Here is a 61,795-nt window from a genome sequence, read left to right as displayed (position 1 = left end):
AACAATAGTATTGCCACGGCCAAATACTCGAGGACTTAAACAATTTTGCAACGTGCGTATCGCACAAATGATGATATTGCCATGACCATATGCTCATGGACTTAAGTAATGTTGCGTCATACGCACAAAAAAGCTTTAATATTATAGTTTCACCAATTTTAAACCTTGCAATTTCAAGCTCGCTCATCATCTTTGTAGTTTTTTAAACTTGTGGCATTAAGCTTGCTGTTTTAATCCTTGTAAATTTAAAATGGCCAATGGATCTTCAAAGAACCCGCACAAAGTAGAGATACATTTAATTTTCTCTAAGTCCGTAGCTGCACAATTCATAATCAATTGTTAATGTGCGGCCCACTATTTTGCTTCATATATTACACGTGGCAACCAATCTGCAATAAACTTCCACGTATTTCTCTTTAAGTTGCACGTGTAATAACCTTTCACTTCGTTGCTACACGCATTACTAATCATATGTACATCACATATTTCTCTTTTTTTAGAAACCCAAACGTTTTGCGTTTTTGCTGTGACCACACGTTAAACTCTTTGCGTAATTAGTTGAAACATATGCTACAACTTGTAGAACTTATGCATCGGTACTTCATCAACATGTCAGTTGCGGGAATTATAAGTTCAATATGAGCAGCTTTTATAGCCGCAACCGAGCAATGCGAAATACTCTTCATGAATTTTAAGGTATTCACGTGATGCTAATTCAGCCATGCATAAATTGTGGAAATATTATCGACATTAATGCACATGTCTTCATAAATTGTATCAATACAGATGTTGTTATATGCGTCTTTGCTTGTAAGCTGCACATAATTCGCTATAAGCACAACAAAGCTTGGGCTATTTTCTTGAGACCATACTCAAGCCATAATCGGGCAATTTTCGAGACCGTGCTCGGGCCACAATCAGGCACCGCGAAGTCAAAGTACGCAATGTCATTAAAGCCAAAGTTGGACTATGTTCGAGACCATGCTCAGGCCATAATTAGGCACCGCGAAGTCTGATTTCGTTCATTGTTTTTAAGCCAAAGTTTGGCAGCTTTCAAGACCATGCTCGGGCCGCAATGAGGCACCGCGAAGTCTGAAAATGCCGTGTTTTTTGAAACTAAATTCGGGCTGTTTGCAAGACCGTGCTCGGGCCGTACAATCGGGCACCACGAAGTCTTTTTGAGTAATATTGTTGAATCAAACAAGAGCCACTTTTAAGGCAATACTTTCACGACAATGGACGTGTTTTATTCTTCAACGAACGGGCTATCTAATGTGCGCCAAAAATGTGTGTCAAGTTGCTCGTTATGCTAACAGAGCTGTTTGTTCAATTGAGATATTTTCTTAAGCACTTGAAGTGCGTAATACAACGTCGCACACTTGTATGCGCTAGGAAAAATATACGCGCTTTATTGTTTTCAAGCTGCGCAGTAGTTGCTTGTAAACCGCGTGAATTGTTTTTCAGAATCACGATACACATATATTTTTAAACCGCGCAATTTCAATATTGCGCAAGAACTTTCTATCACAAAGCTCGGGCAGAATTCAATGTGTATGAAACTGACTCAATGAGCTCAGGCTAAATTCTATGAGCCGAATGACATTTTATGATGATTAATTTCTTACAGATCTAATATCAATATTTTAATCCAGTTACGGATGTGCGATTCATTTGCTGTTAACAAAATTTGCAAATCGCATCCACAAATTATACTTGATTCAGATCGTGAATAAGGTGATATGAACTTACAGTATATTCAAACGAATTGAACTTTCCGTAAGAACATGAGACTTTGCTTGTTCTAGTCCCACGGATGGCGCCAATTGATCGAGCCTAGATCCGTCTTCCTTGCGGAATTGGATCAATGATCGAGTGCAATGAGGAGGATTGGGGTGTTGTTGTTTGTTTTGGGCCCTGATGATCGTCTTTCACTTTTCAATCAAGTGATCAACCACCCCGACCCGGTCTTGATTGTGAATTAGCATGATTCACCTTAACTCAATGTAAATGTTCCTTGGGCAAAGTCACAAGTGAAAATTACAAAGGTCTTGGCAAATGGCAGAGAATCAACAACCTATAAATGAGAGGCCAAACTCCCTATTTATAGGATTCAGAATATTCGCGGTGTGATGATCGCAGATCGCGGATTATCATACATTTGTGCGGATCGCGGATTATCGCGGATCATTGCGGATCATCGCGGATCATTGCGGATCATCGCGGATCATCGCGGATCATTGCACACTTGTGCTAAAACTTAGTGCAAGGTAGTGCTATACGCACTATCAAGTCCCCCAAGTTCGGTATTATATGTTGAAGATATATAATGAAGAACTTGTAAGTATGCAATCATAGGGAATATAGCAATATATACACTATCACCGACTAAGAAACTTGTCGTTTTTTTTACAAACATATTGAAATACTTAACTTGGTCAGAATAAATAAACTACATTTATTCTCCCACAACTTTCTTCCAATTTTCATCTCAATTATTATTTTTTTGTCATAAAAGTTACATTACAACATTTTATTGAGACATGTATTTCGCATACATATGTAACGTAATTGAGTATTTATATTTTTAATAATAATTATTAGTAATAATAAATGTCTTTTTAATTTTTTTATAAAAACCAAAATACAATTATTAGTAATGACAAATGACTCTTTAATCTTTAATGGGAGTGGTTCATTTTTTCTGTCGTTCACTATCCGGAACGCCAAGAGTTAAACGTTCTGTCACTCTCGCTCGGCGTTTCACTAGCGTTTCAGATTTGGCGTTGTGTTTTGGATGTTGGATTTTTTTTAACAATTGAAATGTGCCACGTGCTTTTCTCTTTTTTTTTTTCATTTTCATTTTTTTATTGATCGATCGATCTATACTTTGAACACTAAATTAATAAATTAATCCTACACTATTTCCAATTCAAAATTTTAACAGAACTTCAAATACAAATACTCCGTAGAACATTTGGTTGGCCGCCACTCCTGCTCTGAGTACATCACCAAGTGACGTCACCAAGTGATGTCAAAATTTCTAATTACTCTTTAAGTTGCATATTAATCTTTTTTCTTAGGGAGATGATATCTCCAACATTCATTTTACTTGTTCCACCACAATTTAAAGCTTTTTTTCTTAAATATCCCTCAATAAATTATAACAAAAAGTTTTAAAGATTTTCATTAAGGACAGTTTAGTCAATTATGGTGGAACAAGTAAAATGGTCGGTGTAAATATATCTCCCTTTTTCTTAACACGGTGCATCAACTAGAGGACAAGAAGGGTAAAGGGTATCATAATTTGTTGCTGAAAACCCTAATTTTCAAAAGTCAAGTTTTAAAGTCTTCATTTCCCTAAATCATAATTATCAATCTCTATTACAGTAGTAAATTGAGGGAGTTCAGTTCACAACCAGTCATCTCAATTTGCTAGCACTCATCAATTCAACCATAAATAAATGACTCATCATTTTGTCGTATTCTTGCTGCTACTGTTGTCGTTGTTGTATTTCAAATTGAATCTAAGGCTTCATAATTGGGGAAATGCAAAGGTCAAGCAACCACCAGCTAGACCTAATCTCTTCTCGGGCCCACAAGATGTAAGAAAGCCTAGTTATAATACTGTAACAGTACCTACTGAAAGACGAATACCAAACATTTTAATATTACTTTTCGTTATTGTCATTGGCGTTGTTACCTATCACCTTGTTCTCAAGGCTGAGCAATTTTATGAGTTGAATGCAAAATCTTCTTCTTCTAGAAGAAAAAGTAAGAGTAAATCGGTTAAAATTGATGGAAATAAGGAGGGAAAAGCAGAGGTTGTGACTGAAAAACGCTCGATCTTAAGTTTTAATCACTTAACTGAAGGTGAAATGAAAGGTCGTAAGATAGGTAAACTATTTGTTTCGAGTAATGAAATTGCGAAGGGGAGTAATGGGACTGTTGTTCTTGAAGGAGTTTATGAAGGTCGTAAAGTGGCTGTGAAACGTCTTGTTAGGGCGCATCACGATGTTGCGTTGAAAGAAATTAACAATCTGATTGCTTCTGATCGTCATTCGAATATTGTTCGGTGGTATGGAGTGGAACATGATGATGACTTTGTTTATCTTTCGCTTGAACGTTGTAATTGTAGCCTCTTCGATCTAATTAAGATACACGAGTCTTGTCGTACAGACGCTCAAGTAGCAAAGGCTATGGCAGATTACAAATTAAGCTTAGATTTGATAGATGGTTTGTGGAAGCCAGATGGCAGGCCTTCGCCTATCATGTTAAAGTTGCTAAGGTGTGTTGTTGAAGCATTACTGCTAATCTTCAAATGTTTCAAGTGATTTTGGTTATGTAAGATGTATGAATGATTTTTGTTACTAATATGTAATTTCGGTACTAGGGATGTTGTATCGGGGCTCGTACATTTACATGAGTTGGGGATTATTCATCGGGATTTGAAGCCAAACAATGTGTTGATAGTTCAAGAAAAATCATTATGTGCAAAGCTTTCGGATATGGGCATAAGCAGGCGCCTTGATGGGGACATGACATCATTGGGACATCATGCTACTGGTATGTATCATGTAGGGTTTGCTATCACATTCTTTGTTTAGATTATTTATTTTTGTTGTTGAATGATCAAATATTAAATACTTACTTTAAAACTATGAGTTTGTGTATACAAAAGGTTCTGGAAGTTCAGGATGGCAAGCACCTGAACAAATTCTTGATAAACGCCAAACACGAGCTGTGGACATGTTTAGTCTTGGATGTGTCCTCTTTTTCTGCATCACTTGTGGCAAGCATCCATTTGGTGAACGACCTCATGAGCGTGATTTTCGTGTGACGAAAAACAATGTTGACATTCGTTTGGTGGAGAACATACCTGAAGCTGTGGATCTCATCACTCGCTTGTTAAATCCAAATTCCGATGACAGGTTATAAAACTTACCATTTGTAAAAGTTGAAGTTGATAACCATGTCTACTACCTCTACATGTAATGTGTTATTCGAGGGTTCTAATATGTGAGTTGTAGGATCGTTTTAGGCCCAACAACATGTCCAACACATAAGCCAATGAGGAGAGGCGGAACATAATGTATTTACAGGGAGTATCCGCCCCAACTCGATCAAGAAAAATAAAAAAGAATTACACTAAAAACAGATTTTACAAAGAAATAAGGATTTTTTTAGTGTTTAACCATGTCTATTACCTATACATGTAATGTGTTGTTCGAGGGTTCTAATATGTGAGTTGTAGGATCGTTTTAGGCCCAACAACATGTCCAATACATAAGCCCATGTGGAGAGGCGGAACATAGTGCATTTACAGGGGGTATCCGCCCCAGCTCGATTAAAAAAATAAAAAAGAATTACACTTAAATGGCTCTATTGAGTCGACATCAATCGTCGATTTATTGGCGACTTGACTGACTCTTAGAGTCTAAATTAAATTTCAGGCAGGATTTCAAACCCATGAAAATTTGATTATACCATTTTCATGGCGTCTATTATTATTTTTATTTTAGTATTTTTTTTTTTTTAAAAAAAAATCTTTTCCTACTTAAAGGACGGAGGTCCTCTCGGAAGCAATCTCTTTATCCGTCGAATAAAGAAAGGGATGACTTTCTCTACTCTTGAGAGTGTTTCACTCTGGGTGGAGAAATGACTTGTCTTTATTCTCGGATAGGGGAATGATTGTCTACATCTCACCTCCCCCATACACCACTCATGTGGTGTTGGGTTTTGTTGTTGTTGTTGTTGTTGTTGTTGCTGTTGCTGTTGCTGCTGCTGCTGCTGAGCGGCCGCGGCCGCGGCGGCTGCGGCTGCGGCTGCGGCTGCTGCTGCTGCTGCTGCTGCTGCTGCTGTTGTTGTTACACTTAAAATGGATTTTATTAAAAAAACCACTCATGTGGTATTGGGTTTTTTTGTTGTTGTTGTTGTTGTTTAGGCTCTAACTATTGAGTCAACAGCAAGCGTCGATTTATTGGCTACTTGACTGACTCTTAGAGCCTAAATTAAATTTCAGGCAGGATTTAAAACACATGGAAATTTGATTTTACCATTTTCATGGCGTCTCAATTTAATTTAATTTAATTTTTTTAAAATTTCCTACTTATTGGCCGGAGGTCCACTTGGAAGCAATCTCTCTATCCGTTGAATAGAGAGAGGGATGACTTTCTCTACTTTTGTGAGTGTTTTCACTTTGGGTGGAGAAATGACTTGTCTTTATTCTCGGATAGGGGAAGGATTGTCTACATCTCACCTCCCCCATACACCACTTATGTGGTATTGGGTTTTGTTGTTGTTGTTGTTGTTGTTGTAATTACACTTAAAATGGATTTTATTAAAAAAATAAGGTTTTTTTAGTGTTTAACCCCTTTCACTAGGTTCGCCCCATCTCAGGTCGGGTAAAAGTTCCGCCACTGCTCATGAGTTCCCTAGTACTCTAAACTCAATTGGTGATAAAAGGAGGTTCTCAAGTGTTTATATGCATACATTAGGTTTCTTTCAGTTTCCTATGTGGGACACCCATTAACCGATTATCTCCAACATGGGTCACATCAATTTACTACCGTTTTCTAATATTAATCGTGTCAGGCCAACAGCGTCAGAGGTGTTGCACCATCCTTTGTTTTGGGACGCGGAGACACGAACGTCGTTTCTGAAAGAAGCAAGTGACAGGGTAAATTTGGAATACAGAGTAGTTAATTCTGTTATTCTCAAATCACTAGAAACAACAGCTCCAATAGTTTTGGGCGGAAGATGGGATAAAAAATTCGATTGTGCTATTATCAACAACCTCGTAAGCCACAGGCGTTACAATTACAGAAAGGTTGGAGACCTGCTGCGTGCTGTTCGAAATATAGTGAATCACCACAAAGAACTACCAAATTCTATTCAGGTTTGCTTTTAACAATTTAAAAACCATATAAATCTTATGTACTAAGTTTGGTTGTCATTTATTTTGACACGTTTATGTTTATGTTTATGTTTATCTTGTACCCAGGGGTTGTTGGGAACTTTACCAGAGGGCGTCGATGACTATTTTGCAAGTAGGTTTCCGAAATTCCTGATGGAGGTATACAAGGTTATGTACTCTAACTGCAAGGAAGAAGAATGGTTCCGTAAGTACTTGAAAACCTAGTGTATTATATCATCTCGTAGGTTAACTTACTCCGTGTAGATCCCACTATATGTACCAAAGGGCCAATTACCCGCGGTATCACCGTATTTTGGTGCTCCTCTGACCTTGAAGTCATGAGTTCAAGTCCTGTTGTGGACATTATATATATACTCGTGTAAAAAATCGTATAGGGTGTGTGTTTGCCTTTATAATAATAAAAAAAATAAAATAAAATAAAAAATAAAAAATCCCACTATAGGTTCTCAATCTTGCCAGCTACATATATATTTTATGCTTGTGTTCATGTAAATATGATCTGTATTGTAATGTATAATGTACGTCAATGCTAATGCTAATGTTTGTAATACTGATTGTTCCATTTCGATTGTACGACTTCTATTCTTGAATATCTCAATGGTGGACTGACACCAATATTTGTTTCTGTAGTAACTACACTAAGGCCTCGTTTGGCACACGGAATCCAATGAGATTCCTGCGGAATTGAAATTGAATTTAGACACGCGTCGTGTCTAAACTTAATTCCAATCCGCCAGAATACCATTGAATTTCGTGAGTCAAACGGGGCGTAAGTTTCTTTTGTTTTTTACAAACTTGATGGAAAATAAAGATTCACATGTCATAATTTTGAAGATTGAAAATGATTCCATTAGACTGAAAAACAGAAGCTGCAAAACACATTACTTTTGAATATCTTTAGGACCCGTTTAGGAAAAACATGTCAGGATTATAGATGACAACTAGTTGTGGAGCCTCGCTTCGCGCCAGAGGCTCCGTTTTGAATGCGAGTTAAAAAAAAAAATCGTAAAAAAGAATTTTTTTTCGACATCTAACATTGAAGGGTTGTTCTTTTTGTGAAAGTTGCTTCTTTTAGCGTTCTTTTTTTTTTATTTTTAAAAAAGTTAGTTGATCTATTTTGTAAAAAAGAATGTTTTTCGACATCTTTTGGTAGCACTGAATGGTTGTTCCTTTTATGAAAGTTGTCTCCTTTATCGTTGAGGAAGAAAAGGGAAAAAAAAAAAGATTAGTTGATTTTGTTGGTAAAAAGGAATTTTTTTCGACATCTTTTGGTAACATTGAAGGGTTGGTTCTTTTATGAGAGTTGCTTCTTTTATCGTCTGAGACCAAAAAAAAAAAAACTGAAATGACGAAAATACCCCTGATTACTATTGATGAATAGTGCTACAGAGTTTTGTCTATTAGATATATAGATAATAGGAAACTCAGCTAACTTTAAGATATGAAAGAACAGGAACTCAGCTAACGTCTCTCTCTCTCTCTCTCTGACACTTTCTCCACCCCAAAAAGCAAACAACAACCCCTAATTTTTAAACGGATATTGCTCCTATTTTCTAGTGAATTAGAAGCCGTAACCTACATCATTAAACTCGCGGCATTTTTCTGATTCTGTGAGTACGATTTTCGCCGGCAAGCGTTGCGAAACGCGCGGCCACGCGCCGACGCTCAGTTTCGCCGGAAAATTTTTCCGGGCACTTTCTCTGGTCTTTTCGCAGGTATTAAAACGGAGCTTCGCTAATTTCGCCGCCTGCTGCTGCCTTTATGCCGTCGCTAGCCACTGCTGCCGGAATTTCCTTGTTTACACAAGGCTGTGTTTGTTTCCTTTTTACCCTTAAACTTCTTTTACCCATAATCTTACTTTGACTGTATTTTTCTAATCTTGTGAGCCTTACTAATTTGTCTACCAGTTACGCGATTGGTATTCATTAGAATATATTATTCTAACTTGCTGAAAGATACTTGTTTTTTATTTATTTCCTTATCTATTTATTCTTTACTATTTGCTATCTTTTGCCTCACTGTTTAGTATTGTTGTTTCCCCTACCTTTATTGTTGTTTCCCCTACCTGTTTATTATTGTAAAGCCTTTTAGGTGGTCTTTATTGTATTTTACTTTTTTGTTTTGAATTCTCCCAATTTCTATTTTCTTTATAGGTTAATATAGACTCTACTAGCACTTATGATCACCTGAGGTGATGTCCTCCTAGATTAGGGGCTGATATGACTAGAGGGGTTAGAGGGGGTAATAGGGTTGCTGCCCCGGGTGGGATTAGAGTGGGGAGTTGGAATATAGGAACCTTGACGGGCAAGAGGATTGAGCTAGTTGATACATTTCTTAAGAGTAATGTAGACATAGGGTGTCTTCAAGAGACTAGATGGAAGGGTGAAGGGGCGGTAGATATTAAGGACTATAGGTTATGGTACTCGGGTTCTAGGATTGCACGGAACGGGGTAGGTATCTTTTTGGGTAAAGTACATAAGGATAACGTTGTTGACGTGGGTAGGTTTAGCGATAAGATTATGTCGGTTAGTCTAATTATTAAGGAGGAGACTTTCACGGTCATAAGCGCATACGCACCTCACACGGGTTTAAGTGATGCGGAAAAGAGGAGTTTTTGGGATTTGCTAGACGAGGTAGTGAGGGGGTGCCCAGCTGACGATCGACTGATTATAGGGGGTGATCTGAATGGACACATAGGAGCGGAGGCAGAAGGTTACGAGGGAGCCCATGGGGGCTTTGGGTTTGGCCCTAGAAATGAAGAAGGGCGCTCAATCCTTGAGTTTGCCATTGCCCACGAGATGGTCATAGCAAACTCTTTCTTCAAGAAGAGGGAAGCTCAGTTAGCTACTTTTCATAGCGGGGGTCGTAGCACCCAGATTGACTTTTTGCTCCTCCGTAAAGGGCAACTTGGGACATGTAGGGACTGTAAGGTCCTTCCAGCATTGACGTGCTCCTCCCAGCATCGATTGTTGGTCATGGACCTAGTCACTCGGGGAAGAGTTGGTAGGAGGGCCAGGGTTGTGCAACCTAGAATCCTTTGGAAGAAACTGCATGGAGCGAATGCAGAGACTTTTAGAGCGACTGTTGCTGATAGATTGAGGGTAGAAGGGGATTACGTAGCCCCTACTGATGTAGACCAGATTTGGAACCGCATGGCGTCCACTATCAGAGATGTGGCAAAAGAGACCTTAGGGGTGACAATAGGGACATCGAGAGCCCATAAGAGTAGTAGAGAATCGTGGTGGCTTAATGACGAAGTCCAAACGAAAGTCGCGTTAAAACAGACGAGGTTTAGGGAGCTCATTACTTTTGGAGAAGGGACACCTGCAGAGAGAACTAGGATAGAAGAAAGATATAAAGAAGCTAAAAGAGAAGCAAAGAAGGCCGTAGCAATTGCAAAAGACAAAGCATATGAAGATTTATATAGGAAACTAAACTCTAAAGAGGGAGCTAATGACATACATAGGATAGCTAAAGCTAGGGAGCGAAGAAGTAGGGACTTGGTTAACGTCAAATTTATCAAGGATGAAACGGGTCAAAGTATAGTGAAAGAAGACCTTATTAGGAATAGATGGGAGGAGTATTTTGCATCCCTCTTCGGTAGGGAAAGACCCGAGCGGAACGGGGAACTTGATGTTTCGCAAGGTATATATAAAATAGCTATTAATTTACTACGAAATACTATTAAATACGATACAATTTTACACAAGATATTTATTTATTTAGAGAATGGATATACTTAAACCTTGCTACAACACTTATAGGCAGTGTACCTAATCGTACAGTAGTGTAGTTTTTAGTAAGTCCGGTTCGTTCCACAGGGAATCTTTTTAAACAAAGCTTAACGCTATATTAGTTTACTTTTATAAAAATACAAATATATATATAAGTAATATTATTATTATAAAGGGGGTTTTTACCGTTTAATGACCGATTTGTCGATTTTAAAACTTTAGTCGCAGTTAAAACCAAATGTAAAATATTAAAAATAAATACAAGACTTAAATTAAAGCGTAAAGTAAATAACGATAATGAAATTGCGAATAATAAAAGTGCGATAAAATAAACTTGCGATAATTAAAAAGTACGATAATTAAAAGTGCAATTAAATACAATAACAATAAAAATGCGATAATTAGAAGTGCAATTAAATATAAAATAAAGGAAATTAAATATGAAATAAAAGAATTATGCTTATTTAAACTTCCGTAATCATGATGTTTGACGTGTTGATTTTAGTTTTATTGTCCATGGGTTAATTGTCCTTTGTCCTGGATTATTTAATATGTCCGTCTGGTTTTTGTCCATAACAGTCCATCGGTCATAAATTTAAAGTGCGAGTGTCCTCGTCAAATTATCCTTATACCCGAAGTCAAATATTCCAACTAATTGGGGACTTAAACTGTAACAAGATTTTAATACTTTGTTTAATAATTACACCAGGATGTCGACTGAGTGTAACCCAATGTTTTAATATTTTGTTATCAATTATACCAAGTGTCCTTGTACATAATTTCACCCCTGTTTTAATTATTCTAGCGACTATTAATCCATTCCCGTGTCCGGTTAAATGAACGATTATTCGTACATATAAATACCCCGCCCATCGTGTCCGATCGAGTGTATATGGTAATTTATAGGGACGCCCAATTGTAAATCTTTATATTAACATTAACAAACTATCATTTAGTTAAACAAATATAAAGCCCATTAATAGCTCATAGTCTAATTTCCACAAGTGTCGTTCTTTTGTCCAAACCCCAATTATGGTACAAAGTCCAATTACCCAATTTTAGTAATTAGCCCAACATCATGATTACTTCGTTTTAAATAAGCATAATAATAACTTAGCTACGAGACATTAAATTAAAAAGGTTGAACATAACTTACAATGATTAAAAATAGCGTAGCGTTACACAGACAGAATTTCGACTTACACCCTTACAATATTCGCTAACATACCCTTATTATTAGAATTATAATTAAAATTAAAATTAAAATATAAATTATAAATATAAATTTTACGTATGAATGGAGAGAAGAGAAAGATAGATTTTTTTTGTGGTGCACCAAAGCTCGATTTTTATAGGCATGTGGGCTGGAACTGGGGCTCATGCGATCGCATGGATTTAAGCCTTCCAGGCCATGCGATCGCATGGCCAGCTGGGGAGGCTCATATTTGGTTGTTTTCTTCTGCCGACGGTTTTATAAATAATATAATATATTAAATAATTATAAGAATTATTTAAATATTATATTATATTTATGTGCATAGTTGACTTGTAATTTTTAGTCCGTTGCGTCGAGCGTTGAGAGTTGACTCTGGTCCCGGTTCCGGATTTTCGAACGTCCTTGCGTACAATTTAATATCTTGTACTTTGCGTTTTGAATCTTGTACTCTTGTAATTTCGAGACGTTTCTTATCAATAATTGGAACCTCTTTGATTGTATTTTGTACTTTTGAGCTTTTTGGTCGTTTGCGTCTTCAATTCGTCGAATCTGTCTTTTGTCTTCACCTTTTATTATTTAAACGAATATCACTTGTAAATAGAACAATTGCAACTAAAAGCTTGTCTTTCTTGAGGAATAATGCTATGAAATATATTGTCGTTTTTAGCATTATCAAATATTCCCACACTTGAGCGTTGCTTGTCCTCAAGCAATATCGTCTTGAAATACTAGAATCACTTCTTTATTCTTCACACTTTGTACATCAGTGATTTCTATACGGCGGTATAAACAATGATAGTAACGATAGAACCATGGTTAAAAGTGGGTGTGTCATCCACAGTTGCCTCGGGTTTAGGTCAACGACACTTGCAATCAAATAGCCGATTTACTTTCGGTTTCCAAAGCAAAGTGCACATTTGAAAGGCGGTTTACAGTCCCACATGACTATGAAAATGTAGATCCTTAAGGAAATTGGATCTTTATGAAAATATTTGATCTTTTGAAAATTCAATCTAGCTTTTACCCTAGATAAGTTTTCCGGAATAACCCTTCACCGGTGTTTGCAAATTTTTTTTTTTTTTTTGTGGGTTTGGTGGGTTTCAGATTTGAAAATTTTAGCTCAAAACTTATGGTTTTGTGTCACCCACTTGCTAACCTTGTATTAGGAAAGCAACACGTCCAGTTTACTTGTCCCGTATATTACCTTTCGGTAAACTACCGTCCGGTTGTAAAGGAAAGCGTTGAACAAGCAACTGTTAAGGCAATGTTCCCTGACATGCTTTTAATTATGGTCTATATCGTGTCGGACGCAATTACTATCCTTGGTAGGAGCAATAGTAAAGCTCACCCTTATGATTTTTCGGTCTGGCACAAGGTCCTGTCTTTGACCACTATGCAACCACCGTTCTTACGGTTGACACCCGATTGGGTTCAGGTGACCTAATGAATTCCAGGTGAATTCCTAGGATTTTACGTTCAATGGTAATGAACGCATTGAAAATAGGGTTTTCAGAAAACAAATCGGTTTGTAATTTTGATCAAAATATTTTCTCGTTCAAGCTCGAGTTTAGATATCATCGAATTCCATGAGTTTGTAATTCTCAATCTTTAAGGTCAATCTCAAGGATTGAGTAATATCAGTCTTAAAAGCTGATTTTTAATCTTTAAGGAGATTATCCTTTCTAGGGATCTGATTCATTAGTCTTATCCAGCTAATTTGCATGGTGCCCCCCATTGTACGAGATAAATCCTTCTCATGGTTAGGATAAATCTGACCACTTGGCGACCCTGTTTAATGCTGAGGTCCGTGGATTTTCTGCTGATTTTAGTGATGACTTTTCTAGATTTTTCGTCAACCTACAGCTGGTCTGGACGACAACTTCTTGACCTAAATCAAGAAGCGCGTGTCTTTTTCGGAAGACTTTACTTCCTTTTAATGATGGAATTGATTCATCGTGTAGATCCATCTCTTCTTTTCTTTCATTGGGTAAAACAGTTTAGTTTAGTCCAAAGCAAAAGTATTTTCAGTTATTTGTTACAGAAATATGTGACATATGTTTAAGATAACTTGATAAATTTTCCCACACTTGGCTTTTATTTTCCTTTTTATCGTCCTCTATTCCATTTTAAATGAATTTCAACATTTTGGTTTGTTTCTCAATTTATGTCCTTTCCGAGGTTACAATAATTTCGGTGTTAACACCTAGTTTTATCGTTCATAAATATGTATAAACATGATTTTGAGTTCATTTAATTGAAAATTTTGAAAAATTTTACTAGAATTGGGTAGTCAGTATATAAGACTAGGGCTGTTCTTTATTATCAGAGAGCATTAGATTCTAATACAACTACTACGTTACTAGTATTTTTAATAGTAACCAAGTGTATAAAGATAAAAATTTTAAAAATCCGAAAGAATTTAACCCCTTCTCACACTTAAGATCTTGCAATGCCCTCATTTGCAAGAAATCAGTACAATTTAAATTATTGAGGGTGATTAGCGTAGAAATGATTAAATTTTACCAAAGTTTCCAAACATATTGGCGTTTGTTTGCTGAATGATAAATGGTGCATATCATTTGTTCATTTCGTCTGTTGTTACATCACATTTATTTGTCATCTTGTCGTCAAAATTAGTAGCTTTTGCTAAACTTAATGCCAGTCTTTGAAAATGCGTTGTTTTACCCTGTTTTGTACAATCGACAATATACATACATACAAATATAATTATGCATGGCAATTTGAAATGGGACTTAATATCCCACTTTCAAATTTTAAATATGAAATATTAGTACACAATAATAATAAAATAATAAAAATTACACAAATATATCCAATAACATAAGTTTAAACATGAAAAAGTCAAAAGATAAAAACATAAAAATCATAAAAATAACCAAATGGAACTAAATCAGTCTGGATAGGGGTTCCAGTTCATCTCATCGGGTGGGTTCCATTGTTGGTTATAGGTGTTCTGATAGGCTTGGTTATAGTCATACCGGTTAAAGGGTGGTCGGATATCGGGGCTATGTGGCGGAAAATGAGCAGGTCGAGTAGGTACATAGTTATTTGGTACCTGATATGATAGCTGGCTCATGATTTGGTGCTGATGAACTAACCAGCTATCGTGTTGGCGTCGCCTATAATCCTCGTATACTCGCTCGGAGTTCCACTGCTCATACATACTATGTCTTGCCGCGTTCGTCATTGCTTCCTGTGACGATCGCTCCAAATCCATATGGACGAACACGTCATTCATTGATTTCATTGCGAGGTATTTGACCTCTATGTGACACATTTTGTAACATTGTATTCGTTTGAAAAGGTATTTCAAAAATGAATATATAAATTCCAGGTTTTTAACATCTGATGATTCCTACGTATAGACAATCACCATTTAAATGGTTTACAATAATACATCTGTTGACAATACAGTCAAAATAAGATACATGGTAATGGTTTGGTGAATGCAAGTTTCTTGTATATAGCATGTATAACTCCAAGCACATATCTTGTATCACGTATAAGCTTCTAGAATCCTGAGAATAAACATGCTTCAAGTGTCAACACAAAGGTTGGTGAGTTCATAGTTTTAATATTACACATAATCCGTATATCAATGTGGATTACAAAAGTTCAGTTGTTTTATTCAAAACTTTTATCAATAGGTTTTACATAAAAGGTGGATCACAAGATTTCAGTTGTTTCATCCGAAACGTTTATCAATCGGTTCTACAAAATTGAGCACCCTGGTAACTAAACTTTAACGTTTATATAATTTGTACCCTTTGTATAATCATCTTAATAATACACGCAAACCAACGTGTACGCTTCTCAAATAGCATACGTCCGTTAAAAGGCTAGTGCTCTAGCTCGGACGGGGATATCAAGCCCTATGGATCCATATACTACTACTCGCGCCCACCAGTTCTTATAACTGGCAGTTACTAGTTACCAAAGCTAAGGGATTTTCGGTTCAAACTCAGTGTAGAATTTAGTATGTACTTGTATCCATTGCGTTTTAAATAAAGTGCATGTAATCTCAGCCCAAAAATATATATTGCAAAAGCAATTAAAAAGGGATCAATGAAACTCACGCATATAAATATTGTATATCGGTTAACAAAGCATTTGCATGTATTCTCAGCCCAAAAATGTAGAGAGTAAAAGGGATCTTATGAAACTCACTGTTTAATATTGATATACAATATTGTAGGAAAGCACGTAGACGCATCGGAGATGATAAACACGAGGTTTGATTCACAAAAATACCCCCGAACATTACCCATTATTTTCTTGGCAATAACCCATAATTTTCTTAGCTCTAGCTCGCTTGGAAACCATTTTGAAAGTGACAAGCTCATAACCTCGTCGTAGTATTTTATGTATAATACTAATTAATAATAATAATAAGATTATTATTAATAATAATAATAATAATAATAATAATAATAATAATAATAATAATAATAATAATAATAAAATAAATACGGAGTAATATGCATGTGTGTGTGTTAATGTGTCGAGCAAAATGCCATTTTATAGCATCAGGCCAGACTTTTGCCTCCATGCGATCGCATGGATTTATAGGCTTGTGGCCATGCGATCGCATGGCCTCAGATTCCAGCTCACAAATTTTTGTTTTCTTGTTTGTCGACATAATATTAAATTAATATAAATATAATATATATAATTTATATAATTAATTATATATTATATTAAATTCACGTGCATAGTTGACTTGTAATTTTTGTTCCGATAAGTCGTACGTCATCACTCGACTTATGTCCCGGTTCCGGTTTTTCGAATGTCCTTTCGTACCTTTAGAACACTTGCATTTTACGTTTCGTGTCACGTACCTTTGTCAAAATATAGCCTTAAATTATTCATAAACTATACCACTCATAGTATAACTTAAACTTTCAAATGTTTTGGTCATTTACTTCTATAAATCATCGCCTCGCTATTTGTTAATATATATATAATATATACATTTTCATTTTGAAATAGTGTTTTACTGTAGCAAAGTCAAATTTTACTGTAGCAATTCACTGTAGCAAGTCAATTTCACTGTAGCAAATAGTGATTTTCAAAAACACTGTAGCATTTTGAGTAATGTGGCAATTTGAAAACACTGTAGCAAATTAGTGTTTAACTGGTTCATCTTAAACGCTTTAGTTAACTTATCTAAATATCAATTGAATCAATAAACGAATGTTACTATCGTTTATTATATATATGTATATATCTTTTTAATATACATAAATCAGTTTTTAAATACACATTGGAAGTTATTTATAAATAAATTTTAATAATAAATATTTCAACTTATCATATACATTCAAATAGATATTTAAACCAATAAGTTTAATGTACGGTATCAAACAATTAATACATTGTTACCTTTTCATGTTATAGTATATATGTATCTATTTACATATAATTGTTCGCGAATCGTCGAAAACAACCGAAGGGTATTTAAATATATAAAAGTAATTCAAAAATTTTGAGATTCAGTTTTACAGACTTTGCTTATCGTGTCGGAAATGTTAATCATACAAAGATTAAGTTTAAATTTAGTCGAAATTTCTGGGTCATCACACTTCCTCATCTATACGAACGTGGACGTCAAGAATAGCATCTCGAAAGACATCCCTAATGTCTTCCGCCTCCTCCATTTCCTCGTCTGAGCCTCTCTCTACCTGAGGATGAGATCCCTCATAGGGTACTGCCTGGTTACGTCTACTTTTCAATACTTTAGCACCCACATAAACTTTCAATCCTAAGGGCTTAACCTGTTCTCTACAAATCTGTAATGGACCCCCTTGGTTCCTATCAACACCTAAATACTCTCCAATGAGAGTAACAAAAATACCTCCTCCTATTATACTCCCGTCCTGCATTCCCTCTACCATTTTAGATAAATAAAAAGCAACACAGTAAGGGATATTGACAAAGCTTCTAGGATCCCGAATACACTTTAGGTAGAATAAATCATATAAGGTAATTTTTTCTTTATTATGACCTCTTTGTGTAATCGAGTTAGCCAAAAATCTATGAATAATACGAAGCTCGGCTCTGTCAATATGTGTATAGGAGTGTCCTCCTGCTCGTGTAAAAACATCAAAATGTGACATACGCCTCCAAATGGCGTCAGCGTCAAAGTTACTATCTACCCGTTCACCATAATGAATCAAGTTTGTACAATCGGGTAATAGCAACTCACCAGGAGTATATATCTGTAAGGCCCTGACCATGTCCAGCATGGACATTCTGTACATCCTACCGTCAAGGATAAACCTAAGAAATCTTCTATCATCTATTCTAACTATATTTGTATCAAGTGATACAGTACTCATCAACTCAACACACCATTCCTTATATACAGGCCTACGAATGGTGAAAAGACGTTCCCAATCTGTAAAAGAAGAACTGCCATACCTTTGAACTAAAAGCTGTCTAACACGGTCAGCTAGATGGACCGTTTCCAAAGGGGCCCAATCAATTACCCTTGGCACCTCTACATTTTTTGTTACCAATTTGAATTTGTTCCTTTGATATGTCTCGTAATCTCTCCATCTTCTATCAAATCTCAGATTAGGATGTAGAGTGTGCTCAGGGATCGTTGGAAATTCTACTGGCGGCCTCATTGGGAATACTATGAATTCATCAACAAACTGTACCGGATCATAATAAGGTATGTGCTGATCAGGCTGTTGTTGTTGTTCCTGTTGTGGTTCTTGTTCGTGTTGCATTTCTGGTTCTGGTTCTGGTGCTGGTGCTGGTCGTCTAGATGATGATGCTCCTGAACCTCCAGTATCGGCTCTCTGTAAAACACATTAAACATAAAATTTGTGCATCCAAATATGCATTAGTGTTAGCAAAATAACAACTTAAAACAATCACTATAACATGTTAAATCAAAATTAAACTTATACACATTTTCACAATTTTTCACAATTCTACACTTTTCAAATAAACACATATGAAAATGTATACAAAATTCATAAGCATTTAACTCAAATAACATGTCAAAATATTCATTACTAATAATTAAACAAGTCTCAAATGGCAAATATATCAAATTAATCAAGTTCATGAATTTTGGACTTAAAAAGTCCACTTTAATCTCCAAAAATCATGTTTAGGATCATTGTTTGGATCATTTAACTATCTAAACATGTTACACTACTCAATTTAGCAATAATTCATGACAAAAATCGGCCATAACCTGTTTATATCAAAAAGCCCCAAATTGCTCAAGAACACAAACCCTAGATTTCTAAAAATTTTGAAGTTTTTGGCTTCAAATCATGTTAAATAGCATCAATCTAGGTTATACATGCATAAAATACTAACAATTTAACACTAATTACACTAGAAATTAACAAAATTGCATTAGGTAAAAAATTGGTAATTATCACAAAAACTAGGAATTTATAGAGTTTAGGGGTGTAATTTTTACCAATTTGCTGAAGAATGAGAATCTAGGCATGATTAGAGCAAGAAAAATGACTAATTACAGTGAATTTTGGCGAAATTTGGTGAAGATTTGAGAGTTTTTTCGGGTGTATGTGTGTGTTTTGTGTGAAGAACAGACCCGCTGCTGTATTTGTTTCTGACCTGCATTTGGTCCCCATGCGATCGCATGGGTTCCAAGTGCAAACCCCATGCGATCGCATGGGGTGCCGGCTACAGTGTTTTCAGCTTTTTTTTTTTTTTTTAACTTACATAAAACCTTATGCTTTATAAAACTTATAATTAATTAAATTTTAAAAATTTTGTTTTCCTTTAGGAGCGAGGGCGTTTCGGATCGTTGTCCTAGTCTGTCCCTCGACAAAATTTTAAAATTTGTCAAATCAAAGCGCGGTTTTTAAAAGTAAAGATTTTTGGGTTTTTTAATGTTTTTGGCATACTTTAATTCAATAAGATTAAAAATAATGATAATAAAAGTTCTCGTCCCTCCCTCGGGTAAAGCAATTTCGGTTCAAAGACCTAGTCTTCAACTTACGACGAATTTTAAAAATCATATTTTTAACTTAATGAGATAAAGTAAATTTTTGTTTTTAAATTCACACAACTTAAATATAAAATTCAAAATTAATATTAAAAATTCACACCAAACTTAAAATTTGAAATGCATAAAATTAAAAATTCATATTTTAAAAATTAAAAATTCACACCAAACTTAATTTAAAAATTCAAATATTTACAATTTTAAAAATATTGTTTTTACAAAGTTTACAATATTAATTTAAGATTTAAATATTAATTTTAAAAACATGGTAAAAATAAAATTAAAAATCTTTTTGGCTTTTTATCCCACTTTAATCAATCAAATATTATCAAAAATATGCGCCCCTCTTTTCGGTAAAGTAATTTCGGTTCCAAGACCTAATTTAACTCATGACGAATTTTTGAAATATTTTGGATTGATTGATTAAAGATATTTATACCTTAAGAATAAACGTTAAATTGCGCAGTGATGTAATAAATTTTTGAATGATATCAATAATTTCGGTCGCCAAACCTAATTTTATTCAATACCAATTTAATACTTTTTAGCGAACAAATTAGTGTTTATTATCAAAAGGTTAAAAATAAAATAAAATAAAATAAAAACTGTACAGACTTACCTGTGAGATAGTATTCTTAGTTATATGATCTATCCCATTCATAAGATAGTCGGTTTAATTGGTTTTCCATGGCTACATAGGCGTAACCTCGAGCATTCAGTGTCTTTTCTTCTAAACATATGAACGGTCCGTCTCTGCATAAAGTAACAAATTCGGTGTTTGAATAGGTTTGATTATTTGAACATTTACCTCCATGTGACCATTTTCCGCATTTGTGACATCTTTCTAGGTGTCGTGCTCTCCTTTTCGCTGCGGATTTTGATTTTCCTTTACCAAATTGTAACTTATTATCTTCGCATCTGGATTCTTTTCTAACTCCGTCCATTCTTTCTCTGATTACTGATACTATTTCACTCGGAAGTATGTCATTATTACGTTTAGTGATCAAAGCGTGTAGCATTAGACCATGGTTTAGTTCACAGGCAGTCTTCATTTTGTAAAAACCTAAAAAAAATAAAAATTCAGAATGGGGGGAGAAAACTAGTTCTTTAGGGTCTGCAAGGGAAAGATCATTCGGGTTCCATTTTCGAGAACTACACGAAAACAGACAATCTAACTCTAACAGAAATACATATTATCCTTTAAAGACTTGATTCTCCCCACACTTAGTTAGCTGTGGTGTCAAAATTGTGATTAACTTCGTTGTCGACTTCCATCGGACTATGTATGTAGTGTTTAAGTCTGTGACCATTAACTTTAAATTCAATCCCATTTGAATTTATTAATTCTATCGTTCCGTATGGGAAAACTCTTTTGACTATGAATGGTCCAGACCATCTTGATTTCAATTTTCCAGGAAATATCTTGAATCGTGAATTGAAAAGAAGAACTCTGTCTCCTTCCTTAAATTCTTTTAAACTTCTGATTCTTTTATCATGCCATTTCTTCGTTCTTTCTTTATAGATTAACGAATTTTCGTATGCTTCATGTCTTAATTCTTCTAATTCATTTAGTTGACTTAATCGTAGACGTCCGGCTTCATGTAAATCAAGATTACATGTCTTCAAAGCCCAAAATGCTTTGTGTTCAATTTCTACTGGAAGATGACATGCTTTTCCATAAACAAGTCTAAAAGGTGTGGTTCCAATTGGAGTTTTGTAGGCTGTTCTAAAAGCCCAGAGTGCATCCTCCAATTTAATGGACCATTCCTTCGGATTTGATCCTACGGTTTTCTCTAGAATACGTTTTAAAGCTCGGTTGGTATTTTCAACTTGTCCACTTGTTTGTGGATGATATGCGGTGGAGATTTTATGAGTTACTCCATATCTTTTAAGAACTTTCTCAAGTTGATTATTACAGAAATGAGTACCCCGATCACTTATTAAAGCTTTCGGTGTTCCAAACCTTGCAAAAAGACGTTTTAAAAAGTTGACTACAACTCGTGCATCGTTAGTTGGGAGAGCTTGTGCTTCCGCCCATTTAGATACATAATCAATGGCTACGAGTATATATAGATTATTATGAGATTTTGGAAATGGACCCATAAAGTCAATACCCCAAATGTCAAATACTTCACATACTTGGATGACATTTTGTGGCATTTCATCACGTTGACTTATTTTTCCGGTCCTTTGACAAGCATCACAGGATTTGCAAAGAAGGTGTGCGTCTATGTAAATTGTAGGCCAATAGAATCCAGCATCATAAACTTTTCTTGCTGTTAGTTGAGGCCCATAATGCCCTCCTATTGGTCCTGTGTGACAATGGTTTAATATTTTACTAGCTTCATCTCCAAATACACATCGGCGTATTATTCCATCGGGATAACTTTTAAACAGATGTGGATCTTCCCAAAAATAGTGTTTTATATCACTGAAGAATTTCTTTCGTTTTTAGTACGATAATCCTTTTTCAAGGAATCCACAAACTAAGTAGTTTGCATAGTCTGCAAACCATGAGATTTCATTATAATCTATCTTCAATAGATATTCATCAGGAAAGTTGTCTTGTATGGCCGATTCATTTAGAACTTCTAATTCGGGATTTTCAAGACGAGAAAGATGATCAGCGGCGAGATTTTCTGCTCCTCTTTTATCTCGGATTTCAATATCAAACTCTTGTAAGAGTAAGATCCAACGGATTAATCTTGGTTTAGCATCTTGTTTTGAAAATAGGTATCTAAGAGCAGAATGGTCGGTATAGACCACCGTTTTTGCTAGAACGAGATATGATCGAAATTTGTCAAAAGCAAAGACAATAGCAAGGAGTTCTTTTTCAGTAGTTGTATAGTTCGTTTGTGCTCCTTGTAACGTCTTACTAGCATAATATATAGGTTGAAATCGTTTTTCAATCCTTTGTCCTAAAACGGCTCCCATTGCAAAATCACTTGCATCGCACATTAGTTCAAATGGTAGATTCCAATTTGGTGTTATCATGATCGGTGCATTAGTGAGTTTCTCTTTAAGAATATTAAAAGATTTGATACACTCATCTGAAAAGATGAATGGAGCATCCTTTTCTAGGAGTTTATTCATAGGAGTGGCAATTTTAGAAAAATCTTTTATGAAACGTCGGTAAAAACCGGCATGCCCTAGAAAACTCCTAACTCCTCTAACATTGGTGGGATGTGGAAGTTTAGCAATTACATCTACTTTAGCTCTATCCACTTCAATTCCTTCTTTTGAAATTTTATGTCCAAGAACGATGCCTTCTTTAACCATGAAATGGCATTTCTCCCAATTAAGTACTAGATTTGATTGTTCGCATCTAATAAGCATTCGTTCCAGATTAACTAGACATGATTCAAATGTATCACCGAAGACTGAAAAGTCATCCATGAAAACTTCCATGCATTCTTCTATCATGTCATGAAAAATCGCCATCATACACCTTTGAAAGGTTGCAGGGGCGTTGCAAAGTCCAAATGGCATGTGTTTGTAAGCAAAAGTACCATAAGGGCACGTGAATGTGGTTTTCTCTTGGTCCTCGGGTGCTATTGGAATTTGAAAATATCCGGAAAATCCATCTAGAAAACAATAGTAACTATTTCCGGCTAATCTTTCCAACATTTGATCAATGAAAGGTAAGGGAAAGTGATCTTTTCTGGTGGCGTCATTTAATTTTCTATAATCAATACACACACGCCATCCTGTTACAGTCCTAGTAGGAATAAGCTCATTTTTCTCATTTGTAATGACAGTCATGCCACCTTTCTTAGGTACGCATTGAACCGGGCTTACCCATGGACTATCAGAAATTAGATATATCAAACCTGCATCTAGCAGTTTAATAATCTATTTCTTAACTACATCTTGCATATTAGGATTTAGTCTTCGTTGGCGTTGCACATACGTTTTATGACCTTCTTCCATAAGGATTTTATGCGTGCAATACGAAGGACTTATTCCTTTAATATCATGAATCTTCCATGCAATGGCTGGTTTATGAGCTTTCAACACAGAAATGAGTTGTGATTTCTCATTTTCAGTAAGAGAAGACGATATTATTACAGGTAATTCAGATTCACCATGTAAATAAGCGTATTCCAAATGGTTTGGAAGTGGCTTTAACTCTAATTTCGGAGGTTCTTCTATCGATGATTTATATCGATATCTGTCTTCTTCTTTTAGCATTTGAATTTCTTCTGTTATTGGTTCATATCCATTAGCTATAAGTGTAGCTAACATTTCAGCTTCATCAATTGGTTCATTACCTTCTCCTAAAGAACATTCTCCTGTTCCTTGTAATTCTGGAAATTCTTCTAATAATTCTGCATGTGCATCTATAGTTTGAATATAATAACATGTATCATCTGCAGATTGTGGTTGTTGCATTGCTCTATCAACTGAAAAGGTAACACTCTCATCCTTTATACTTAGGGTCAGTTTCTTACCGAACACGTCTATCATTGCTTTAGCCGTGTTTAAGAATGGTCTTCCTAATATGAGAGGAACTTGAGAATCTTCTTCCATGTCCAAAACAACAAAATCTACTGGAAATACTAAAGTACCAACTTTAACTAGCATGTTCTCCATTATCCCTCTAGGATATTTTATTGATCTATCGGCTAGTTGTATGCTTATTCTGGTTGGTTTCAATTCTCCAAGGTCTAGTTTAGCGAATAGTGAATACGGCATTAGATTTATACTAGCACCTAAGTCTGCCAATGCTTCTATTGAACTAAGACTACCCAGAAAACATGGAATTGTGAAACTTCCTGGATCAGATAGTTTTTCTGGTATCTTATTCAACAGCACTGCTGAACAATTAGCATTCATAGTAACAGCCGAGAGTTCTTCCATTTTCTTTCTATTTGAGATTAGATCTTTCAAGAATTTAGCATATCTAGGCATTCCTGAAATCACATCAATGAAAGGAAGATTTACATTTATCTGTTTAAACATATCCAAGAATTTGGATTGCTCGGCTTCAAGTTTCTCTTTCTTCATTTTACTCGGGTAAGGAAGTGGTGGTTGGTATGGTTTAACATAAGGTTTAGCCTTAACTGTGTTATCTTCATTAACCTTTTCAACTACCGGTTCTTTTTCCTTATCTTGATCAGGTTGTGGTTCTTGTGGAGTAGGAATAGCTTCATCAGAAGTTACAGGTATTTCAGGTGGTTTAAATGTTGTACCACTTCTTGTGGTAATGGCTTTAGCTGTTTCATTCCGGGGGTTAGCATTTGTATCATTAGGTAGACTTCCCGGTTTTCTTTCACCTATTAACCTTGCTAGGTTACTTACTTCTTGTTCCAGATTTTGAATAGAAGCTTGTTGATTTCTAAATGCTTGAGCATTTTGTTCATTGGTTTGTTTTTGAGATGTGAAAAACTGCGTTTGAGTTTCAACTAGCTTCGTCATCATATCTTCTAAATTCGGCTTTTTATCATCGATTTGTTGTGGTGGTTTGTTTTGAAAATTAGGTCTTTGCTGATTGTAATTATTATTGGATACTTGTTGATTCCTAGGACCTTGTTGGTTGTTGTATGGAATATTTCGGTTATAGTTCTGGTTTTGATTGTAAATTGGTCTTGGCGGTTGATAATTATTCTGATAATTATTTCCAGGCCTTTGGTTTATGTATGAAATATTCTCTCTTTGGTCCATTGTTAATTCAATACTGAGACAATCTTTTGTCAAATGTGGTCCTCCACACTGCTCACAACTAATTCGTATTGAGTGAATATCTTTAGTCATCTTTTCCATTCGTCTCTCGACAGCATCTATCTTTGCGGAAATGGAATCTAAGTCATGGCTAGAATCGGCTCTAGCTGCTTTAGATGATCTAAAGATATCTTTTTCTTGGTGCCACTCATGTGAGTGGGAAGCAGTGTTATCAATAATTTTGTAAGCATCAGTTTCGGTTTTCTTCATAATAGAACCACCAGCTGCTATATCTATGTCTTTTCTTGTATTGATGTCGCATCCTTGGTAGAATATTTGTACTATTTGACAGGTGTCTAAACCATGTTGCGGACATCCTCTTAATAACTTTCCATATCTTGTCCACGCCTCATATAGAGTTTCATTCGGTTTCTGTGTAAACGTAACAATTTCTGCTTGAAGTCTTACGGCTTTTGATGCAGGAAAGAATTGTTTAAGAAATTTGTCAACTAAAACATCCCATGTATCAATCGCCCCTTCAGGTAACGATTCCAACCAATCTTTGGCTTCTCCCTTTAAAGTCCAGGGAAATAACTTGAGATATATCTGTTCATCCTCCACTTCTCGGATTTTAAATAGTGTGCAGATCCTATTAAAGGTACGTAAATGTTCATTTGGATCTTCCTTCGGTGCACCACTAAATTGGCATTGATTAGTCACCATGTGTAGAATTTGTCCTTTGATTTCATAATCTGGCGCATTAATGTCTGGATGAGTAATTGCGTGACCTTGGCCAGTGCGTTTAGCTCTCATTCGGTCTTCCATACTTAAAGGTTCCAGATTCTCCATAATTGAACTTGTTGAATCGGAATCACTAGAGGACTCTGATTTAATGGTTCGTTCCTCAACAATCTCTGTTTGAATGATTGGTGGTTCCGGAGGAAAGTTTAGTGGTTCAGGGTCTACGAATCGCTCCTGAATATTCTCCGGATTCTCAATTGTGAGATCGGGTTCAAAAAATGGATTATCGGAAATTTGAACTGAAGTACTTGGTCGACTGGATGACGATTCTAAAGAAAAATCAACGGCGGTTATATTTGCTAAATGTATTGATCTAGTTGCAGGTGGTGAACGTACAAAAGGTGGTGAACGTCTTGCTCGGTGCATTCACTGAATATCCTATTATTTTTTAAAAGGAAAGAAAAATTATAATAAGTTATCCAGTCAATAGACTTTTCTGATTTTGCCCACGTTTCGAATAGCCAAAAGATGCAGCAGAGGGGCAGGATTCGTTTGGTCTCAATATAATTGAGGACTGTTTGGCTCCAATAACCCGGTCCACGTACAAATCCAACTATTACTACGAACCAGAAAATTTTGATGTCTATCAATTTAACCACTTAAAACAAATTTTCGTAATTTTAAGAAATTTAGATAAGGAGTAGAACAAAAATCTATGTCCTAAAACTAGAATAGCGAGAAATAAGAAAGAAAAAAAGTTCGTCGGAAAAAGGTCGAAAAAGAAAAATGGTTGAAAAATAAAAGGTGACGGAAAAATAAAAGAAACTTATAAAACTTAAAAACACTTGACTAACCTAACCTTATTACTACAACTATCTTAAAATTATAATCGCAAATTGAGATTACTAATTGGAATGATAATTGATACATAGGTAAAAGTCGTCTAAAAATATTAAAGCTTACAGGAAAAACTAAATCCCAAATGGAAATAACTTAAAAAGAAACTAAAACTTAAAAAGGCGTCGCAAAATTCTAAAGCACCTAAATCTTAGTCTAAAGAAAAAGCACTTAAGGAATTCTACGGCAAAGCCTAAAAATCTAGAAGTAAAAATAACTATGGCAAAAACTAAGTTTAAAACTAAATATGAGCGAAAAATACAAAAGTTACGCTAAAACGATTAAAAAGGGAAAAAATATAAAAATATATAAAAAGTTGTAAAAAGTACAATTTTTATAAAAATATTATTTTTATATTATTTATTTTATAAAACTATTAATTTTACAATTTAAATAAACTAATTAAACTAAATTAATTAATATCTAAAATTAATTAATATAATAACTAAACCTAATTAGGGTTTAATATTAATAATAATTAATAATAATCCGTAATTAATGCTGTCGGCAGGTTCAGTAGGGCGTGTCAGATGGGCTCATGCGATCGCATGAGTCCTCAGTTGCCCAGCCATGCGATCGCATGGGCTAGGGTTTCGGGCCACAGAGTGGGCTGCTACAGTACAGGCCGAATTTTTTTTTTTTTTTTTTCTGTTTTTGCTGTAAAATATAAAATATATTTATTAATTAAATAAAACTTATATTTTTACAAAAAAAAATAGAAATAAAGAAACTTTATAAAACTTAAATATTTACCAAACTCTAAAAAAAATATTTATATTTATATTTTTGTTTTTCTTTTTTATATTTTCGAATATTTAAAACGTATTTTTATAAAAACGAATTTTAATAAAAGTAAAGTAAAAATCTTTTTTTTTTATATTAGCGTTGCGCTTCCGGCGTTTAATAGTTCCCCGACAGCGGCGCCAAAAATAACTTGACGTCGTGCGAGGTATATATAAAATAGCTATTAATTTACTACGAAATACTATTAAATACGATACAATTTTACACAAGATATTTATTTATTTAGAGAATGGATATACTTAAATCTTGCTACAACACTTATAGGCAGTGTACCTAATCGTACAGTAGTGTAGTTTTTAGTAAGTCCGGTTCGTTCCACAGGGAATCTTTTTAAACAAAGCTTAACGCTATATTAGTTTACTTTTATAAAAATACAAATATATATATATAAGTAATATTATTATTATAAAGGGGGTTTTTACCGTTTAATGACCGATTTGTCGATTTTAAAACTTTAGTCGCAGTTAAAACCAAATGTAAAATATTAAAAATAAATACAAGACTTAAATTAAAGCGTAAAGTAAATAACGATAATGAAATTGCGAATAATAAAAGTGCGATAAAATAAACTTACGATAATTAAAAAGTACGATAATTAAAAGTGCAATTAAATACAATAACAATAAAAATGCGATAATTAGAAGTGCAATTAAATATAAAATAAAGGAAATTAAATATGAAATAAAAGAATTATGCTTATTTAAACTTCCGTAATCATGATGTTTGACGTGTTGATTTTAGTTTTATTGCCCATGGGTTAATTGTCCTTTGTCCTGGATTATTTAATATGTCCGTCTGGTTTTTGTCCATAACAGTCCATCGGTCATAAATTTAAAGTGCGAGTGTCCTCGTCAAATTATCCTTATACCCGAAGTCAAATATTCCAACTAATTGGGGACTTAAACTGTAACAAGATTTTAATACTTTGTTTAATAATTACACCAGGATGTCGACTGAGTGTAACCCAAGGTTTTAATATTTTGTTATCAATTATACCAAGTATCCTTGTACATAATTTCACCCCTGTTTTAATTATTCTAGTGACTATTAATCCATTCCCGTGTCCGGTTAAATGAACGATTATTCGTACATATAAATACCCCGCCCATCGTGTCCGATCGAGTGTATATGGTAATTTATAGGGACGCCCAATTGTAAATCTTTATATTAACATTAACAAACTATCATTTAGTTAAACAAATATAAAGCCCATTAATAGCTCATAGTCTAATTTCCACAAGTGTCGTTCTTTTGTCCAAACTCCAATTATGGTACAAAGCCCAATTACCCAATTTTAGTAATTAGCCCAACATCATGATTACTTCGTTTTAAATAAGCATAATAATAACTTAGCTACGAGACATTAAATTAAAAAGGTTGAACATAACTTACAATGATTAAAAATAGCGTAGCGTTACACAGACAGAATTTCGACTTACACCCTTACAATATTCGCTAACATACCCTTATTATTAGAATTATAATTAAAATTAAAATTAAAATATAAATTATAAATATAAATTTTACGTATGAATGGAGAGAAGAGAAAGATAGATTTTTTTTGTGGTGCACCAAAGCTCGATTTTTATAGGCATGTGGGCTGGAACTGGGGCTCATGCGATCGCATGGATTTAAGCCTTCCAGGCCATGCGATCGCATGGCCAGCTGGGGAGGCTCATATTTGGTTGTTTTCTTCTGCCGACGGTTTTATAAATAATATAATATATTAAATAATTATAAGAATTATTTAAATATTATATTATATTTATGTGCATAGTTGACTTGTAATTTTTAGTCCGTTGCGTCGAGCGTTGAGAGTTGACTCTGGTCCCGGTTCCGGATTTTCGAACGTCCTTGCGTACAATTTAATATCTTGTACTTTGCGTTTTGAATCTTGTACTCTTGTAATTTCGAGACGTTTCTTATCAATAATTGGAACCTCTTTGATTGTATTTTGTACTTTTGAGCTTTTTGGTCGTTTGCGTCTTCAATTCGTCGAATCTGTCTTTTGTCTTCACCTTTTATTATTTAAACGAATATCACTTGTAAATAGAACAATTGCAACTAAAAGCTTGTCTTTCTTGAGGAATAATGCCATGAAATATATGTTCGTTTTTAGCATTATCAGAACTCCACGAGGTTCGTGAGTACCAAAACAACTGTTTCTGCACGAGGATTAACCAGGAGGAAGTTAGATCGTCTCTACGAAAGATGGGGATAAACAAAGAAGTAGGACCATACCAAATTCCGATTGAGGCATGGAGGTGCCTAGGAGATGAAGGGATTAGATGGCTGACAAACCTTTTCAACATGACGTTTAGAAGCGCAAAGATGCCTATGGAATGGAGACTCAGTGATGTTATTACGATTTACAAGAATAAGGGAGATGCGCAAATATGTAGTAATTATAGAGGCATAAAGTTACTTAGTCATACAATGAAGCTTTGGGAGAGAGTGATTGAGACGAGGCTCCGACGTGAGACAAAGGTTTCAGAGAACCAGTTCGGTTTCATGCCAGGACGCTCGTCGATGGAGGCGATCCACATCGTTAGAAGCCTTATGGAGAAGTATAGGGAAAAACAAAAGAACCTACACATGGCGTTCTTAGACTTGGAAAAGGCTTATGACTGTGTCCTGCGTGAGCTGATCTGGAAGACTCTTAATGTTAGGGGTGTCCCAAGTAGATATATAAGAACTATTAGAGATATGTATGAGGGGGCGAAGACTCTTGTACGTACGACGGTAGGAAACATTGAGTTTTTCCCAGTAGAGGTAGGTTTACATCAGGGATCGACCCTTAGCCCATATCTTTTCACTTTGATTCTAGACGAACTGACTCAAAGGATACAAGATAACATCCCATGGTGCCTAATATTCGCAGACGATATTGTATTAGTTTCGGATTCCCAAGATGAGCTTAACAGAAGGCTAGAGCAATGGAGGATCGTCCTAGAATCAAATGGCCTACGGATTAGCAGACTTAAATCGGAGTACCTTAGATGCGATTTCAGGACGAGCGAAGAGGAACAAGAGGATATAGTGGATGTTCGAATTGGGGATCAACTTTTACCTCCACAAGAGGCCTTTAGATATTTAGGCTCGATGCTCCACAAATCGGGAAGGATAGATGAGGACGTGACACACCGTATACGAGTAGGATGGTTGAAGTGGAGGGTAGCGAAAGGGGTGTTGTGCGACAAGAAGGTACCCCTTAAATTGAAAGGAAAATTCTTCAAGGTGGCAATCAGACCGGCCATGTTGTACGGATCGGAGTGTTGGCCAATGACGAAAGCCCTGGAGAGAAGGATGGAGGTGGCAGAAATGAGGATGCTTAGGTGGATGTGTGGTAAGACTATGCTAGATATGATACCAAATGGAGTTTTTAGGGAGAACTTGGAAGTTGGGAACATAACCAATAAGTTGAGGGAAGGATGACTTAGATGGTTTGGACATGTTTTGAGGCGTCCACTTTTAGCCCCGGTTAGGAGAGTCGAGACCCTCGTTGTTGGGGGCGTAAGGAGAAGGGGTAGACCCAGACGTAGGTTGGAGGATAGATTGAAGCTTGACATGAAGGAGCTCTTATTGACCGAGGACATGACCTCTGATAGGAATTTGTGGAGGAGTAGAATTAGAATAGATGACTAGGTTCTACATATTGTTTATTTATTTTATATATTTATTTTAGTTTCCCTGCCTACTTGCTTGTGCACTTCATTTTTCTTTTTTCTTTTTTTTTTTTTTAATTTGCGTGAGACTTTTCGTTTTGGTTGTACATGTTTTTTTGGATATATAAAATATCTATACCTATTGTAGCATTTTCACATGCTTTATTGCTCTATATGGTTACATGTTTGTATTACTTTATATGACATTTTAATTATACGTACTTTCATATCACATAGTGGTGGTGGTGGTGGTGGTGGTGGTGGGCGGCCGGCCGCGGCTGCGGCTGCGGCGCGGCTGCGTCGCAGCAGCAGCAGCAGCATCAGTAGTAGTAGCTGCTGCAGCAGCAGCCGCCGCCGCCGCAGCCGCCGCAGCAGCAGGTCGGGGATGCCATATTATTTAGTTTAAGTTCATCAGTCCATATTTACATTGGTTGAATTAACCTGCTTAATAGATGGTGGTTAGATATTCAAGAAGTTTTAAATATTTCTTAATAACAAATAAAATCAAAGAAGTATTGTTATAAAAGATAAAAATCACATCACAGAAGAAATTCAGCCATAACAACGTGTAATTGTTGCTAATTTAGCATAATCTGTCATGACTGGAAATAAATTTGACTCCGATTAATTGATAGATTATTGTGATTTGTTTTAAATCACTAACAAAAAAAATTACATACATTTAAAATATGTACTAGACACTTATAAAATAAGTGGTTTATGAAATTCACTCTAATATTTATGATATAATAATAATAATAATAATAATAATAATAATAATAATAATAATAATAATAATAATAATAATAATAATAATAATAATAATGAATAGTTATTAGTTAGTAATATTGTGTGGTGAATTTATAATGAATGAGAAGTTTTATGGTTAAATTATAAAATATGAAAAATTTGTGGTAAGTTTATAAAAAATATAACGTCAAGTATTATGAAGGCTATGGTTGAATTGTAAAAAATAAATAGTTTATTGTAAGTTTGTAAAGATTTTAAAGTTAATATATATATATATATATATATATATATATATATATATATATATATATATATATATATATATTTCGGGTGATAATGGATATATTCATGAATGATCCATACCTGATCCACTAATCATTCATATCCAGTATTTATCCATTTTGATTGTTCATATCCAGTATTCATGTGGATATCCGTCAGATCGAGTTACCATTGTCATCCATAATCATGACTAGTCCCGTTTGATGTAGTAATGTTTATCGAGGCTTTAAAAGATATGAAGTTAGAGTTAGTTTCTCGTTAATCTACTAAAGAGAAGGACGAGCCTCAAAATATAACCTAGGACCAATCTGCTTGGGTGGGTTGGTCTTGGCAACACCACCTTCATTGGTCTAATCCTGGCTTGGCTCCGTTGGGAAAAGCTCACTGCTTGGTTTTGATTTGTTTTTGCGGTTGTCGATCTTAGGTCCGAGGGTTTGTGTAAAGCCTCAGAAATTGTATGTTATTTCTATATAATACTTGTAAGCTTGAATAGTTATTTCGATAATTATTGGTTATACCTGGCAATTGAGTCGGGTCGGGTTGGGTTTGGGTGGGGTCAGAATGGGTTTGGGTCCAAGCGGGTCGGGTCTAACTGGGTTAGAAATTTTATAAAGGGTCTAACGGGTCGGGTCTAAAGTGGGTTGGGTCGGGTCGGGTTGGGTCGATACCCATATTTTTTCGGGTTGGGTCGGGTCGAGACCCATCTTTTATTTTTTTATTTTTTTGAAAAATAAAGATCTGTCAGTTGGCCACTGCTGTTTTAATGGTGAAATGTAATAGAAATTAATATTTATATTTATATATTAAATTAAATACTCCGTATAAACTAAAAAAATATATACTAATATAAAAGAATGAAACAACTTACCCATAAAATTACATGGTTTCTGTTAGGATTTAGGACCCAAACAAGACAAGTGATTAATCACAATCACTAAACCCACGAACGACAAACGAATTAAAACTAAAGCACGGAGAAGAGTTTACTCCACGGACGCAAACCAGAGAAAATTTCTTTAATAAATCGTGCACAATTTACAGGTTACATTAGGGTTGTATTTATAGACAAAACGATAAAAGGAAACTAAATCTTTTGACTTGGCCTGCATGCTGACGAATGTTCCAGTATGTTCCTTCACTTGCTTCGTTTGAATCTTCAACACTCAATAAATCTCCCACTTTGAAGATCTTGAACAAACCCATACCAGATTACCTGCCTCGACTTCATTAAACCTACCCATCTATACCGCCAAGAAAGCTTCTTGGGACACGCATATTCTAACAAACAAGTTAGCAGCTTTCGATAAAGAGTACTTCAACTACACTTGCCAAAACGTAATCTTCACCTTTTACTTGTGTTAAACACCCACAACAACTCTAGATCACCCGATTATGGAACTCCATTTGAACATCGCCGAATAAACACCCGGGACACGCCGCACTTTCACGCCATGGGAAGAAAGACTTTCGACACTCAAATACCTGAGTAATAATCTGATCTTCGTTGCTAGCTTGGGTCATCTCTCGATTTCTGCGCCACCATTGAAGTGTGCGAGACTTCAATCACAAGATTTTAAACAGTAGACAAAACTGCCTCAACTCATCACTCTAGACACGCCCAATCCTGTCATCTACATGTCAATGATCACCCTCATACAGAATTTCCGTATATCACTAATTTTCCTTCCCAGCAATCAAAAAAACTGACAAACGCCCTTGTAGACTATTCATCAAGGCTCCAGTGAGAACGCAGTCACAATCTCGAAATCTACACTTTCAACTTTCCGCTTTCACGCTGGTACACTGATCCTCATAGCTATGAATTTCACGAACCCATCTTCTCAATCTCAAGCACGCTCCCACTGTACTAGTAAGAAAATAAACCGCTGCTACCCGAGAAGAATCTGTTTCGTACCACCCGATCAGTTGCAAATTTCTTTGCCATTGGAGAGTAAAACAAGTACTCGAGTATCTAGTCGGAATCGACGCACTTACACTGTGAAAATCAGAGAAACATATCGCACAACCATCTCTACAACTCCCACTAGTCGTCCAACTCCCACTTACCCGATACTTCCGTTAGTTCCTAAACTCACTCCGAGTTCCCGACATTCTCAACAATATCTTGAAAGCTTCAAGTTCCATGACTTACAAGATTATCCACTCCATTAATCACCTAAGAACTCCTAATTGGTAACCCCGAAAGAAAAAGCTCGTTTGTTGAACCAAACATCACCCAAAACCCTGAGCACTGGTCGAACACGTTCTATCCGACACCCTTCGTCAACCAATCTCCTTAGTAAGAGAAGCTCTAACCCGCCTGCATATTCCACACACTTTGGAATATCTAACCAAAACCTTTGGTTGTCCCGTTTCAAAACCGCAAGCATAAAAACTTCCCCGATAACTCTCACTGTCGATAATAACCCGGATGTAATCCCCCCGTTATCCAAACTACAAACCTGAAAGATCACCCTCGTGAGCTTTTGTAACAAGCCAACATCCTAAAATATCCAGCTCGTATCGCCCGAAGTTTCTGAGACTAAACTATCTCGCACTCGCGTCATCAAAACCCGAAAAAGTTCACCCTGAAAACTGCACAGATTCGAAAAATCGTATCACAAAATTCAAAGGTCCGATCATCACCAATTTTAAACCACCAGTAGATCCGACCGTTTTGCAATACCAGTAAAAATTTCAGATCGATCCAACGGTAGACGAATTTACAATGAATTTTCTACTTCTGCTGCACAATCACAAAACCCCAAGAGTTTTCATGACGGCTATCAACTTCGAAAACACATAACTCCAAATCTAACGGTCCGATCACTTTCAAATTTTTACAGCCTCTAGATCTACTTGTCGAACACCTACAGTCCAATTTTTAGGTCGATCCAACGGTAGACGAATCGGAAATGATTTTCCTACTACAGCTGCGCAATAAAACCCCAACCTGATTTGCTGCAACTTTGGAAACTCATATCTCTCAATTGAGCGGTCCGATCTCTACGAAATTTTGACCACAATTAGATATATGAGTCGAAAACCCCCAGTTAAAATATCATGGCGATCCAACGGTTAACGAACCCGCTATGAATTTTCTTCTGCAGCAGTTTCTGAACATTCGAATTTTGAAAATCTCTCCCGCAACATAACTTATCGATCCGACCACCAACTCCGTTACCACCGCGAGCCACCGTAATAATCTATTAGTAATCATGGACAATTATAATAGATTATATCACGAGTACACAGACCATACCCGCGAGTTCTTCGCGATCAACTAAGTCTCTAGATCTCGATCCATGTTGCACAAACCCTAGATCTATCGTTTGTTCATGCTTTCAACTCGCCATCGCTCCCACTCGAAACTATGAGCTCTTGATACCACTTGTTAGGATTTAGGACCCAAACAAGACAAGTGATTGATCACAATCACTAAACCCACGAACGACAAACGAATTAAAACTAAAGCATAAAGTAAACGACGCAAGGATTTAATGTGGTTATATCCCAACTCCAAACACGGAGAAGGGTTTACTCTATGGGCGCAAACCAGAGAAAATTTCTTTAATAATTCGTGCACACTTTACAGGTTACATTAGGGTTGTATTTATAGACAAAACGATAAAAGGAAACTAAATCTTTCGACTTGGCCTGCAAGCTGACGAATGTTCCAGAATGTTCCTTCACTTGCTTCGTTTGAATCTTCAACACTCAACAGTTTCTGTAGAGCAGTGAGCTATGAGATAATATATTATATAGAACATATTATATCAAAACCATATAAAAGTTTAAATCTTCCATTTGTTATAGAGAAGGGTAGAGGTAGAAGATACAGAAAAATCGAGAAATAGCAAACCCCCAATTACTACGTTGTTGAGATTTTTGACGCTAGCAGGCTTCCCTCAATTACTACGGAAGTTAATAATTAAAAACTGAAAAAGGAGACTAGCGAAATAGCGATAAACTTTAAATAACATTATTTGAAGCATATCGTGAATTGCCGATTTGGTTTTTGTTACAAAATTTGTGTTGTGGATCTTCCGACCCAGACAAACCTACACAAAGGACCCATTGGACCCGTCACTTTTCTCTTGTGATATAAACAGTTCAAATGTGAACCCTCTAGATTTCTTGCTCTTTATAAATTGAGACCCACTGGACCCTAAAGTTTTGACCCAATGGACCTATTTTTTAGGTTTTGGGTTTGGTTTGCCAGGTATAATTATTGCGCACTTTCACCATTTTACTTACAACCTTTTCATACAAACTTGAAATTAAGTGATTCAAAAGCCCGGATCCTTGTAATTCGAATACGTATGATAAAATGTGGGCCAGAGGAGTCTCCCGGATCGGGATTATCCACTCCTGGACCGGGAGATGGCGCGGGCCAGGTTGATCCAATTATGTTAATTTTGGGAAGTTTAGGGGTGCAGAGTGAAAATGTTGCAAAGTTAGTTTATATATCAGAAAAGATAAAAATTTTGCTATTGAGATCTTTACTAGTCGCCTTACTTTTGCATTATTGCTTTGGTCGGCTAATTCTCAGTTTCAAATATTGTCACATGCTTATAAGTGCACAAATACACTAACTAGTCATGAAGAGCAACATCATAACCTGCGACATCTACACTCGGACGTCCATATTTGCTAGTGTGAGCCCGCCCGTCGATTATGATGTATAAGTTGGCTTACTAGTTATCTGGCAGCCTGTTACATCTACACACGGACGTCCAAATATGTCCAACAAGTGTTTCAAAGGTGCTATACTTGATTGTGTTGCCATGATTTTTCGATTTCTCTCTGAGCACATTGAGTTAGGCTCTAGTCATATTGAAAAAGGATACAATTATGGGTTCATCAAACGAGGATTTGAGGGACAACCTCATGGTTGGAGGGGGTTGATATTCGACGTGCTTGAAACTGGGTAGTGTTCGGTCCCGGACGCGGAGGAGGGTCCGATCTAAAAAGGGTGGGAGACTGAGGTCAAGGCCACAAGTCATTCAGACCAGGTCTTAATGATGTGTGTCGCACATGTTCCATTGTTGATGCAATGGTGCATCCCAAGTCATCGCAAAACACCTCTGCATTTGAAGTTACCTGCTCAAATTACAAAAACAAACTTATTTGTGTTTAAATAGAACAGTTTGTGAATAATTTTTATTGATAAGAGCCGTTAAATATGATTACAAAACCATACACAACAAGAGAAATGATACAGTCCAGCTACAACATGAAGAGCCCAATAATGTGAGGCCCAAGAGAAGTGAATCCACCAGTGTGGAGAAAGGATTATCACTAAGCCCATTAAGGGCCCAAGAAGTGAAAAGAGGGATACTGAAATGTACAGTTGTTTGTTGTAACTGAATGTAATAAATAGGTCAATTGTAGATGATGAATGTAACGATTCTTTCAATTTGTAACTGAATTCTGTTTTCTCTCTCAAAATTCTGTTGGAGATAGTGGCCATCTCGAATAGGTCATATCATTTGGTGCTTTCATTGTTGAAACAACCCAACCCGCATTCAATCGACTAAGGTTTTTTTTAATCAATAACGCGCCATTCGAATGATCGCCAATGTAAACCATTTCATACAACTCGTTTAAACGTACAACATGATTAAAGTTTACATCATGGGCACGAAGGCCCTTAAGCAAAAGTAATACAAGTTCGACCCATAATTGATAGTTTTAAACCAAACGACACTCAAGCATGGTTTGGGGCTAAACTACCCAAAACGCCTAGGTCGACTTCCAAAAGCTTCCTCAAGCATCAATATGGGAATATCTAATTCCCGGCAACCCCTTTCCCCTTATCCGCATTCGTACCTAAAAAGTAAACAACGAGAGGGGTAAGCAAAGCTTAGTGAATGCAATAATTATACATATACATATACAACTTACCTACTTGCACTCACTTACACAATTTCCGCATACATACTAGCAATGTAAATAGCATACCATCATAAAGTATAACGCAAAATCTCCGATAACACAGCTAGTTTAATAATAGCATAACCCAAGCAATACGATATGCTACACTATAACACAACATTGATGTTCGCAACATCCATTAGTATTCAAGATTTTAAGGCTAGCCCTACGAATGGTATCGTCAACATCGAACTTAATTCCCATTCGTCCTATTAAATGTGGTAACGTCAACATCGAACTTAAACCCACACATGAGGTATCGTCAACATCGAACTTAAACCCTCATCGAAGATCACTACAATAGTGGTATGGCTTCGTCAACATCGAAATTTAAATCCATACATGAGGTATCGTCAACATCGAACTTTAACCCTCATCCAAACAAACAATAACCTCTAGGATATGGTATCGTCAACATCGAACTTTAACCCATACCCCACAAGCAAATAAATCATATACATACATATATAATTATTCCACTCACCTTATCGCCTTTGGTGAACTAGAAATCGAGCTCGCGACCTTCAATGTAATGCACCTATCACATTATGCATTTAAATAACATACAATCTAGTGGACTAACCACCAACACTTAACTCTTTAGCATTTAATGATCTAAATGCATTAAATAACTTACATCCACCAAAACCGCCCATTGATGGCCATGACTCATCATAAATCACTAAAAGCTAGTGATTAGAGTCTACTAACACCAACTAACACAATTGATGGGTATTTCATACCCATCTCACCCAACTAGGCCAACCATTACTCATTTGACCCATTTTAACACTTGACTTACAAGTTTTGATCAAACTTAACCCATTAACAATCTTTCATCATTTAATAAGTGTATTAGTGACTAACAACACAATTAACACTTACAAAATCTCAATTACATGACCAAACCCTAGATTAACACCATTTGGGTTTCCTTACATCAAATTAACCCAAATTCACCCCTTTAAGTCCCCAAATGGGTCTTACAAGTCTCAAATGACCAACCCTAGCCATAAATTACTAAAACTCAAAACATGGAGTTAAGACTTACCAATACTATCTACTCGTAGCTAAGAACGAGGAGAACAATTTTACTTCTTGCTCCAAAGATCAAATCTCAAATCTTCACTCTCAAATCTCACTTTGAATTCAAATGGGTTTTGTGTTTGAGAGAAAAATAGAGAAAAAAATGGAAAAGAAATGAATAAAGATGGATAAGTGGCTGAGATTTAGAGTCCCAATCAGATCCACACGCGAAAGGACGAATATACCCTCGAATTAACCCTTTTTAAAACTGAATTCGGAGTCAGACTGACAGCAAGGTCGCGGCGCGACCTCCATATGCCGCGGCGCGGCGTTTCACATAAAATCCGAGCTGTTTAAACCTCCTCCTGAATCTGGTTCGAGTTATTTGTCGCGGCGCAACCAGAACCCTCGCGGCGCGGCAATGGCCTAAAACTGACCATTTCGACAACTTTAATCCAACTATCGATTTATGTTACTTGTACACTTTGTTCTCGCTTCCTATATACGTCTAAACTCCATCATAATGCCTCACATGTCTTAAAACACTCCTAAACCATGTGTATACTCATACACACATACATTCTCATGCGTAATATATATATATACATATCTCGTATACATCAAATTAACTCTTTAAATTATTTAATCACGTAAACAAACGAATTATAAACGTACTAACGATTAAATATGTACCTTAATTCACGTATGGGAAAAACGGGATGTTACAACTCTCCTTAATTCACGTATGGGAAAAACGGGATGTTACAACTCTCCCCCACTTGAATCGTAGCGCGTCCTCGCGATCCAAGCCGCATGACAAGCCGAAAGGTAAACTAAAACAAACTCTTCGGATTCCCACGTAAACTCGGAACCCTTTCGATGACGCCATTGGACCTTAAAGGTCCTCACCTCCTTGTTACGCAACAATTTAACCTTTTCATCAAGAATGGTTATCGATTCTTCAACATACTCGAGCTTGTTGTTCAAGGTAATCTCATCTAACGGCACCCAAGTCGAGTCATCCGCAAGACACTTACGGAGATGGGAAACATGAAATGTATTATGGATTCCCGCAAGCTCTTCGGCTAACTCTAGTCTATAAGCAACCTCACCAACTCGTGCCAAAACCTTGAAAGGACCAATAAACCGAGGAGCTAACTTTCCTCGTTTTCGAAACCGAATAACACCTTTCCATGGCGAGACCTTAAGCATCACCATGTCACCTTCCTGAAACTCAATCGGTCGCCTTCCTTTATCGGCATAAGATTTTTGTCTATCTTGCGCCGCCTTAAGTCGAGCCCGAATCATCTCAATCTTACTATTCGTCTCTAAGACCAAATTGGTACTCCCGATTTCTCGTTGACCCACTTCACCCCAACAAATAGGAGTTCGACACCTACGTCCATAAAGCATCTCATAAGGTGGCATTCCAATACTAGTGTGGTAACTATTATTGTACGAGAATTCCACCAATGGTAAGTGCTCGTCCCAACTACCACCGAAATCAATAACACACGCCCTTAACATATCTTCCAACGTTTGATTTGTACGCCCGGTTTGACCGTCCGTTTGAGGATGATACGCTGTGCTCATCTTCAATTGAGTACCCATATCTTCGTGAAACTTATTCCAAAACCGAGACGTGAAACGAGTATCTCTATCCGAAGGAATAGATATAGGAACCCCATGTCTCGATATCACCTCCTTGATAAACAACTTGGACAAAGTCTCCGACGATACCGTTTCTCGAATGGGAAGAAACAAGGAACTCTTCGTCAATCGATATACTATCACCCAAATCGTATCAAATTGGGTTCTCGCCGTCTTTGGTAATTTGGTAATGAAGTCCATGGTAATGTGCTCTCATTTCCATTTCAGGACTTCCAATGATTGTAGCTTACCGTACGGCTTTTGATGTTCGGTTTTAACTTGCAAACATGTGACGCATTGTTCAACATACTTAACAACATCACGTTTCATGCCGGGTCACCAATACTCTTTCTTTAAATCATAGTACATCTTTGTTGCACCCGAATGAATGGAATACTTTGACTTATGTGCTTCATCAAGTAGCACCCTTCGGTAGCCACCCATCTTAGGTACCCACACTCTTTCTTGAAAAGACAACAAACCATGCGGGCCTAAGGTAATAGACTCAGTTTGCCCCACAATTCGTTCCTCATGTTTATTGTTAACAAAAGCTTCAATTTGAATCTCACCAAGCTTTACAAGAAAATCGTTAGTAATAATCATGCGTAACGATCCTACTCGTATCGCCGGATGTTGACTCTTTCGACTTAGCGCATCCGCGACCACGTTCGCCTTTCCCGGATGGTAAAGTATCTCACAATCATAATCTTTTACCACATCCATCCATCTATGTTGACGATAATTCAAATCTCGTTGATCAAAAAGATGTTTTAAGCTCTTGTGATCCGAATATATCGTACACTTGACACCGTACAAATAATGGCACCAAATTTTCAACGCATGAACAACCGCCGCCAACTCAAGATCATGAGTCAGATATCTCGTTTCGTGTTCCTTTAATTGTCGAGAGGCATAAGCGATGACTTTACCTCTTTGCATTAGAACACACCCGAGCCCATTTAAAGACGCATCACAATAAACCGTCATGTCTTCTACCCCTTCCGGCAATACTAACACCGGAGCTTGACACAACTTCTCTTTTAACAATTGAAAAGCAATTTCTTGCTCGTTCTCCCAATTAAATTTCACGTTCTTTCTCGTCAATTTAGTCAATGGAGAAGCGATCTTAGAAAAGTCTTGGATAAACCGACGATAATAACCGGCCAATCCGAGAAAACTTCAGATTTTCGAAGGCGTAGTCGGTCGTCCCCAACTCTTCACCGTCTCAATCTTCCCCGTGTCTACTTGAATACCATCCTTGTTCAAAATATGGCCAAGGAATTGAACTTCCCTTAGCCAAAATTCACATTTGGAGAATTTTGCATATAACTTCTCCTTCCGCAACGTTTTCAACACACCACGCAAATGATGTTCATGTTCCTTCATACTCTTCGAATAGACAAGTATGTCGTCAATGAACACAATAACCGACTTGTCCAACATAGGTTGGCACACTCGGTTCATAAGGTCCATGAATGTCGCCGGTGCATTCGTAAGACCGAAAGGAATAACCACAAACTCAAAATGGCCGTAACGAGTTTGAAAAGCCGTTTTATCTATATCTTCCTCACGGACCCGCATTTGGTGATAGCCGGACCGTAAGTCAATTTTAGAAAAATAAGTCGCGCCTTGGAGTTGATTAAACAAATCGTCAATCCGAGGCAATGGATAGCGATTCTTGATCGTCACTTTATTCAACTCCCGATAATCGATGCACATCCGCATACTACCATCCTTCTTCTTCACAAATAAAACTGGAGCGCCCTACGGCGAAGCACTCGGTCGAATAAAACCCTTCTCAAGCAACTCTTGGGTTTGATTTAACAACTCTTGCATTTCCGTTGGTGCTAAACGATAAGGAGTTTTAGCAATGGGAGTAGCACCCGGAACCAACTCAATGCGAAATTCAACTTGTCTTTCCGCCGGAACACCCGGTAATTCATCCGGAAAAATGTCTTCGAATTCATTAACCACCGGAATTTCACGAATGGGTGGTGGCTCTTCACGAGTATCAACTACATGGGCAAGAAAAGCCATGCCACCACTAACAAGAAAACGACGTGCCCGTGCATAATGACACAAGTCTTCTCCGTCCCTCGCCATGAATAATTAACTCTCCCACACTTGGGGTTTTCACACGAATAGATTTTTCATGGCATGCAATATAGGCTCTATAACGATCGAGCCAATCCATACCAACGACAATATCGAATTCATCCAAGGTCATCGGGATAAGATCAATTTTAAACATTTCGAAACCAAACACAATATCACAATCGTTACAAACATCAACCCCTAGAACCATCTTACCATCCTCTATTTCAACTTCTACCGGATGACTTAACTTAGCTAAAGGTTTATCAAGCTTAGACACAAAACGCGGAGATACAAACGATAAATTAGCACCGCTATCAAATAGTATCCTTGCCGGATTAGAGTTAACCATGAAAGTACCTGAGACAACTTCGTTGGATTGCTTGGCCTCATCATTCGTCATCAAATAATTGCGACCCCTAGCCGTGCCCGCCGCCTTCTCCAACCGTTTAACATGATCGGTGTTTAAATCGGGACACTCCGACTTTCGGTGTCCTTCTTTGTTGCAATTAAAACAAGTGAGTTTGTTTGTCGAAGAAGGCTTCGTACAATCTCGAGCCAAATGACCTCGTACCCCACAATTGTAGCAAGTAGGGATAAAGTTTTCGAAACCACCCTTCTTTACACTATTTACACTTTCGGAACCTTTCTTGCTTTTCTTGTTGGAAAAGTTCGAATGACTCGAACCTTCGAATTTTCTCTTAGAGAAAGAGAAGTCGCTTCTTTTTGGAACCTCCGGCTCGAAACCCCGAGCCAATTCAAATAACTCATCAAAACACTTAGCCATTCCCCGACTAATCTTACTCTTCAACTCATCGCTTAGTGTACGATAAAAATCTAGCATCAACTTGTGATCATCACCAAGATACTCCGGACAAAAATGAGTCTTTGCCAAGAAGGTAGACTTGAGAGTAACCAAGTCCAATGAACCTTGTCACAATATTGTGCAACTCGTCCCGGATTCTATCAAGGTCGGAAGGAGTTCGGTATTCTTTGAAAAATTCCTTTTTAAACTCTTCCCACGTCAAGTTCATGCATTGCTCTTCCCCATATAATCGGATTTTATCGTCCCACCACAACTTGGCCTCTTCACGCAACATACTAGAACCGTACCTCGTTTTCTTCTCGGGAGGACACTCCGCGGTACGGAAAGCCCCCTCGATATCAGAGATCCAACATGTGCTTTTCAACGGATCCCTTACTCCATTAAACATAGGAGGTTGAACATCCTTAAAATTTTTGTAATGGAAGTCTCGCCTTCCATGTCCACCGTTACCATCACCCCCTTCACCACGAGGATAGATATTTCTAGCTTCTAATGCCTCTTCGATCGCGGCATTCATTCGTTCATTTATTAACTCGGTTACTTGCCCATCAACCGATTCTTGGAAAACCTTTCGGACATCCTCAAGAAATTCTGCTCTTTGCTTTTTAATGATGGTCTCAACTTTGGCCGTAAACTCGAGGTCCTCGCTCGTACCTCTCTCATGATTCTCGGGTCCGTTTCTCGTCTTCATACTATAAAACGGAAATAGATTAAACAATGAAACGAATGGATACAACATAATATTCATATACACCTCACCGCCCCATCTTACTCAACAATCGTCGTACATCGCTTGTTTGACACGATTTGAACCCGTAACAATGGTAGCTAATCATTGTTACGCGAGCACGTCGCATTAACTCGCTAGTACAACGTCTATCTCACTTGATGATTGCAAAACACAACACAAAACAATTAGCACATAGTTAGTTCACCTAAACCTAGGCACTAACCAATCCCGGTCCGACCCGTCTCCTACAAGTCCCGCATAACGCGCATACACAATAAAGTCTAAGTCTAGGCACCTATCTCAAGTTGCCTAAATCCCTTAGACCATGCTCTGATACCACTTGAAACAACTCAACCCGCATTCAATCGACTAATTTTTTTTTTTATCAATAACGCGCCATTCGAATGATCGCCAACGAAAACCATTTCATACAACCCGTTTAAACGTACAACATGTTTAAAGTTTACTTCATGGGCACGAAGGCCCTTAAGCAAAAGTAATACAAGTTCGACCCATAATTGATAGTTTTAAATCAAACGACACTCGAGCATGGTTTGGGGCTAAACTACCCAAAACGCCTAGGTCGACTTCCAAAAGCTTCCTCAAGCATCAATATGGGAATATCTAATTCCCAGCAACCCCTTTCCCCTTATCCGCATTCGTACCTAAAAAGTAAACAACGAGAGGGGTAAGCAAAGCTTAGTGAATGCAATAATTATACATATACATATACAACTTACCTACTTGCACTCACTTACACAATATCCGCATACATACTAGCAATGTAAATAGCATACCATCATAAAGTATAACGCAAAATCTCCAATAACACAATCTAGTTTAATAATAGCATAACCCAAGTAATACGATATGCTACACTATAACATTACATTGATGTTCGCAACATCCACTAGTATTTTTCAAGATTTCAAGGCTAGCCCTACGAATGGTATCGTCAACATCGAACTTAATTCCCATTCGTCCTATTAAATGTGGTATCGTCAACATCGAACTTAAACCCACACATGAGGTATCATCAACATCGAACTTAAACCCTCATCGAAGATCACTAAGATAGTGGTATGGCTTCGTCAACATCGAACTTTAAATCCATACATGAGGTATCGTCAACATCGAACTTTAACCCTCATCCAAACAAACAATAACCTCTAGGATATGGTATCGTCAACATCGAACTTTAACCCATACCCCACAAGCAAATAAATCATATACATACATATATAATTATTCCACTCACCTTATCACCTTTGGTGAACTAGAAATCAAGCTCGCGACCTTCAATGTAATGCACCTATCACATTATGCATTTAAATAACATACAATCTAGTGGACTAACCACCAACACTTAACTCTTTAGCATTTAATGATCTAAATGCATTAAATAACTTACATCCACCAAACCGCCCATTGATGGCCATGACTCATCATAAATCACTAAAAGCTAGTGATTAGAGTCTACTAACACCAACTAACACAATTGATGGGTATTTCATACCCATCTCACCCAACTAGACCAACCAATACTCATTTGACCCATTTTAACACTTGACTTACAAGTTTTGGTCAAACTTATCCCATTAACAATCTTTCATCATTTAATAAGTGTATTAGTGACTAACAACACAATTAACACTTACAAAATCCCAATTACATGACTGATGTGTGCGAGGTGTAGTACGAAATAGATTATATTTTACTACGAAATACTATTAAATACTATACAATTTTACACAAGTTATTTATTTATTTATTGAATGGATATACCTAAACCTTGCTACAACACTTATAGGCAGTGTACCTAATCGTAGAGTAGTGTAGTTTTTAGTAAGTCCGGTTCGTTCCACAGGGATACAACTAAGTTTAACGCTATAATTTTAAAAACTATATTTGTATAAATATATATATTTATTTATATAAGTAGTATTATTATTATTATAAAAAGGGGGGTTTTTACCGTTTAGTGATCGGTTTGTCGATTTTAAGATTTAAATCACAGTTAAAACCTAATGTAAAATATTAAATATAAATACAACTTAATTTAAAGCGTAAAGTAAATAACGATAAATAAAAGTGCGATAATTAAAAGTACGATAATTAAAAGTGCAATAATTTAAAGTACAAAAAATAAAATGACGATAAATAAAAGTGCGATGAGATATAAAATAAAGGAATTATGCTTATTTAAACTTCCGTAATCATGATGTTCGACGTGTTGATTTTAATTTATTTCCATGGGTTAATTGTCCTTTGTCCTGGATTATTCGATATGTCCATCTGGTTTTTGTCCATAACAGTCCATCGGTCATAAATATAAAGTACGAGTGTCCTCGTCAAATTTCCCTTATACCCGAAGTCAAATATTCTAACTAATTGGGGACTTAAACTGTAATAAGGTTTTAATACATTGTTAATGATTACACCAGGTTATCGACTGTGTGCAATCCAAGGTTTTAATACTTTATTAACAATTACACCAAGTGTCCTTGTATGTAATCCACCCCTGTTTTAATGAGTCCATTGACTATTAATCCATTCCTGTATCCGGTTAAATGAACGATTATTAGTATTTATAAATATCCCGCCCATCGTGTCCGATCGAGTGTATGTGGTTATTTATAATTACCTCAAATTGTAAATCTCTATATTAAATTAACAAACTATCATTCAGTTAAACAAATATAAAGCCCATTAATAGCCCATAGTGCAATTTCCACAAGTGTCGGTCTTTTGTCCAAACCCCAATTATGGTCCAAAGCCCAATAACCCCGTCTTTATAGTTAGTCCAACATCACGATTACTTCGGCTTAAATAAACATAATAATAATTTTGCTACGAGACATTAATTTAAAAAGGTTGAACATAACTTACAATGAGTATTAATAGCGTAGTGTTACACGGACAGAATTTCGACTTACAAACTTAAAACATTCGCCACTATAACCTTATTATTATTAACTTAATATTAAAATTATAATTATAAAATAAATATAAATATATTTGATAGAGTGCAGAGAAGTGTATGATGAAGGTGTAAATAACTCGTCGCCCAAACTTGCAATTTATAGGACCTGACCAAGTTTTTGAGGCCATGCGATCGCATGGGATATGTACCTTCTGGCCATGCGATCGCATGGCTATCTGGGACAGCTCACATTGCTTTGTTTTTTTGTTTACCGACACATTTAAATAATATAATAATATATATATAATTTTATATAATTATATATATATTATATTATATTCATGTGCATAGTTGACTTGTAATTTTAGGCCCGTTGCATCGTGCGTTGATAGTTGGTTCAGGTCCCGGTTTCGGATTTTCGAACGTCTGTTCGTACGATTTAATATCTTGTACTTTGCATTTTGCGGCTTGTACTCTTGTAATTCTTAGACGTTTCTCACCAATAATTTGAACCACTTGGATTGTACTTTGTACTTTTTAGCTTTTTGGTCGTTTGCATCTTTAAATCGTCGAATCTGTCTTTTGTCTTCACCTTTTATTATTTAAACGAATATCACTTGTAAATAGAACAATTGCAACTAAAAGCTTGTCTTTCTTGAAGGATAATGCTATGAAATATATGTTCGTTTTTAGCATTATCAAATATTCCCACACTTGAGCGTTGCTTGTCCTCAAGCAATATAGAACTTGAAAAAAAAACATACTTGAATCACTTCTTTATTCTTCACACTTTGTACATCCGTGATTTTGATACGGCGGTATGAATAATGATAGTAGCATTGTGGTTTACAGTCCCACATGACTATAAAAATTTAGATCCTTTAAGGAAATTGGATCTTTATGAAAACATTTGATCTTTTGAAAGTTCAATCTAGCTTTTACCCTAGATAAGTTTTCCGGAATAACCCTTCACCGGTGTTTGCAAAATAATTTTGTGGGTTTTGTGGGTTTCAGATTTGAAAATTTTAGCTCAAAACTTATGGTTTTGTGTCACCCACTTGCTAACCTTGTATTAGGAAAGCAACACGTCCAGTATACTTGCTCCGTATATTACCTTTAGGTAAACTACCGTCCGGTTGTAAAGGAAAGCGTTGAACAAGCAACTGTTAAGGCAATGCCTAATGACATGCTTTTGATTATGGTCTATATCATGTCAGATGCAATTACTATCCTTTGTAAGAGTAATAGTAAAGATCACCCTATAGTTTTTCGGTCTGGCACAAGGTCCTGTCTTCGACCATGCTATGCAACCACCATTCTTATGGTTGTCACCCGATTTGGTTCAGGTGACCTAATGAATTCCGGTGAATTCTTAGGATTTTACGTTCAATGGTAATGAACGCATTGAAAATGGGTTTTCAGAAAACAAATCGGTTTGTAATTTGTTCAAAATATTTTCTCGTTCAAGCTCGAGTTTAGATATCATCGAATTCCATGAGTTTGAATTCTCAATCTTTAAGTTCAATCTCAAGGATTGAGTAATATCAGGCTTAAAAGCTGATTTTTAATCTTTAAGGAGATTATCCTTTCTGGGGATCCGATTCATTAGTCTTATAAGCTAATTTGCACGGTGCCCCCCATTGTACGAGACAGATCCTCTCATGGTTAGGATAAGTCTGACCACATGGCGACTCTGTTTGATGCTGAGGTCCGTGGATTTCCAGCTGATTTTCGAGAAAACTTTTTAAGGTTTTTCGTAGACTCTACAACTGGTCTGGATGACAACTTCCTGACCTAAATCAAGAAGCGCGTGTCTTTTTCTCGGAAGACTTTACTTCCTTTTAAATTCCATTTATATATTACAATAAACTGGGTAAAACTGATTAATATTGTCCAAAACAAAAGTATCTTCAATTATTTGTACAAAAATATGTGATATATGTTCTAAATAACTTGATAAATTTTTCCCACACTTGGCTTTTATTTTTCTTTCTTTGCTTTTTTATTCTCTTCTATTCCATTTTAAATGAATTCAAGCATTTTGGGTTGTTTCTCAATTTATGTCCTTTTCGAGGTAACAATAATTTCGGTGTTAACACCTAGTTTTATCATTCATAAATATGTATAAACATGATTTTGAGTTCATTTAGTTGAAATTTTTTTAAAAATTTTACTAGAAGTGGGTAGTCAGTATATACGACTGGGGTTGTTCTTTATTATCAGAGAGCACTAGATTCTAATACAACTACTGCGTTACTAGTAAAGTTTAACGGTGGCTATTAAACCAAGTGTATAAGTCAAATTTTTTTTAAAACCGAAAGAATTTAATCCCTTCCCACACTTACGATCTTGCAATGCCCTCATTTGCAAGAAATCAGTAACAATTTAAATTATTGAGGGTGATTAGCGTAGAAAAATGATTAAATTTTACCAAAGTTTTCAAACAGATTGTTGTTTGTTTGAATGATAAATGGTGCACATCATTTGTTCATTCCTGCAGTTGTTTTTTCACATATATTTTGCATCTTGTCGTCAAAATTAGTTGCTTTTGCTGAACTTAATGTCAGTCTTTGAAAATGCGCTGTTTTACCCTGTTGTGTATATGAGATAAAATACATACAATACAAATATAAACATTCATGGTATTTTAAAATGGGACTTAATATCCCACTTTCAAATTACAAAAATGAAATATTAGTACAAAATAATAAAAATGTTAAACATTACATAAAAGTATCAAAATATTAAATGTTTAACATAAATAGATAAAAATAATAAAAGATAAGAAATCACCAATGGAACACTATTGATTTGGATAGGGATTCCCGTTCATATCATCGCTCGGGTTCCATGGTTAGTGATAGGTGTCCTGGTAGGCTTGATTGGGGTCGTACAGGTCAAAGGGTGGTCGCATGTCGGGCTGATATGGTGGATAAAAAGCAGGCCGAGTCGGGATATAGTTATGTGGTACCTGATATGATAGCTGGCTCATTATTTGGTGCTGATGAACTTGCCAGCTATCATGTTGGCGTCACCTGAAGTGCTCATACTCATCCGCGGCTCTCCACTGCTCATACTGATGATGCCTAGCCTGGTTATTCATTTCCACCTCATCTACATGCTGGAAGACATCAGTATAACTATCCCTAATGACATCCCTAATGTCATCTGCTTCCTCCATCTCCTCATCTGAACCCCTCTCTACCTGTGGATGGGTGCCCTGATATGGTATTGGCATATTATGCCTCCGTTTTAGTACCTCTGCACCTTGATAAACCTGCAAGCCTATGCTCTTGGCTTGTTCCTCAATCTCTACCATCGGACCCCCATGCTCTTTATCTACACCTAAGTACTCTCCAATGAGAGTAACAAAAATACATCCCCCTATAATACTTCATGCTTGCATACCCTTAACAACTTTAGACAAATAGTGGCATACGCAATAAGAAATGTTAACAAAGCTCCTCGGGTCTCGAATACACTTAAGGTAAAATAAATCGTTTAAGGTAATTTTTTCCTTGTTTCTACCCCTTTGTGTAATCGAGTTCGCTAAGAATCTATGTATTACCCGGAGCTCTGCTCTATCAATATCTAAGTAGGAGTGTCTTTCACCCCGCCTAAACTCCCTAAATCTTAACATACGCCTCCATATGGCGTTAGCGTTAAAATTCCTATCTACTCTTTCACCTTCAGTAATTAAACTATTACAATTAGGTGTAATAATCTCAGCGGGGGTGTAGATCAGTAAAGCTCTAGCCATGTCCAACATGGACATCCTGTACATTGTACCTCCTAAAAGAAATCTAATAAAACTTTTATCTCCTATCATAGTAACTTCATTATTTAACTCTATAGTGCTAAGTAATTCAATACACCATTCTCTATATATAGTTCTACGTGTAGTAAATAAGCGGATCCAATCGTTAAATGTAGAGCTACCATACCTCTGGACTAGTAAATCCCTAACCGGTTCGGCTTGGTTAACCGCTTCCAAAGGCTCCCAATCGATTACCCGAGGCATTTCAATATTTTTGTGGTAAAGAATGTGCATGTTCTTTTGAAAATTTGGGTATTCTGTCCAACAACGATCGAATCTTAGGTTGGGATGTAACTTTTGGTCATCGATAAATGGGTGCACAATCCTCGGGTGAGGTTGAAATTGACGATAATGAGCATAAAACAGTGGTTCCGGCTCATAATATCGCATGTGTTGATCATAATGTTGTTGTTGTTCAGGTTGTGGTTCCGGTTGTGGTTCTTGATCAGGTTCTTGTTCATGTTCTTGTTCTTGTTCATGTTGTCTAGACGATGATGCACTGTCCGTATCTGTATTTCTCTGCAAAACACATTAAATACAAAATTTGTGCATCCAAATATGTATTAGTGTTAGAAAAATAACAAATTAAAACAATTACAATTACATGTTTAATCCATATTAAACTTATATTTATTTTCATATTTTTATCAATTTTATAATTTTTCAAATAAGCATATATGAAAAGGTATGCAAAGTTTATAAGCATTTAACTCAAATAACATGTTAAAATAACCATTACTAGCAATTAAACAAGTTTCAAATGGCATTTATATCAAAATAATCAAGTTCATGAATTTTAGACTTAAAAAGTCCACTTTGATGCTCAAAAATCATGTTTAGGATCAAAGTTTGGATAATTTAGCTACCTAAACATGTTACACTACTTAATTTAGCACAAATTTATAACAAAAATCGGCCATAACCTGTTTATATCAAAAAGCCCTAAATTGCTCAAGAACACAAACCCTAGATTTCTAAAAATTTTGAAGTTTAAGGCTTCAAATCATGACAAATAGCATCAATCTAGGTTATATAAGCATAATATACTAACAAATTAACTCTAATTACGCTAGAAATCATCAAAATTAAATTAGGACAATTAATTATAATTATCACAAAAAATTAGAAAATTTAGGAGTTTAGGGGTGAAATTTCTACCTTTTTGCTTCCCCATCTGAAGAAAGGCATGATTGGAACGGATTATAGCACCAAATTTGGATGATTTTGGTGAAAAATTGAAGATTTTAGGGTGTTTGTGTGTGTGTTTTCGAGTTTGTGTGTGTTATTTGTGTGGAAGCAGAAGCAGTCGACTGAATTTTATGATCTTGACCTGTCCAGGGTTCCCATGTTATCGCATGGGTTCCCCTTGCAAACCCCATGCGATCGCATGGGGTCTATTTTTTTTTAATATAAAACCTTTCACTTATAAAACAATTAATTAATTAATTTAAAATTTTGTTTCTTTTTAGATTGAGGGCGTTTCGGTACGTTTACCTAGTTCGTCCCTCGACTAAATTTTAAACTTTGTCATTTTGAAGCGTTGTTTTAAAAGCAAAGATTTTTGGATTTTTTTAAATGTTTTTGGCATACTTAAAATCAATAAGATTAAAAATAATGATAATAAAATTTCTCGTCCCGCCCTTAGGTAAAGCAATTTCGGTTCCACAACCTAGTCTTCAACTCACGACGAATTTTAAAAATCATATTTTTAACTTAATGAAATAAAGTACATTTTTGTTTTTAAATTTACACCAAACTTAAATTTAAAATGCATAAAATTTCATATAAGTATTATTAGTATTTATATTATTTTTACACAACTTACATTTAAAAATAAAATAGTTATATATTAATTTTAAAAACAAGGTAAAAATAAAAATAAAAATCTTTTTGGTCTTTTATCCCACTTTAATCAATCAAATATTAACAAAAATATACGTCCCTCTTTTGAGTAAAGTAATTTCGACTAAATTACCTAGTTTTACTCCTGACGAATTTCTGAAATATTTTGGATTAATTGATTAAAGATATTTATACCTTATGAATAAACGGTAAATTTCGCAGTGATGTAATAAATTTTTGTATGATATCAATAATTTCGGTTTCGCATACATAATTTTATTGAATATCAATTTAATACTTTATAGCGAACGATTCAGCGTTTATTATCAAAAGGTTAAAAGCAATAAAAATAAAATAAAAACTGTACATACTTACCTATGAGAAAGAATTCTTAGAGACCTGCTTTAGTTGACTCATAGGAGAGTCGTTCGATTTGGTTCTCCATTGCTGCATAATCGTAACCTTGATTCTTCAATAACTTTTCTTCTAAACATATGAACGGTCCTTCTCTGCATAGAGTAACGATTCAGAATTAGAATGTGTTTGATTGTTCGAACATTTCCCTTCGTGTGACCACTGTCCGCATTTATGACATCTTTCAAGGTGTCGTGCTCTTCTTTTTGTTGCGGATTTTGATTTTCCTTTACCAAAATGTGTCTTATGATGATCTTTCCTGAGTTCTTTCCTCACTTCATCCATTTTTCCTCTTATGAATGATACCAGTTCACTTGGGAAAGTGTTATTATTACGTTTAGTAATCATAGCGTGTAGTAGTAGACCATGGGTCAGATCAAAGGAATTCTTCATCTCGTAAAACCTAAAAGAAATAAAAATTCAGAATGAGGGGAGAAGACTAGTTCTTTAGGGTCTGCTAGGGAAAGACCATTCGGATTCCATTTTCGAGAACTACACAAAAACATAACATCTAACTCTAACAGAAATTTATATTACCCTTAAAAAATTCGAATCTTCCCACACTTAGTTAGCTGTGGTGTCGAAATTGTGATTAACTTCATCTTCAACTTCCATTGGATTATCTATGTAATGTTTAACTCTGTGGCCATTAACTTTAAATTCAATCTCATTTGAATTTATTAACTCTACTGTTCCGTACGGAAAAACTCTTTTGACTATGAATGGTCCAGACCATCTTGATTTCAATTTTCCAGGAAATAGCTTGAATCTTGAATTGAAAAGAAGAACTCTGTCTCCTTCCTTGAATTCTTTTGAACTTCGGATTCTTTTATCATGCCATTTTTTCGTTCTTTCCTTATAGATTAACAAATTTTCATATACATCATGTCTTAATTCCTCTAATTCGTTTAGTTGACTTAACCGTAGACGTCCGGCTTCATGTAAATCAAGATTACATATCTTCAAAGCCCAAAATGCTTTGTACTCAATTTCTACTGGAAGGTGACATGCTTTTCCGTAAACGAGTTTAAAAGGTGTGGTTCCAATTGGAGTTTTGTAGGCTGTTCTAAAAGCCCAGAGTGCATCCTCCAATTTCATGGACCATTTCTTCGGATTTGATCCTACAGTTTTCTCTAGAATACGTTTTAAAGCTCGGTTGGTATTTTCAACTTGTCCACTTGTTTGTGGATGATAAGCGGTTGAGATTTTATGAGTTACTCCATATCTTTTGAGAACTTTCTCAAGTTGATTATTACAAAAATGAGTACCCCGATCACTTATTAAAGCTTTCGGTGTTCCGAACCTTTCAAAAAGACGTTTTAAGAAGTTGACTACAACTCGTGCATCGTTAGTTGGAAGAGCTTGTGCTTCCGCCCATTTAGATACATAATCAATGGCAACGAGAATATAGAGATTATTATGAGATTTTGGAAATGGACCCATAAAGTCAATACCCCAAACGTCAAATACTTCACATACTTGAATGACATTTTGTGGCATTTCATCACGTTGACTTATTTTTTCGGCCCTTTGACAAGCATCACTGGATTTACAAAGAAGGTGTGCGTCTTTGAAAATTGTAGGCCAATAGAATCCAGCGTCATAGACTTTCCTTGCTGTAAGTTGAGGCCCATAATGCCCTCCTGTTGGTCCTGTGTGACAATGGTTTAAGATTTGACTAGCTTCATCTCCGAATACGCATCGGCGTATTTTTCCATCGGGACAATTTTTAAACAAATGTGGATCTTCCCAAAAATAGTGTTTTATATCACTAAAGAATTTCTTTCGTTTTTGGTACGACAACCCTTTTTCAAGGAATCCACATACTAAGTAGTTTGCATAGTCTGCAAACCATGGAATTTCATTATAATCGATTTTCAAAAGATATTCATCAGGAAAGTTGTCTTGTATGGCCGATTCATTTAGAACTTCTAATTCGGGATTTTCAAGACGAGAAAGATGATCAGCTGCGAGATTTTCTGCTCCCTTTTTGTCTCGGATTTCAATATCGAACTCTTGTAAGAGTAAGATCCAATGGATTAATCGTGGTTTGGCATCTTGTTTTGAAAATAGGTATCTAAGAGCAGAATGGTCGGTATAGACCACCGTTTTAGCTAGAACGAGATATGAACGAAATTTGTCAAAAGCAAAGACAATAGCAAGGAGTTCTTTTTCAGTAGCTGTGTAATTCGTTTATGCTCCTTGTAACGTCTTACTAGCGTAATAGATAGGTTGAAATCGTTTTTCAATCCTTTGTCCTAAAACGGCTCCCATTGCAAAATCACTTGCATCGTACATGAGTTCAAATGGTAGATTCCAATTTGGAGTTATCATGATCGGCGCATTAGTGAGTTTTTCTTTAAGAATATTAAAAGATTTGATGCATTCATCTGAAAAGATGAATGGAGCATCCTTTTCTAGGAGTTTATTCATAGGAGTGGCAATTTTAGAAAAGTCTTTTATGAAACGTTGGTAAAAACCGGCATGCCCTAGAAAACTCCTAACTCCTCTAACATTGGTGGGATGTGGAAGTTTAGCAATTACATTTACTTTAGCTCTATCCACTTCAATTCCTTCCTTTGAAATTTTATGACCAAGAACGATGCCTTCTCTAACCATGAAATGGCATTTCTCCCAATTAAGAACTAGATTTGATTGCTCGCATCTAATAAGCATTCATACAAGATTAACTAGACATATTTCAAAAGTATCACCGAAGACTGAAAAGTCATCCATGAAAACTTCCATGCATTCTTCTATCATGTCGTGAAAAATCGCCATCATGCACCTTTGAAAGGTTGCAGGGGCGTTGCAAAGTCCAAATGGCATGCGTTTGTAAGCAAAAGTACCATAAGGGCACGTGAAGGTGGTTTTCTCTTGGTCTTCGGGTGCGATTGGAATTTGAAAGTATCCAGAGAAACTGTCAAGAAAACAATAGTAACTGTTCCCAGCTAACCTTTCCAACATTTGATAAATGAAAGGTAAGGGAAAGTGATCTTTTCTGGTGGTGTCATTTAATTTTCTATAATCAATATAGATACGCCATCCTGTTACAGTCCTAGTAGGAATAAGCTCATCTTTTTCATTTGTGATGACAGTCATGCCACCCTTCTGAAATGTCCCGTTCATATTGATTATAAACGTTCCATATTAATTGATTTCGTTGCGAGGTTTTGACCTCTATATGAGACGTTTTTCAAAGACTGCATTCGATTTTAGAACAAACCATAACCTTTAAAATATTACGACGATTATCAAATAATGATAATCTAAAATATAGAGTTTTTCACACGACCATTACATAATGGTTTACAATAATATTACACATCAACATAAGTCTTCGAATGCAGTTTTTAAACAATATTATACAAGCATGGACTCCAAATCTTGTCCTTAATTTAGTATGCAACAGCGGAAGCTCTTAATAATCACCTGAGAATAAACATGCTTAAAACGTCAACAAAATTGTTGGTGAGTTATAGGTTTAACCTACATATTATCAAATCATAATGATAGACCACAAGATTTCATTTTTATAACACATCTCATATCAGGCATTTCGCAAACTGCATCGAGATAAAAATCATTCATATGTTGAACACCTGGTAACCGACTTTAACAAGATGCATATAGAATATCCCCATCATTCCGGGACTCTCATCGGATATGATAAATCGAAGTACTAAAGCATCCGTAACTCAGATGAGGCTTGTTGGGCCAAATAGATCTATCTTTAGGATTCGCGTCAATTAGGGGCCATTTCCCTAATTCTTAGGCTACCAAGCTAAAAAGGGGCATATTCGGTTCGATAATCCAACATAGAAAGTATTTTCGATTACTTGTGTCTATTTTGTAAAACATTTATAAAATCGCATGTATTCTCATCCCAAAAAAAAAAATAGATTTTAAAAGTGGGACTATAACTCACTTTCACATATTTTTATTTCGTCGGGAAGTAAGACTTGGCCACTGGTCGATTCACGAACCTATAACAAATATGTACATATATATCAAAATATGTTCAAAATATATTTACAACATTTTTAATACGTTTTAATGTTTTAAGTTTATTAAGTCAGCTGTCCTCGTTAGTAACCTACAACTAGTTGTCCACAGTTAGATGTACAGAAATAAATCGATATATATTATCTTGAATCAATCCACGACCCAGTGTATACACGTCTCAGGCTAGATCACAACTCAAAGTATATATATTTTTGGAATCAACCTCAACCCTGTATAGCTAACTCCAACATTACTGCATATAGAGTGTCCATAGTTGTTCCAAATAATATATATAGATGGGTCGATATGATATGTCAAAACATTTGCAGACGTGTCTATGGTATCCCAAGATTATATAATATATTAGAATACATGTAATACAATATAAGTTAGCTAGGATATGATTAATATAGATTTGTTACCAATTTTCACGTAGCTACAACAATAAAAATTATCCAATCTTGTTTTACCCATAACTTCTTCATTTTAAATCCGTTTTGAGTTTTTCAAGTTGCTATGGTTTCATATTGAATTTAAGTTTATGAATCTAAACAGAAAAAGTATAAGTTTATAGTCGAAAATAAAGGTTACAAGTCATTTTTGTAAAGGTAGTCATTTCAGTCGAAAGAACGACGTCTAGATGACCATTTTGGAAAACATACTTCTACTTTGAGTTTACCATGATTTTTGGATATAGTTTCATGTTCATAAGAAAAATCATTTTCCCAGAAGAACAACTTTTAAATCAAAGTTTATCATAGTTTTTAATTAACTAACCCAAAACAGCCCGCAGTGTTACTACGACGGCGTATATCCGGTTTTACGGTGTTTTTCGTGTTTCCCGGTTTTAAATCATTAAGTTAGCATATCATATAGATATAGAACATGTGTTTATTTCATTTTAAAAGTCAAGTTAGAAGGATTAACTTTTGTTTGCGAACAAGTTTAGAATTAACTAAACTATGTTCTAGTGATTTCAAGTTTAAACCTTCGAATAAGGTAGTTTTATATATGAATCGAATGATGTTATGAACATAATTAATACCTCAAGTTTAGTAGGTAAACCTACTTGAAGTTACAAGAAATGATCTAGCTTCAAAGGATCTTGGATGGCTTGAAAGTTCTTGAAGCAGAATCATGACACGAAAACAAGTTCAAGTAAGATTATGACTCGAATTAAGATAGTTATAGTTATAGGAATTGAATCAAAGTTTGTATATGAGTATTACCTTGATTTAGAATGATATCTTATTGTAAACAACAAGGATTTCTTGAGGTTGGATGATCACTTTACAATATTGGAAGTGAGCTAGTAAAATTGGAAGTATTCTTGATTTTATGAAACTAGAACTTGTAGAATTTATGAAGAACACTTAGAACTTGAAGATAGAACTTGAGAGAGATCACTTAGATGAAGAAAATTGAATAATGAAAGTGTTTGTAGGTGTTTTTGGTCGTTGGTATATGGATTAGATATAAAGGATGTGTAATTTTGTTTACATGTAAATAAGTCATGAATGATTACTAATATTTTTGTAATTTTATGAGATATTTCATGCTAGTTGCCAAATGATGGTTCCCACATGTGTTAGGTGACTCACATGGGATGCTAAGAGCTGATCATTGGAGTGTATATACCAATAGTACATACATCTAAAAGCTGTGTATTGTACGAATACGATTACGGGTGCATACGAGTAGAATTGTTGATGAAACTGAATGAGGATGTAATTGTAAGCATTTTTGTTAAGTAGAAGTATTTTGATAAGTGTCTTGAAGTCTTTCAAAAGTGTATGAATACATATTAAAACACTACATGTATATACATTTTAACTGAGTCGTTAAGTCATCGTTAGTCGTTACATGTAAATGTTGTTTTGAAACCTTTAGGTTAACGATCTTGTTAAATGTTGTTAACCCATTGTTTATTATATGTAAATAGATATTAAATTATTACATTATCATGATATTATAATATATTAATATATCTTAGTATGATATATATACAGTTAAATGTTGTTACAACGATAATCGTTACATATATGTCTCGTTTCGAAATTCTTAAGTTAGTAGTCTTGTTTTACATATGTAGTTCATTGTTAACACACTTAATGATATACTTAATTATCATTTTATCATGTTAAACATAGTGTATCAATATCTTAATATGATTCATATGTATTTAGTAAGACGTTGTTATAACGATAATCGTTATATATATCGTTTCGAGTTTCTTAATTCAATAAACTCATTTTTATGTATATCACTCATTGTTAATATACTTAGTGAGATACTTACTTATCATAATATCATGTTAACCATATATATTTATCCATATATATATCATCATGTAGTTTTTACAACTTTTTAACGTTCGTGAATCGCCGATCAACTTGGGTGGTCAATTGTCTATATGAAGCACATTTCAAATAATCAAGTCTTAACAAGTTTAATTGCTTAACATGTTGAAAACATTTAATCATGTAAATATACCAATTTCATTTAATATATATAAACATGGAAAAGTTCGGGTCACTACACCTTCTTAGGTACACATTGAACTGGGCTTACCCATGGACTATCAGAGATTGGATAAATTAAACCTGCATCTAGCAGTTTAATAATTTCTTTCTTAACAACATCTTGCATATTAGGATTTAGTCTTCGTTGGCGTTGCACATATGTTTTATGACCTTCTTCCATAAGGATTTTATGTGTGCAATACGAAAGACTTATGCCTTTAATGTCATGAATCTTCCATGCAATAGCTGGTTTATGAGCTTTTAGCACAGAAATGAGTTGAGATTTTTTATTTTCTGTAAGAAGGGACGATATTATTACAGGTAATTCAGATTCACCATGTAAATAAGCGTATTCCAAATGGGTTGGCTTAACCTCTAATATCGGTGGTTCTTCTATCGATGATTTGTATCGATATCTGTCTTCTTATTTCAACATTTGAAGTTCTTCTGTTGTTGGTTCGTAATCATTAGCCATAAGTGTAGCTAACATTTCAGCTTCATCAATTGGTTCAGTTCCTTCTCCTAAAGAACATTCTCCTATTCCTTGTAATTCTGGAAATTCTTGTAACAATTCTGCATGTGAATCTACAGTTTGAATATAATAACATGTATCATCTGCAGATTGCAGTTGTTGCATGGCTCTATCAACAGAAAAGGTAACACTCTCTTCCTCTATACTTAGGGTCAGTTTCTTACCAAACACGTCTATTATTGCTTTAGCCGTGTTTAAGAATGGTCTTCCTAATATAAGAGGAACTCGAGAATCTTCTTCCATGTCCAGAATAACAAAGTCTACTGGAAATAGTAAAGTACCAACTTTAACTAGCATGTTTTCCATTATCCCTCTAGGATGTTTTACTGATCGATGGCTAGTTGTATGCTTATTCGTGTTGGTTTCAATTCTTTGAGGTCTAGTTTAGCGTATAATGAATACGGCATTAAATTTATACTAGCACCTAAGTCTGCCAATGCTTTTATTGAACTAAGACTACCCAGAAAACATAAAATTGTGAAACTTCCTGGATATGATAATTTTTCTGGTAGTTTATTCAACAGCACTGCAGAACAATTAGCATTCATAGTAACAGCCGAGAGTTCTTCCATTTTCTTTCTATTTGTGATTAGATCTTTCAGGAATTTAGCATATCTTGGCATTCCTGAAATCACATCAATGAAAGGAAGATTGACATTTATTTGTTTAAACATATCCAAGAATTTGGATTGCTCGGCTTCAAGTCTTTCTTTTCTCATTTTACTCGGGTAAGGAAGCGGTGGTTGGTATGGTTTAACATAAGGTTTCGCCTTAAC

General features: G+C 35.7%; 2 protein-coding genes across 2 annotated transcripts; both read left to right on the top strand.

Moving 5' to 3' along the window:
- The first annotated feature begins 3,300 nt into the window (after nucleotides 1-3,300).
- Nucleotides 3,301-7,349, top strand: LOC139857283 (serine/threonine-protein kinase/endoribonuclease IRE1a-like). The gene is made up of 5 exons (XM_071846017.1): nucleotides 3,301-4,285; nucleotides 4,391-4,563; nucleotides 4,679-4,928; nucleotides 6,592-6,895; nucleotides 7,001-7,349. Exons 1-5 carry the CDS (start codon nucleotides 3,462-3,464, stop codon nucleotides 7,136-7,138), a joined length of 1,689 nt encoding a protein of 562 aa, XP_071702118.1. The 5' UTR covers nucleotides 3,301-3,461; the 3' UTR covers nucleotides 7,139-7,349.
- Nucleotides 7,350-9,153: 1,804 nt separating this feature from the next.
- Nucleotides 9,154-37,635, top strand: LOC139859511 (uncharacterized). The gene is made up of 5 exons (XM_071848293.1): nucleotides 9,154-10,579; nucleotides 30,124-30,424; nucleotides 31,907-32,047; nucleotides 33,126-33,297; nucleotides 37,414-37,635. Exons 1-5 carry the CDS (start codon nucleotides 9,154-9,156, stop codon nucleotides 37,633-37,635), a joined length of 2,262 nt encoding a protein of 753 aa, XP_071704394.1.
- The last annotated feature ends 24,160 nt before the right edge of the window (nucleotides 37,636-61,795 follow it).

Source organism: Rutidosis leptorrhynchoides, chromosome 7 (assembly GCF_046630445.1).
Source record: "Rutidosis leptorrhynchoides isolate AG116_Rl617_1_P2 chromosome 7, CSIRO_AGI_Rlap_v1, whole genome shotgun sequence".
In the NCBI taxonomy this organism is placed as follows: domain Eukaryota; kingdom Viridiplantae; phylum Streptophyta; class Magnoliopsida; order Asterales; family Asteraceae; genus Rutidosis; species Rutidosis leptorrhynchoides.
Note: the sequence above shows the minus strand (reverse complement) of the source record. Positions and strands in the feature narration are given on the sequence as shown.

Bases quoted from the DNA above. Each gene is read 5' to 3' on its own strand.
- LOC139857283 (XM_071846017.1), top strand. From the start codon at position 3,462: ATGACTCATCATTTTGTCGTATTCTTGCTGCTACTGTTGTCGTTGTTG. The intron at 4,929-6,591 runs GTTATAAAACTT...TAATCGTGTCAG, and splicing joins AATCCAAATTCCGATGACAG to GCCAACAGCGTCAGAGGTGT. The intron at 6,896-7,000 runs GTTTGCTTTTAA...TCTTGTACCCAG, and splicing joins AACTACCAAATTCTATTCAG to GGGTTGTTGGGAACTTTACC.
- LOC139859511 (XM_071848293.1), top strand. From the start codon at position 9,154: ATGACTAGAGGGGTTAGAGGGGGTAATAGGGTTGCTGCCCCGGGTGGG. The intron at 10,580-30,123 runs GTATATATAAAA...GTTCGTTTTTAG, and splicing joins GGAACTTGATGTTTCGCAAG to CATTATCAGAACTCCACGAG. The intron at 32,048-33,125 runs GTCGGGGATGCC...TGTCGATCTTAG, and splicing joins CGCAGCCGCCGCAGCAGCAG to GTCCGAGGGTTTGTGTAAAG.